The sequence below is a fragment of the Triticum urartu genome, chromosome 4 (genome assembly GCF_003073215.2).
Source record: "Triticum urartu cultivar G1812 chromosome 4, Tu2.1, whole genome shotgun sequence".
Classification (NCBI taxonomy): domain Eukaryota; kingdom Viridiplantae; phylum Streptophyta; class Magnoliopsida; order Poales; family Poaceae; genus Triticum; species Triticum urartu.
In genome coordinates this window covers 333,942,780-334,014,868 of record NC_053025.1, presented here as the reverse complement: position 1 = coordinate 334,014,868, position 72,089 = coordinate 333,942,780, and the positions used below count along the sequence as shown (strand labels likewise).

Here is a 72,089-nt window from a genome sequence, read left to right as displayed (position 1 = left end):
TTAACGGCGCCGGTCGAGGTGGGACTTGGCGTCGAGGCAAAGGAGGTCCGGCAGGGTGATGCTCCAGCGAAGGTTGCAGGAGGCGGCGGAGGCCGGCAACGGAGGAGCGGCATGCAGCGGGGAAGACAGGCGGCGCGGAAGCCGAGACGAAGTCCGGCGAGGCCATGGCGGCGTCCTGCGATGCGCCGGCGAGGTGGCGGGAAGATCCGGCGATGCTCCGGTGATGCTCCGGCACGGGCAGAACCGGCAGACGAGCGGCGCGGCGGCTCGGGCAGATCGGGCCCAATGCGGCCCGCGGCGGGCTCGCGATGGGCTCCGGCGGGCCCGTGCGCGGTGGACGGCGCGGGGAGGGCAGATGACGGCCCCTGATTGGACTAAAGCGGTGGCGACGGTGACATGGCGGCCTATGATTGGCCGAGCGACGTGGCGGCGGCGGTGGACGCGTCCGGTGACGGGCGGACATGTCCGGCGGCGTGGAGGGAGTTGGATCTAGGGTTTTGTCCGCGAAAATTTCGGGGGAGGCCACATATTTATAGGTAGAGAGAGCTAGGAGTGTCCAAATGAGGTGCACTTTTCGGCCACACGATCGTGATCGAACGGCCCAGTTGATGGAGAGGTCTTAGGTGGGTTTTGGGTCACTTTGGAGGGGTGTTGGGCTGCAACACACACGAGGCCTTTTCGGTCCCTCGGTTAACCGTTGGAGTATCAAACGAAGTCCAAATGGCACGAAACTTGACCGGCGGTCTACCGGTAGTAAACCAAGGCCGCATGACAAGTCTCGGTCCAATCCGAAAACGTTTAAGACCCGCACAAGAAAAGAGGTAGAAAGGGACACTGGAGGACATAGGAGCGCCGGATTGCAAAACGGACAACGGGGAAAATGCTCGGATGCATGAGACGAACATGTATGCACATGATGACATGATATGCAATGCATGACATGCAAGCAATGACAAGGCAACAACAGCGAATAACTGGAAGACACCTGGCACAACGGTCACAGGGCGTTACAACACTCCACCACTACGAGAGGATCTCGTCCCAAGATCTAGAATGGCACCGGAGGAAAAATGGAAGAGAAAGAGGAGAGGTAAAACTAACTTGCTTCTTTGACAAATGAGTGAAACCACGAACCTTGAGAGGTTGAACAACTTGAAAGGAAGGATACAACGGAGATGAACAAAGTTGAAAACACTCCGTTAGAAAAAGAGGAACAAGGAAGAACAACTTCGAGCAGCACTCCGATTGAAAAGAAAAGGAATTGAATAAGAACTTGGTAAGATGAGAAGATACTTGATGAAATCACAACATACTGCCTCTGGAACTATTGAATGAATGGAACAAGGGGTAAGAAAGATCTCAGACAGCACTCCGGTTGAAAAGAGATGCAAGGCTTGATAAGGCAAAAAGAACTTGAGCAAAAGGGCACAACACTCCGGATAAATGGATAGGCATGAAAAGAACATGATCTTTGACAAAACGAGATGATGGGTTGAAAAGAGCAACATCACAATACCTCCGGAACAAAAGAATATAAGATAGATAATTGAAATAGGAGAATGGAGAAGAAAATGCCAACTTCTGCCACAAAAGAGCTTGAAAAGGCATCTTTAGGAGAAGGGTCGAACGGAGTTGTTGGAAAACCAACAACGAAAAGAGTAAGCTTGTTGTGGGCTTATGAAAAACATCTCAAAACTGGGATGAAATTCTGCCACTGATGGAAATGATAGATTGGATTGATATCCACAAGGAGACGAGAAACTATTTCACTAGGAGGCTAAAAGAACTTGAGTCATTTATAAGCACCATAATAGCAACAATCCTTAGGGGAAGCTTTAGGTGAAAATATTACCCAAGATAACTCAAATGAAGAGATTGATGGATTTAAAATATCTCATTCTTGATAACTTGTGAATCACGGAGCACGACGGGAAATTATCACGAATGACATAACACCACCTCAAAGATAAGATAGGACGAATTGGACTTCGTTATGCAAGATGAAGAATGCTTGAGCTCCTTTGAAAAGAATCTTGATGAACGCTTCGAGAAGGAATTAAATCCTTGATGAACCATCATGTAGAACCTCCATGAAGAACTCCGGTAATGAAAGAATGACCAAACGAAAGGAAAGAGGAGGTTGAAAACACAAGGTGAAGCCTTGCAGTGATTGGATGAAGCTTTGCAACGAGATACAGTGGGAACTTGGAACACCGGAAAAGAAAGATGAACAAAAGAAATCAAGAATTTAGATGAACCTCCAGAATAAGGAATTAATCACTTGGATGAAACAAAAATAAGAATTACGTTATGCGTATCCTTCACCAATTAAATTGATGACCCACATTGGATTTGGCATACTACTTATTCTCGTAGAAAAGAATTACAGAGAGATATAGCGCGGACTTGAGAAGGTCTTCAATGAACCACCAGTAGAATTTGAAAGAACAAAAGAATTGATATGACAACCAAGGAAGAGAGATCTTGAACGAACCACCGTAAGAATTGAAAACGAACAAAGTAAAGGGGTGAATCACCGGTAAGAATTAGCAAATGGATGAAGATACAAGAGAGAGTTTAGATACAAGAGAACGAAGAGATCGTGAACTAATTAGAGAATATTTGAATGATGCACCGGTAAGATTTGGAGAAAGAGAGTTGAAAGCTGAAAATGAATAATATTTGAAAAGGTGGCCTTCGGAGGAAAGAAATGGAAAAAAACAACTCATGAAATGCTCTGGATGGTTGAAAAGAATTCTCACAATCGAAAAACAATTATGGGAGTATGGCATTTAAGCTAGAACCACGAATCTCTGAGAGAATGGATAAGATATGGAGGTAAAACTCTTCTTCGGTCTTCAAGTGTTGAGAATGACGACGAGAAACACCACCAAGAATTATTGACGCACTCCAGAATGAAGAATGGAAAGGTTGAGCCAACGATGAAAAGAATTTGAAAGATCTTGGAGAAATACATATGACTGATGATGAATCATTCTTACGTGAAACTTCGAAAAGAAATTTGAGGATAGCTCCGGGAAAATTAGAAGAGTCGGGTAAGATCCTAGAAAAAGACCTGTGGGTTAGGGCCCACTCAAAAGAAAGCATCGGTGAACGATTTAAAAGAGAGATAGCGCCGGCAGAATTAAAAGGCTTGAATGAGAGAACATCCTCGAAAGATCTTGAACGAATGCAGAGTGAAAACACGAATCTTCGAGATATCTTGAGCACTCCGAAACAATTGAATAGCAAGCGGGGAATGATTATGAGGTGCACCAGCATAAGAAAAGCATTGGCAAAAAGAAAAGACTATGCTCAATACCAAAGCTTGAATTGAATCCACCGGAGAAGGAAAGAGAACGAAGAATGATAAACTAGAAGCTCCGTTAGAATCTTCCTAAGAATCACCGGATAAGGACATTGACGAAAAGCATGAAGAAAACTTCACATCCATAAGATGGATACTCGAATAAGAAATCTGAGTCCTCGAAGAAAACAAGGGTGGGAGGGCGGGAAAACAAAGACAATTTGGGACAAATGAAACAAACACCGTTGGGAATACTTTGAGTTGATCTTGCGGATGTTGAAAAATGATCAGATCCACTTGAAGAGAAGCACAACGGTTGAAAAGGATTGACATGACAATCTCGATGATCATGAAGGATTGGTAATCACATAGGAGTATGAGAACACCGCTTAGGAAAGGTATGGAATCCACACTTGACTTCGAAGCAACTTGAATACCACAATTCAAAACAAAACAAAGGATTGGCTTGCAAAATAAGCCTGAACAAACATATGATAGAGATTTCGTCCGAAGTTTTCATGGTGGGGCCTACACGGGCTCGATCGTACAGCACCATCATGTACAAGGAAGTGCACATGATAGACGAAGCGTCCCTGAGTTAGCATAGCCAAGGACTCTTTAAGACACAACGAGATCACTGTAAAACCAACCGTGGATAGGCGGACCACTAGATGTTGAACCCCAATTTCATATCATACATTTGTCAGAAAGATATCCTAAGAGCTACTTGAATTCCCACTTACAAACTCCCGAAACTTTCATTATGCAATCAGGTGTTGGGGATACAGGGGAAGCATAATATCTCACCCAAAGCTAGCAAATCCTACATCCAGTTGTATCCATCCTTCAACACATAACCAAGAAACCTTCGGAAATCATTTACCTCAACCTTCAAAAAGCATCCGTTATATGAGTTATGGCAATACTCCCGAACTCCCGCCTCAGTACTGGGTGGCGTCGAGGTTAACTCACCAAAAACTGCATAAAAGAGATTTTCGATGTCGGCGAAACTCAGGTATTCCAGAACTGCAACGATAAAATTGTGACGACAACACCTCGGAGCTCAACTCCCCGGGACACTGCCACAACCCCTAAATGTCAGGAGGCACCAAGAACAATGTTCTCGTCACAAAACCATCGGAACGATTCCAAGATACCCGCGTGATCCTAAAAAATAGTGAAATTTGAGAAGAGAAGAGTCAAAACTCTACGTCAGGATGCCTCACCAGAGCGACGAAGGGACTGAGGAGTAAAAAGAATCCTACTCTCCGATATATATAATCCTAAATGACTCAAAACATTTTTCTAGACTCAACAACGCCAGCGATTCGATCAAGCAGGGGGCTCCTAAGGTCGGGGAAGGCTCTGATTACCAACTTGTAACGCCCTCGATGCGGCTATATCTCCCACGTGTCGAAGCACGACTTAGAGGCATAACCGCATTGAAAGCAATGTCGCAAGTGAGGTAATCTTCACACAACCCATGTAATACATAAGGGAAAGAGATACATAGTTGGCTTACAATCGCCACTTCACACAATACATGAATAAAGCATTACATCATCCAGATACACACAAGTCCGACTACGGAACCAAAATAAAAGAAGACTACCCCAAATGCTACACAGATCCCCGATCATCCCAACTGGGCTCCACTACTGATCATCAACTGGAAACGGAACAACGTGATGAACACGATCTTCAACGAGCTCCTCCTTGAGCTCGGTTGCGTCACCTGAACACTACCTACAAACACCAGAAACTATTTGCAACTCCTGGACAGAGATCAAGTTGGCTAATAAGTCGAGAGAGCTTGGAGCGCCCGGAGCCCAATGTGTGCTAGTAACTAGTCATTGGACAACTTACACAGAACTCAGTTCTTAAGGACGGTCCCAATGAGACAACCCACCATGTACTCCTACATGGCCTCTCACCGCTACCTTTACCAAATCGTGTTCACACGCTTAACTCTCAGCACCAGAACATATCGTACCACTCCAATTCATTCCCGATGAATTAGACCTGACACAACTCTAAGCAATAGCAAGCATGGCATGGTAGGAACACAACATGGCTCAATCAACTCCTACACATGCTAGTGGGTTTCAACTATTTACTGTGGCAACTACAGGTCATGCAGAGGACTGGGTTCAACTACCGCAGCATAAAGTAGCAGTTGAATCGTTGTTGTCCTAATGCAATAAAAGAGAGCAGGAGCGAGAGGGTAGGATTGTATCGGAATGAACAAGGGGGTTTGCTTGCCTGGTAGAGCAACAGGGGGCACTGCTCCTCAGACAGGTACTCTGGAGCACTCTCCGGAGCAGGACCTATCGAGAAGGAACGGTGTCGACAAATCAAAACACAATCATATGCAACAATATGATGCATGAAAATGGAATGTAGATGTGATGTTGTTTGAGCTAATGCAGCTATCATTCAGTTGGATGAAGTCCATTTGAACCAAGAATTCAAATGCAACTCCAAGTTGAGTCTTTATGAATGCCATTAATATGTTTTCACCTATACAGCAAGTATAAGTTGGTGTATCATGCATAAAAATGGTACAGATGGATAGATTGCATTTTTCTGATAATTTTTCATATATAAATTATTTCAATCTGAGTTACGGTTGAATTTCTATGAATTTTTGAAGTTTAGCTAATTTTCTGGATTTTCCTGATTTATTCTTAAACTAGAAAATGATACATTGCGTCAGCATGACAGAGGCATGACGTCAGCGAGTCAACCGTGGCTGACCAGGTCAAACCTGATGTGTGGGGTCCACACGTCAGCGACCTAGTTAGTTAACAAGGTTTAATTAGTTGTTAAACTAATCGTAAACTAAAATTAGCAGGGCTGAGCCCCACATGTCATTGACCCATACGGGTCAAATCTGGTCAACTGGGGGGTCAAACCTAATCAACCCGCCGGCGTTTAGCCACCGGCAACGTAGAACGCGGAGGAGGGGCTCGGGATCGTCATTCCGGCGACCATTTAGGCGGTGGAGACCACCTACGCGAAGCCCAGGCTCGCGCGCATCCAGTGGAGGCGACGGGAGGACGCGGGGTGGCCGAAGCTCGCCGGAGTGGAGCTCGGGGCGGCGGCCGAAGCACGGCTCCAGGCGGGATGTGGCTGCAGGGCACGGTAGGGGCTGCGGAGGGCGGTTTTGGTCTTCTAGGAGGCTCCTGAGCGCGATGGCATGCGCGGGCGCGAGCTGCGGTGGCTCTGGCCACGACGGTGAGGATCCACGGCGGCGCGACCACTCGGGTCCGATGGTTGGCACGGCTACGGCGCGCGAGTGACAAAATGGAGAGGGGGAAACGACGGCGGGGCTCACAGCGGATCCGGCAAAGGCTTCAGCGACCTCGGGGGAGGTCCAACGCGGGCGGTATGGCGACGGCGATCTCCGGCGGCCGGAAATGAAGATGACATCGATGGAGGCGCTCCAGGGCCTCCTGAGGCGCGTGGCTCGAAGAAGAGGTAGGAGGAGACGTGGCGGAGCTTGTGGATTCGACGGAGGGGCGAGGGTACGGCGGGGAGCGCGTCGCAGGTGAGCTGTGGCGACGGCAGCGCTTCGGCTGCCGCGGGAGAGAGCGAGAGAGAGGAGGGGAAGGAACGAGAGAGAGTGAGAGAGGTGCGGGGCGGCGCGTGGCGTCGCGCGGGGCATCCAGGCGATGAGGGGGAGGCCAGGCAGGCAGTTGGCGTGGCGGCACGGTGGTGCGCGCGCGTCGGCCACACGCCCGGCCGACTGGCGCGAGGACAAAGACCACTAGCACTGTGCCAGTGGGCCGGCTGGGCTGCACAGTGCCAGGCTGCAGGTAGGCACAGGTAAGTGTTTTTCCTTTTTTGTTTTCTTTTCTATTTTCTGACATTTGTTTTGACTTAGTAATAATACTAAATCATTTTATTTTCTTCTGGCAATTTTTGCAAGGACCTAAGGGGTTATTCCAAAGCCCCTCAGCAAAAATCAGAATTTTTGGACATATATAAAATATATAACATATATATATATATATCCAATGCAAATAAGTATTGCATTAATTCCAAAAGGCCAAAATAAATATCTATGAGCTCCTAATAATATTGGTTTGAATTTTACCTCTGACCAATATTTTCAAAGAGCAACGTGAACATTTTCTTGGACCTTTTTGGAGCAATTTTTATCTGGGTCATTTCCAGAAATGATTTCTGAGGCTTTCACAAATCCCCATTTCAAATTTAAATGAAATTTAAACATGATGCACACATGACTAATTAGTCTAGGTCATACCAGAACTAGGGATGTGACACAGGGGCGAAAGCACTCGCACAATATATCAATGCGGGATCAGGCAGCGTAGAGCGAGGCAGAGCCGCCCACGGCAGAACAGCAGCAGGCGGGTTACGGCAAAAGTGGCAACAAGCAATGCCGATTCATGGCGTCCTCGGTGACTCAAGGCCGCAATGGTATGGTGGCTCTCCTCCGGAGCGAGACGGCGACAGAGGCGTGAGGCACTGGACGGCTCCGGGCCAGCCACAGCAGACGGTGGCTCGGAGCTGTACAAAGGCGCGGCGGTTTATGGGCAATGCAGAGGTAGCTCGACGCCCGTCGGCAGAGCGACGCGCTAGTGGCCCGACGGCGGAGGCGAGCCGGCGACGGTGGCTCGGAGCGCTGTGGCGGCTTGCGAAGGCAGAGACCACCGGAGACAGCCAGGTAGTCGAGGCACAGTTGGCAAGGCTCCGGTTCATGCGAGGTAAATTTTCTGACCCTAGTATGTAGTCCTTGGTGATTCTGTTGATGAACAAGAGCATGAACTGGCTGGTGGTTGCATCCGAGGCCACTTGTGTTGACTGTTCCTGAGTTTAGCCGTGTCTGCATGCATCATGTGCGTCCTCTGACTCATGGGCTGTGATGAGTAGTTTCCTGACTTGTGGTTCGAGTCTTTGGCAGACGGGAAGGCGAGTCGAGTCCGTGACCTCATCCTCTTCCCATTGTTGACTGCTTTTGTGGCCCATATCTGGCGGCGTTTTATGGCGAGGACGGCAAATCCGGGTAGTGGCCATGGTTGCCTTTACCAATCGACACCCATGACTCCCTCCGGGTTGCTAACAGTGCACGATCACTAGGCCAGGGTCAAGCCATCGGTTCATTATACTTCAAATCGGTTTCACCGTAGATCGATCAAACCAACGACTTTTATTTTCCTTCCATAGATACACGCGGGTTGAATCCCTTGCGACTTAACAGCCAACACAGATTAGGTCAACAACTGTAGGGATCGTCCGTGGAGACCCAATAATATTTCCTTGATCTCAACCGATGAGATTAGAGTTGATGCAAATCCTTCTGTATGCTCATCCGGCAAATTGTAAGCTTCTCGATCCCTGGGAGAAATCCCTCCAAGAACTCAACACCACCGTGCGTTAGTGCCCCACGGTGGGCGCCAACTGCCGTGGAATTGTCACGGTAGATGTCCTAGTGTGAGGACTTAGTCGTGAGGCCAACGCATCTATGTGGTAGCTTGAGAGGGGTTGAGCGGAATCGAGAGACGCAACACGCAAGACAAAGATTTAGACAGCTTCGGGCCCCGAGAAACATCATCTGGTAACAACCATGCATGTTGTTTGTGGCTAGGTCTTATTATCATCACGCGGGAGTCACCGTAAACCGGCTCTCCCAGTTATTTCTAGCCCTAAGATTATTTTCTCCTCCCTCTTGGGGTGCCCTACCCCTCCTTATATATGTTGAAGGGGCGGGTTACATGTAGAGTTCAACTCGGATTAATACTTAAACTATTCTGACTTCTCTTCATGGGCTTCATAACGTCTCGGGCTTCATAACTCCAGGCGACTTTATCTGCCGAGTTATGACTGTCAACCAGTTATCACTGTCTGTCGAGTTATGACTGTCAACCAGTTATCACTGTCTGCCAGTTTATGATGGTCTGCCGGTTTATGATGGTCTGCCGGTTTATGATGGTCTGCCGGTTTATGATGGTCTGCCGGCTTATGATCTGAATTATCCCCTGTCGGGTTATCATGTGACTTAACTCCTGCCGGGTTATCATCTAACTTAACTCCTGCCGGGTTATCATCTGACTTAACTCCTGTCGGGTTATCATCTGACTTAACTCCTGCCGGGTTATCATCTGACTTAACTCCTGTCGGATTATCATCTGACTTAACTCATGCCGGTTTACCAAGTCTCAGTCAGGTTATAACTCCAGCCGGGTCATACCGTGGGGTATATCCCCGACATGAACTATACTGTAAAAGTGTTTGGACTTGTTGCCATAGTGTGGGGCGCAATAAAGCCCCTGGTTGATTACGGCATACCAAGGTGTACGGGTGCAAATTAAAATAGCGAAAAGAAAAAATAAAGAAGAAGCTAGTGCCACATATGTTGGGCCGCAAACTGTTTCCATTATAATTTTAATTAATATGTCAGAGCGTACTTGAACAAAAGGTTCGAGAAGCAACAGTGGCTATTTAACATGCCAAGACCAAGGGGGGTTGTGTATGGGTCCTGAAAACAGGTAGAGTGATCGCCAAGAAGGACATCTAGAGATTCACCTGCACGTCTGTGCTACTTGCCACCTTGGTGTGTCCGTCCTTCGAAAGGACCGATTATGAGGCCAGTGAGAGGGGCCTGCGGAAAGGAACCCTGAAGAGGAAAAAAGAAAAAGTGAAAGTATGTGTGTCCAGGGGAGGTCGAGCCTTATTATGGGTCACAAGATAGTTATGCCTCCGTCTATGCCCATGGTATTTTGAGTGCATAGTTATGTACGCGTGGTACGAATGCCACTTCTTGGTTGGGACTGGGACGGAGGCCGAATTGCTAGTTGAGCTCTTGACGAGCTGGGCTATCCTGCTCGTGAGTAGTCCAGACTCGTTTGACAGTGTCCGGCAGCTCGGCCGACGAATTAAGGTTCTGCTTAAGGAGGCCACTCTATACTTCTGCTGCTAATGCAGCGGTGTGCTCCTCGGTACGGAGGGGGTGTTCCGTGTTTCCATTGACTGTTATGACGCCGCGTGGACCGGGCACCTTGAGCTTAAGATAAGCATAGTGTGGCACCGCATTGAAGCGTGCAAATGCGGTTCGTCCGAGCAGTGCATGATAGCCGCTGTGAAAGGGGATGATATCGAAGATCAGCTCTTCGCTTTGGAAGTTGTCCGGAGATCCGAAGACAACCTCTAGTGTGATTGAGCCCGTACAACGGGCCTCTACACCTGGTATGACTCCTTTAAAGGTCGTCTTTGTGGGCTTAATTCTTGATGGATTAATGCCCATTTTGCGCGCCGTATCCTGATAGAGCAGGTTCAGGCTGCTACCACTGTCCGTGAGGACTCGCGTGAGGTGAAATCCATCAATGATTGGGTCGAGGACTAGTGCGGCTGAACCGCCATGATGGATACTGGTTGGATGGTCCCTGCGATCAAAAGTGATCGGGCAGGAAGACCATGGGTTGAACTTTGGGGCGATTGGCTCCATCGCGTAGACGTCCCTGAGCACGCGCTTGCATTCCCTCCTAGGGATGTGGGTAGCGTACATCATGTTTACCAATTTAATTTAGGGGGAAACTTCTTCTTTCCCCCTGTGTTCGATGGCTGGGGCTCCTTGTCATCGTCCTCGCTTTGCGACCCCTTCTCCTTGTTCTCGGCATTTAACTTGCCGGCCTATTTGAAAACCCAACAGTCTCTGTTGGTGTGATTGGCTGGTTTGTCAGGAGTGTCGTGTATCTGGCATGGGTGATCGAGTATGTGGTCCAAGCTGGATGGGCCCAAATTGTTCCTTTTGAATGGCTTCTTCCACTGGCTGGACTTGTAGCCGCTGAATCCGGTGTTGACCGCTGTATCGTCGGTATATTCACCATTGTTTCGACGCTTTTGTCTATTGCGTCGGGGCTTGCTGTTGCTATTTTTGGCTTCCGCAGTGCCAGGTTTGCTTGCACTGTTATTGCTACGGGCTAGCGAGCTATCTTCGCCCATGCAAAAGCGGGTCATAAGTGCTGTAAGGGCTGCCATGGACTTCGGCTTCTCTTGGCCGAGGTGTCGGGAGAGCCATTCGTCCCGGATGCTATGTTTAAAGGCCGCCAAGGCTTCGGCATCCGGATAGTCGACGATCTGGTTCTTTTTAGTTAAGAACCTAGTCCAGAGTTTCCTAGCTGACTCTCCGGGCTGTTGAATTATGTGACTTAAGTCATCAGCATCCAGAGGTCAAACATATGTACCTTGGAAGTTGTCAAGGAAGGCCTCTTCGAAGTCCTCCCAGCTGCCGATGGAGTTTCCAGGCAGACAGTTCAACCAGTGCCGGGCTGGTCCTTTGAGTTTTAGTGGGAAGTATTTGATAGCATGGAGATCATCACCGTGGGCCATATGAATGTGAAGAAGAAAGTCCTCGATCCATACCGCGGGGTCTGTTGTCCCATCGTATGATTCAATGTTTACGGGTTTAAACCCTTCTGGGAATTCATGCTCCATTACTTCATCAGTGAAGCAAAGTGGGTGAGCGGCGCCTCTATATCGGGCCATGTCGCGACGTAGCTCGGATGGAGTCCATATGTGGTTCTCGGCCTGGGCATGAGTATGACTATTGCATCCGGCTAGATAGCCGTTATCGCGTGTCGGGGCACGTCCCCGTGATCCATAGATCGATCTGTTCTGACCTGCTCTACTGTCCAAGTCCTGTAGTAGGTCATATGTGTGTCCCCGAGTTGTTTTATCTCTACCTTTACGGTGAGGCAGGGTAGGCTGGTGTTCGGCTTGAGTTGCCGCTTTATCCCGACCACGTGCTGGTCGGTCAGCCGCATTGCGCGATGATGGTACGGGCTCCAACGCCTCGTCAACGAACTGAGGTAGCAATTTTTGCTTCGGGTAACTTTTGGCTGGGCACTTGAGGTCGTATTCCTCGGCTGCCAGGACATCAGTCCATCTATCATTGAGCAGATCTTGATCAGCTTGAAGCTACTGATGTTTCTTTTCCAAGCTCCTTGCAGTGGCTATTAGCTGGCGCTTGAAGCGCTCCTACTCGAGAGGTTCCTCAGGCACGATAAAATCCTCGGTGCTGAGGCTCGCCTCATCCTTGGAGAGCGGAAGATAATTACTGTCCTCCGAGTCTTCGTGCATGGCCTGTTCATCAGGGCTAACTTGCCCGTCTTCCCGTTCATCTTGTTCGGAAGTTGCCTCAACGGGGTCTTCATTGTCTTCGGCACCATTCGGAGTGTTATCTTCTCCTGCACCGGTGTTGCTGTCTTTACTGCGGCGTGACTTAGAGCGGCGCCGCTGATGCTGGCACTTTGGTTGTATCTCGGGAGGTTTATCCTCAACTGGATCTTCCTTGTCATCGCCGCTATTCTCTTTTGGTGCATCCACCATGTATATGTCATACGAGGAAGTGGTCATCCAGCGTCCGGTAAATGGCGGGTTTTGGGACTCTTCTTCTCCGGCATCGTCGTCCATATCGTCGATGTCGTCGGAGCCGTAATCGAGCATGTCAGTTAAGTCTTCAACAGTGGCTATTAAGTGGGGGGGGGTGGGAAGTGAAATTCTCCGTCATCAGCATCTAGTTTGAACCGGATATAATTCGGTTGTGAGTCCCCCGCTAAGGAGAGTGTTTTTAATGAGTTTAGCACGCCGCCTAAAGGCGAGTGCCGGAAGATGTCCGCGGAGCTGAACTCAACAATCGATGTCCGATCAAGCTCATCGTGCGCAGACGCACATGCTTCGGAACCTGTAGCCAGAAATGTGCCCGAGGTTCTGGTAACACAGATCTCACTTGAGGTTGGGTCTATGTGCGGGTCCAACGCCGCTGAGTCTGCGGCCTCCATGGCATGGTTGAGCCTCCCGTCATCAGATGGCGTGATCTGCTCCAGATCTAGAGTCGGAGCAGTTGCAGGTCCTATCTCCAGGGTGTGGTTTGATGACAGATTTAAGTCATGTTCATCGTGGTGACAGGGAGCGGCTATCTCCATGGTCTCGAATCTGTCGAAGATCAAGTCTTCGCGGATGTCCGCGACATAGTTCAAGCTTCCAAATCTGACTTGATGGCCAGGGGCGTAGCTATCGATCTGCTCTAGATGGCCAAGCGAGTTGGCCCGCAGTATGAAGCCGCCGAACACGAATATCTATCCGGGGAGGAAGGTTTCTCCCTGGACAATGTTGTTGTGGATCATTTGACGGGGCCATCGAACTTCTTGACGACGACAAAGTGGAACTCTCAATGAAAGCACCTATGTCAGTGTCAAACCGACGGATCTCGGGTAGGGGATCCTGAACTGTGCGTCTGAGGTTGATGGTGACAAGAGACAGGGAACACAATGTTTACCCAAGTTCGGGCCCTCTAGATGGAGGTAAAACCCTACGTCCTGCTAGATTAATATTGATGAGTATGGGGGTTACAAGAGTTGATCTACCATGAGATCATAATTGAAGGAAATATGCCCTAGAGGCAATAATAAAGTTATTATTTATTTCCTTATTTCATGATAAATGTTTATTATTCATGCTAGAATTGTATTAACCGGAAACATGATACATGTGTGAATATATAGACAAACAGAGTGTCACTAGTATGCCTCTACTTGAGTAGCTTGTTGATCAAAGATGGTTATGTTTCCTAGCCATAGACATGTGTTGTCATTTGATTAATGGGATCACATCATTAGGAGAATGATGTGATTGACTTGACCCATTCCGTTAGCTTAGCACTTGATCATTTAGTATGTTGCTATTGCTTTCTTCATGACTTATACATGTTCCTATGACTATGAGATTATGCAACTCCAGTTTACCGGAGGAACACTTTGTGTGCTACCAAGCGTCACAAAGTAACTGGGTGATTATAAAGGTGCTCTACAGGTGTCTCTGAAGGTACATGTTGGGTTGGCGTATTTCGAGATTAGGATTTGTCACGCCGATCGTCGGAGAGTTATCTCTGGGCCCTCTCGGTAATGCACATCACTTAAACCTTGCAAGCATTGCAACTAATGAGTTAGTTGCGGGATGATGTTTTACGAAACGAGTAAAGAGACTTGCCGGTAACGAGATTAAACTAGGTATTGAGATACCGACGATCGAATCTCGGGCAAGTAACATACCGATGACAAAGGGAACAATGTATGTTGTTATGCGGTCTGACCGATAAAGATCTCCGTAGAATATGTGGGAGCCAATATGAGCATCCAGGTTCCGCTATTGGTTATTGACCGGAGACGTGTCTCGGTCATGTCTACATAGTTCTCGAACCCGTAGGGTCCGCACGCTTAAAGTTTCGATGACAGTTATATTATGAGTTTATGAGTTTTGATGTACCGGAGGAGTTCGGAGTCCTGTATGAGATCTGGTACATGATGAGGAGTCTCGAAATGCTCGAGACATAAAGATCGATATATTGGACGACTATATTCGGACATCGGAAAGGTTCCGAGTGATTCGGATATTTTTCGGAGTACCGGAGAGTTACGGGAATACGTATTGGGCCTTATTGGGCCATACGGGAAAGAAGGAAAAGGGCCTCAAGGGTGGCCGCACCCCTCCCCTTGGTCTGGTCCGAATTGGACTAGGGAAGGGGGGCGCCCCCTTCCTTCCTTCTCCTTTTCCCTTCCTCTTTTCCTATTTCCATATGGGAGGTGGAATCCTACTAGGACTAGGGAGTCCTAGTAGGACTCCACACTTGGCGCGCCCCCTCCTAGGGCCGGCCTCCTCCTCCCTTGCTCCTTTATATACGGGGGCAGGGGGCACCCTAAAGACACAACAATTGATCATTGATCTCTTAGCCGTGTGCGGTGCCCCCCTTCACCATAGTCCACCTCGATAATACTGTAGCGGTGCTTAGGCGAAGCCCTGCGTCGGTAGAACATCAACATCGTCACCACGCCGTCGTGCTGACGAAACTCTCCCTCAACACTCGGCTGGATCGGAGTTTGAGGGACGTCATCGGGCTGAATGTGTGCAAGAACTCGGAGGTGTCGTAGTTTCGGTGCTTGATCGGTCGGGCCGTGAAGACGTACGACTACATCAACCGCGTTGTCATAACGCTTCCGCTATCGGTCTACAAGGGTACGTGGACAACACTCTCCTTTCTCGTTGCTATGCATCACCATGATCTTGCGTGTACATAGGAATTTTTTTGAAATTACTACGTTCCCCAACAGTGGCATCCGAGCCAGGTTTTATGCGTTGATGTTATGTGCACGAGTAGAACACAAGTGAGTTGTGGGTGATATAAGTCATACTCCTTACCAGCATGTCATACTTTGGTTCGGCGGTATTGTTGGATGAAGCGGCCCGGACCGACATTACGCGTACGCTTACGCGAGACTGGTTCTACCGACGTGCTTTGCACACAGGTGGCTGGCGGGTGTCAGTTTCTCCAACTTTAGTTGAACCAAGTGTGGCTATGCCCGGTCCTTGCAAAGGTTAAAACAGCACCAACTTGACAAACTATCGTTGTGGTTTTTGATGCGTAGGTAAGAACGGTTCTTGCTAAGCCCGTAGCAGCCATGTAAAACTTGCAACAACAAAGTAGAGGACGTCTAACTTGTTTTTGCAGGGCATGTTGTGATGTGATATGGTCAAGACATGATGCTATATTTTATTGTATGAGATGATCATGTTTTGTAACCGAGTTATCGGCAACTGGCAGGAGCCATATGGTTGTCGCTTTATTGTATGCAATGCAATCGCCCTGTAATGCTTCACTTTATCACTAAGCGGTAGCGATGGTCATAGAAGCATAAGATTGGCGAGACGACAACGATGCTATGATGGAGATCAAGGTGTCGCACCGGTGACGATGGTGATCATGACGGTGCTTCGAAGATGGAGATCACAAGCACAAGATGATGATGGCCATATCATATCACTTATATTGATTGCATGTGATGTTTATCTTTTATGCATCTTATCTTGCTTTGATTGACGGTAGCATTATAAGATGATCCCTCACTAAATTATCAAAGTATAAGTGTTCTCCCTGAGTATGCACCGTTGCGAAAGTTCTTCGTGCTGAGACGCCACGTGATGATCGGGTGTGATAGGCTCTACGTTCAAATACAACGGGTGCAAAACAGTTGCACACGTGGAATACTCAGGTTAAACTTGACGAGCCTAGCATATAACAGATATGGCCTCGGAACACTGAGACCGAAAGGTCGAGCGTGAATCATATAGTAGATATGATCAACATAGTGATGTTCACCATTGAAACTACTCCATCTCACGTGATGATCGGACATGGTTTAGTTGATATGGATCATGTGATCACTTAGAGGATTAGAGGGATGTCTATCTAAGTGGGAGTTCTTAAGTAATATGATTAAATTGAACTTAAATTTAACATGAACTTAGTCCTGATAGTATTTTGCAAATTATGTTGTAGATCAATAGCTCGCGTTGTTGCTTCCCTGTGTTTATTTTGATATGTTCCTAGAGAAAACTAAGTTGAAAGATGTTAGTAGCAATGATGCAGATTGGATCCGTGATATGAGGTTTATCCTCATTGCTGCACAGAAGAATTATGTCCTTGATGCACCGCTAGGTGACTGACCTATTGCAGGAGCAGATGCACACGTTATGAACGTTTGGCTAGCTCAATATGATGACTACTTGATAGTTTAGTGCACCATGCTTAACGGCTTAGAATCGGGATTTCAAAGACGTTTTGAACGTCATGGAGCATATGAGATGTTCCAGGAGTTGAAGTTAATATTTCAAGAAAATACCCGAGCTGAGAGATATGAAATCTTCAACAAGTTCTGTAGCTAAAAGATGGAGGAGAATAGCTCAAGCAATGAGCATGTGCTCAGACTGTCTGGGTACTACAATCACTTGAATCAAGTGGGAGTTAATCTTCCAGATAAGATAGTGATTGATAGAATTCTCTAGTCACCATCACCAAGTTAGTAGAACTTCGTGATGAACTATAATATGCAAGGGATAACAGAAACAATTCCCAAGCTCTTCGTGATGCTGAAATCGACGAAGGTAGAAATCAAGAAAAACATAAAATGTTGATGGTTGACAAAACCACTAGTTTCAAGAAAAGGGCAAAGGGAAGAAGGGGAACTTCAAGAAGAACGGCAAGCAAGTTGTTGCTCAAGTGAACAAGCCCAAGTCTGGTCCTAAGCCTGAGACTAGGTGCTTCTACTGCAAAGGGACTGGTAACTGGAAGCAGAACTGCCCCAAGTATTTGGCGGATAAGAAGGATGGCAAAGTGAACAAAGGTATATTGGATATACATGTTATTGATGTGTACTTTACTAGTGTTTATAACAACCCCTCAGTATTTGACACTGGTTTAGTTGCTAAGAGTAGTAACTTAAAACAGGAGTTGCAGAATAAACAGAGACTAGTTAAGGGTGAAGTGACGATGTGTGTTGGAAGTAGTTCCAAAATTGATATGATCATCATTGCACACTCCCTATACTTTCGAGATTAGTGTTGAACCTAAATAAGTGTTATTTGGTGTTTGCGCTGAGCATGAATATGATTTGATCATGTTTATTGCAATACGGTTATTCATTTAAATTAGAGAATAATTGTTGTTTTGTTTACAAAAACCTTCTATGGTCATACACACCAATGAAAATGGTTTGTTGGATCTCGATTTTAGTGATACACATATTCATAATATTGAAGCCAAAAGATGTAAAAGTTAATAATGATAGTGCAACTTATTTGTGGCACTGCCGTTTAAGTCATATTGGTGTAAAGCGCATGAAGAAACTCCATGCTGATGGGATTTTGGAATCACTTGATGCTTGTGAACCATGCCTCTTGGGCAAGATGACTAAGACTCTGTTCTCCAGAACAATGGAGCGAGCAATTGACTTATTGGAAATAATACATACTGATGTATGCGATCCGATGAGTGTTGAGGCTCGTGGCGGGTATCATTATTTTCTGACCTTCACAGATGATTTGAGCAGATATGGGTATATCTTCTTGATGAAACATAAGTCTGAAACATTTGAAAAGTTCAAAGAATTTCAGAGTGAAGTGGAAAATCATCGTGACAAGAAAATAAGGTTTCTACGATATGATTGTAGAAGTAAAATATTTGAGTTACGAGTTTGGTCTTCAATTAAAACAATGTGGAATAGTTTCACAAACTCATGCCACCTGGAACACCACAGCATAATGGTGTGTCCGAACGTCATAACCGTACTTTATTGGATATAGTGCAATATATGATGTTTCTTACCGATTTACCACTATCGTTTTGGGGTTATACATTAGAGACAGCTGCATTCACGTTAAATAGGGCACCATTTAAATCCGTTGAGACGACACCGTATGAACTATGGTTTGGCAAGAAACCTAAGCTGTCGTTTCTTAAAATTTGGGGCTGCGATGCTTATGTGAAAAAGTTTCATCCTGATAAGCTCAAACCAAAATCGGAGAAATGTGTCTTCATAGGATACCCAAAAGTTATTGTTGGGTACACCTTCTATCACAAATCCAAAGGCAAGATTTTCGTTGCTAAGAGTGGATCCTTTCTAGAGAAGGAGTTTCTCTCGAAAGAAGTGAGTGGGAGGAAAGTAGAACTTGATGAGGTAACTGTACCTACTCCCTTATTGGAAAGTAGTTCATCACAGAAATCTATTTTTGTGACTCCTACACCAATTAGTGAGGAAGCTAATGATGATGATCATGTAACTTCGGATCAAGTTACTACCGAACCTCGTAGGTCAACCAGAATGAAATCCGCACCAGAGTGGTACGGTAATCCTATTCTGGAGGTCATGTTACTTGACCATGACGAACCTACGAACTATGAGGAAGCGATGATGAGCCCGGATTCCGCAAAATGGCTTGAGGCCATGAAATCTTAGATGAGATCCATGTATGAGAACAAAGTATGGACTTTGATTGACTTTCCCATTGATCAGCGAGCCATTGAGATTAAATGGATCTTCAAGAGGAAGACGGACGCTGATAGTAGTATTACTATCTACAAAGCTAGAATTGTCGCAAAAAGGTTTTCGACAAGTTCAAGGTGTTGACTACGATGAGAGTTTCTCACTCGTATCTATGCTTAAGTCTGTCTGAATCATGTTAGCAATTGCCGCATTTTATGAAATCTGGCAAATGGATAAACAAAACTGCATTCCTTAATGGATTTATTAAAGAAGAGTTGTATATGATGCAACCAGGAGGTTTTGTCAATCCTAAAGGTACTAACAAAATATGCAAGCTCCAGCGATCCATCTATGGACTGGTCCAAGCATCTCGGAGTTGGAATATACGCTTTGATAAGTTGATCAAAGCATATAGTTTTATACAGACTTGCGGTGAAGCCTGTATTTACAACAAAGTGAGTGGGAGCACTACAGCATTTCTGATAAGTATATATGAATGACATATTGTTCATCAGAGATAATGTAGAATTATTCTGCAAAGCATAAAGGAATGTTTGAAAGGAGTTTTTCAAAGAAAGACCTCAGTGAAGCTGCTTACATATTGAGCATCAAGATCTATAGAGATAGATCAAGACGCTTGATAAGTTTTTCAATGAATACATACCTTGACAAGATTTTGAAGTAGTTCAAAATGGAACAGTCAAAGAAGGAGTTCTTGCCTTTGTTACAAGGTGTGAAGTTGAGTAAGACTCAAAACTCGACCACGGCAGAAGATAGAGAGAGAATGAAAGTCATTCCCTATGCCTCAGCCATAGGTTCTATAAAGTATGCCATGCTGTGTACCAGACCTATTGTATACCCTGCCCTGTGTTTGGCAAGGGAGTACAATAGTGATCTAGGAGTAGATCACTGGACATTGGTCAAAATTATCCTTAGTGGAATAAGGATATGTTTCTCGATTATGGAGGTGACAAAAGGTTTGTCGTAAAGGGTTACGTCGATGCAAGTTTTGACACTGACCCAGATGGCTCAAAGTCTCAATCTGGATACATATTGAAAGTGGGAGCAATTAGCTAGAGTAGCTCCATGCAGAGCATTGTTGACATAGAAATTTGCAAAATACGTACGGATCTGAATGTGGCAGACCCGTTGACTAAGCTTCCCTCACAAGCAAAACATGATCACACCTTAGTACTCTTTGGGTATTAGTCACATAGCGATGTGAACTAGATTATTGACTCTAGTAAACCCTTTGGGTGTTGGTCACATGACGATGTGAACTATGGGTGTTAATCACATGGTAATGTGAACTATTGATGTTAAATCACATGGCGATGTGAACTAGATTATTGACTCTAGTGCAAGTGGGAATTGAAGGAAATATGCCCTAGAGGCAATAATAAAGTTATTATTTATTTCCCTATTTCATGATAAATGTTTATTATTCATGCTAGAATTGTATTAACCAAAAATATGATACATGTGTGAATATATAGACAAACAGAGTGTCACTAGTATGCCTCTACTTGAGTAGCTCGTTGATCAAAGATGGTTATGTTTCCTAGCCATAGACATGTGTTGTCATTTGATTAACGGGATCACATCATTAGGAGAATGATGTGATTGACTTGACCCATTCCGTTAGCTTAGCACTTGATCATTTAGTATGTTGCTATTGCTTTCTTCATGACTTATACATGTTCCTATGACTATGAGATTATGCAACTCCAGTTTACCGGAGGAACAGTTTGTGTGCTACCAAACGTCACAACGTAACTGGGTGATTATAAAGGTGCTCTACAGGTGTCTCCGAAGGTACATGTTGGGTTGGCGTATTTCGAGATTAGGATTTGTCACGCCGATTGTCGGAGAGGTATCTCTGGGCCCTCTCGGTAATGCACATCACTTAAGCCTTGCAAGCATTGTAACTAATGAGTTAGTTGCGGGATGATGTATTACGGAACGAGTAAAGAGACTTGCCGGTAATGAGATTGAACTAGGTATTGATATACCGACGATCGAATCTCGGGCAAGTAACATATCGATGACAAAGGGAACGACGTATGTTGTTATGCGGTCTCACCGATAAAGATCTCCGTAGAATATGTGGGAGCCAATATGAGCATCCAGGTTCCGCTATTGGTTATTGATCGGAGACGTGTCTCGGTCATGTCTACATAGTTCTCGAACCCGTAGGGTCCGCACGCTTAAAGTTTCGATGACAGTTATATTATGAGTTTATGAGTTTTGATGTACCGAAGGAGTTCGGAGTCCCGTATGAGATCGGGGACATGACCAGGAGTCTTGAAATGGTCAAGACGTAAAGATCGATATATTGGACGACTATATTCGGACATCGGAAAGGTTCCGAGTGATTCGGATATTTTTCGGAGTACCGGAGAGTTACGGGAATACGTATTGGGCCTTATTGGGCCATACGGGAAAGAAGGAAAAGGGCCTCAAGGGTGGCCGCACCCCTCCCCTTGGTCTGGTCCGAATTGGACTAGGGAAGGGGGGCGCCCCCTTCCTTCCTTCTCCTTTTCCCTTCCTCTTTTCCTATTTCCATATGGGAGGTGGAATCCTACTAGGACTAGGGAGTCCTAGTAGGACTCCACACTTGGCGCGCCCCCTCCTAGGGCCGGCCTCCTCCTCCATTGATCCTTTATATACGGGGGCAGGGGGCACCCCAAAGACACAACAATTTATCATTGATCTCTTAGCCGTGTGCGGTGCCCCCCTCCACCATAGTCCACCTCGATAATACTGTAGCGGTGCTTAGGCGAAGCCCTGCGTCGGTAGAACATCAACATCGTCACCACGCCGTCGTGCGAGCGGAATCGAGAGACGCAACACGCAAGACAAAGATTTAGACAGCTTCGGGCCCCGAGAAACATCATCTGGTAACAACCATGCATGTTGTTTGTGGCTAGGTCTTATTATCATCACGCGGGAGTCACCGTAAACCGGCTCTCCCAGTTATTTCTAGCCCTAAGATTATTTTCTCCTCCCTCTTGGGGTGCCCTACCCCTCCTTATATATGTTGAAGGGGCGGGTTACATGTAGAGTTCAACTCGGATTAATACTTAAACTATTCTGACTTCTCTTCATGGGCTTCATAACGTCTCGGGCTTCATAACTCCAGGCGACTTTATCTGCCGAGTTATGACTGTCAACCAGTTATCACTGTCTGTCGAGTTATGACTGTCAACCAGTTATCACTGTCTGCCAGTTTATGATGGTCTGCCGGTTTATGATGGTCTGCCGGTTTATGATGGTCTGCCGGTTTATGATGGTCTGCCGGCTTATGATCTGAATTATCCCCTGTCGGGTTATCATGTGACTTAACTCCTGCCGGGTTATCATCTAACTTAACTCCTGCCGGGTTATCATCTGACTTAACTCCTGTCGGGTTATCATCTGACTTAACTCCTGCCGGGTTATCATCTGACTTAACTCCTGTCGGATTATCATCTGACTTAACTCATGCCGGTTTACCAAGTCTCAGTCAGGTTATAACTCCAGCCGGGTCATACCGTGGGGTATATCCCCGACATGAACTATACTGTAAAAGTGTTTGGACTTGTTGCCATAGTGTGGGGCGCAATAAAGCCCCTGGTTGATTACGGCATACCAAGGTGTACGGGTGCAAATTAAAATAGCGAAAAGAAAAAATAAAGAAGAAGCTAGTGCCACATATGTTGGGCCGCAAACTGTTTCCATTATAATTTTAATTAATATGTCAGAGCGTACTTGAACAAAAGGTTCGAGAAGCAACAGTGGCTATTTAACATGCCAAGACCAAGGGGGGTTGTGTATGGGTCCTGAAAACAGGTAGAGTGATCGCCAAGAAGGACATCTAGAGATTCACCTGCACGTCTGTGCTACTTGCCACCTTGGTGTGTCCGTCCTTCGAAAGGACCGATTATGAGGCCAGTGAGAGGGGCCTGCGGAAAGGAACCCTGAAGAGGAAAAAAGAAAAAGTGAAAGTATGTGTGTCCAGGGGAGGTCGAGCCTTATTATGGGTCACAAGATAGTTATGCCTCCGTCTATGCCCATGGTATTTTGAGTGCATAGTTATGTACGCGTGGTACGAATGCCACTTCTTGGTTGGGACTGGGACGGAGGCCGAATTGCTAGTTGAGCTCTTGACGAGCTGGGCTATCCTGCTCGTGAGTAGTCCAGACTCGTTTGACAGTGTCCGGCAGCTCGGCCGACGAATTAAGGTTCTGCTTAAGGAGGCCACTCTATACTTCTGCTGCTAATGCAGCGGTGTGCTCCTCGGTACGGAGGGGGTGTTCCGTGTTTCCATTGACTGTTATGACGCCGCGTGGACCGGGCACCTTGAGCTTAAGATAAGCATAGTGTGGCACCGCATTGAAGCGTGCAAATGCGGTTCGTCCGAGCAGTGCATGATAGCCGCTGTGAAAGGGGATGATATCGAAGATCAGCTCTTCGCTTTGGAAGTTGTCCGGAGATCCGAAGACAACCTCTAGTGTGATTGAGCCCGTACAACGGGCCTCTACACCTGGTATGACTCCTTTAAAGGTCGTCTTTGTGGGCTTAATTCTTGATGGATTAATGCCCATTTTGCGCGCCGTATCCTGATAGAGCAGGTTCAGGCTGCTACCACTGTCCGTGAGGACTCGCGTGAGGTGAAATCCATCAATGATTGGGTCGAGGACTAGTGCGGCTGAACCGCCATGATGGATACTGGTTGGATGGTCCCTGCGATCAAAAGTGATCGGGCAGGAAGACCATGGGTTGAACTTTGGGGCGATTGGCTCCATCGCGTAGACGTCCCTGAGCACGCGCTTGCATTCCCTCCTAGGGATGTGGGTAGCGTACATCATGTTTACCAATTTAATTTAGGGGGAAACTTCTTCTTTCCCCCTGTGTTCGATGGCTGGGGCTCCTTGTCATCGTCCTCGCTTTGCGACCCCTTCTCCTTGTTCTCGGCATTTAACTTGCCGGCCTATTTGAAAACCCAACAGTCTCTGTTGGTGTGATTGGCTGGTTTGTCAGGAGTGTCGTGTATCTGGCATGGGTGATCGAGTATGTGGTCCAAGCTGGATGGGCCCAAATTGTTCCTTTTGAATGGCTTCTTCCACTGGCTGGACTTGTAGCCGCTGAATCCGGTGTTGACCGCTGTATCGTCGGTATATTCACCATTGTTTCGACGCTTTTGTCTATTGCGTCGGGGCTTGCTGTTGCTATTTTTGGCTTCCGCAGTGCCAGGTTTGCTTGCACTGTTATTGCTACGGGCTAGCGAGCTATCTTCGCCCATGCAAAAGCGGGTCATAAGTGCTGTAAGGGCTGCCATGGACTTCGGCTTCTCTTGGCCGAGGTGTCGGGAGAGCCATTCGTCCCGGATGCTATGTTTAAAGGCCGCCAAGGCTTCGGCATCCGGATAGTCGACGATCTGGTTCTTTTTAGTTAAGAACCTAGTCCAGAGTTTCCTAGCTGACTCTCCGGGCTGTTGAATTATGTGACTTAAGTCATCAGCATCCAGAGGTCAAACATATGTACCTTGGAAGTTGTCAAGGAAGGCCTCTTCGAAGTCCTCCCAGCTGCCGATGGAGTTTCCAGGCAGACAGTTCAACCAGTGCCGGGCTGGTCCTTTGAGTTTTAGTGGGAAGTATTTGATAGCATGGAGATCATCACCGTGGGCCATATGAATGTGAAGAAGAAAGTCCTCGATCCATACCGCGGGGTCTGTTGTCCCATCGTATGATTCAATGTTTACGGGTTTAAACCCTTCTGGGAATTCATGCTCCATTACTTCATCAGTGAAGCAAAGTGGGTGAGCGGCGCCTCTATATCGGGCCATGTCGCGACGTAGCTCGGATGGAGTCCATATGTGGTTCTCGGCCTGGGCATGAGTATGACTATTGCATCCGGCTAGATAGCCGTTATCGCGTGTCGGGGCACGTCCCCGTGATCCATAGATCGATCTGTTCTGACCTGCTCTACTGTCCAAGTCCTGTAGTAGGTCATATGTGTGTCCCCGAGTTGTTTTATCTCTACCTTTACGGTGAGGCAGGGTAGGCTGGTGTTCGGCTTGAGTTGCCGCTTTATCCCGACCACGTGCTGGTCGGTCAGCCGCATTGCGCGATGATGGTACGGGCTCCAACGCCTCGTCAACGAACTGAGGTAGCAATTTTTGCTTCGGGTAACTTTTGGCTGGGCACTTGAGGTCGTATTCCTCGGCTGCCAGGACATCAGTCCATCTATCATTGAGCAGATCTTGATCAGCTTGAAGCTACTGATGTTTCTTTTCCAAGCTCCTTGCAGTGGCTATTAGCTGGCGCTTGAAGCGCTCCTACTCGAGAGGTTCCTCAGGCACGATAAAATCCTCGGTGCTGAGGCTCGCCTCATCCTTGGAGAGCGGAAGATAATTACTGTCCTCCGAGTCTTCGTGCATGGCCTGTTCATCAGGGCTAACTTGCCCGTCTTCCCGTTCATCTTGTTCGGAAGTTGCCTCAACGGGGTCTTCATTGTCTTCGGCACCATTCGGAGTGTTATCTTCTCCTGCACCGGTGTTGCTGTCTTTACTGCGGCGTGACTTAGAGCGGCGCCGCTGATGCTGGCACTTTGGTTGTATCTCGGGAGGTTTATCCTCAACTGGATCTTCCTTGTCATCGCCGCTATTCTCTTTTGGTGCATCCACCATGTATATGTCATACGAGGAAGTGGTCATCCAGCGTCCGGTAAATGGCGGGTTTTGGGACTCTTCTTCTCCGGCATCGTCGTCCATATCGTCGATGTCGTCGGAGCCGTAATCGAGCATGTCAGTTAAGTCTTCAACAGTGGCTATTAAGTGGGCGGGGGTGGGAAGTGAAATTCTCCGTCATCAGCATCTAGTTTGAACCGGATATAATTCGGTTGTGAGTCCCCCGCTAAGGAGAGTGTTTTTAATGAGTTTAGCACGCCGCCTAAAGGCGAGTGCCGGAAGATGTCCGCGGAGCTGAACTCAACAATCGATGTCCGATCAAGCTCATCGTGCGCAGACGCACATGCTTCGGAACCTGTAGCCAGAAATGTGCCCGAGGTTCTGGTAACACAGATCTCACTTGAGGTTGGGTCTATGTGCGGGTCCAACGCCGCTGAGTCTGCGGCCTCCATGGCATGGTTGAGCCTCCCGTCATCAGATGGCGTGATCTGCTCCAGATCTAGAGTCGGAGCAGTTGCAGGTCCTATCTCCAGGGTGTGGTTTGATGACAGATTTAAGTCATGTTCATCGTGGTGACAGGGAGCGGCTATCTCCATGGTCTCGAATCTGTCGAAGATCAAGTCTTCGCGGATGTCCGCGACATAGTTCAAGCTTCCAAATCTGACTTGATGGCCAGGGGCGTAGCTATCGATCTGCTCTAGATGGCCAAGCGAGTTGGCCCGCAGTATGAAGCCGCCGAACACGAATATCTATCCGGGGAGGAAGGTTTCTCCCTGGACAATGTTGTTGTGGATCATTTGACGGGGCCATCGAACTTCTTGACGACGACAAAGTGGAACTCTCAATGAAAGCACCTATGTCAGTGTCAAACCGACGGATCTCGGGTAGGGGATCCTGAACTGTGCGTCTGAGGTTGATGGTGACAAGAGACAGGGAACACAATGTTTACCCAAGTTCGGGCCCTCTAGATGGAGGTAAAACCCTACGTCCTGCTAGATTAATATTGATGAGTATGGGGGTTACAAGAGTTGATCTACCATGAGATCATAATTGAAGGAAATATGCCCTAGAGGCAATAATAAAGTTATTATTTATTTCCTTATTTCATGATAAATGTTTATTATTCATGCTAGAATTGTATTAACCGGAAACATGATACATGTGTGAATATATAGACAAACAGAGTGTCACTAGTATGCCTCTACTTGAGTAGCTTGTTGATCAAAGATGGTTATGTTTCCTAGCCATAGACATGTGTTGTCATTTGATTAATGGGATCACATCATTAGGAGAATGATGTGATTGACTTGACCCATTCCGTTAGCTTAGCACTTGATCATTTAGTATGTTGCTATTGCTTTCTTCATGACTTATACATGTTCCTATGACTATGAGATTATGCAACTCCAGTTTACCGGAGGAACACTTTGTGTGCTACCAAGCGTCACAAAGTAACTGGGTGATTATAAAGGTGCTCTACAGGTGTCTCTGAAGGTACATGTTGGGTTGGCGTATTTCGAGATTAGGATTTGTCACTCCGATTGTCGGAGAGGTATCTCTGGGCCCTCTCGGTAATGCACATCACATAAGCCTTGCAAGCATTGCAACTAATGAGTTAGTTGCGGGATGATGTTTTACGAAACGAGTAAAGAGACTTGCCGGTAACGAGATTAAACTAGGTATTGAGATACCGACGATCGAATCTCGGGCAAGTAACATACCGATGACAAAGGGAACAATGTATGTTGTTATGCGGTCTGACCGATAAAGATCTCCGTAGAATATGTGGGAGCCAATATGAGCATCCAGGTTCCGCTATTGGTTATTGACCGGAGACGTGTCTCGGTCATGTCTACATAGTTCTCGAACCCGTAGGGTCCGCACGCTTAAAGTTTCGATGACAGTTATATTATGAGTTTATGAGTTTTGATGTACCGGAGGAGTTCGGAGTCCTGTATGAGATCTGGTACATGATGAGGAGTCTCGAAATGCTCGAGACATAAAGATCGATATATTGGACGACTATATTCGGACATCGGAAAGGTTCCGAGTGATTCGGATATTTTTCGGAGTACCGGAGAGTTACGGGAATACGTATTGGGCCTTATTGGGCCATACGGGAAAGAAGGAAAAGGGCCTCAAGGGTGGCCGCACCCCTCCCCTTGGTCTGGTCCGAATTGGACTAGGGAAGGGGGGCGCCCCCTTCCTTCCTTCTCCTTTTCCCTTCCTCTTTTCCTATTTCCATATGGGAGGTGGAATCCTACTAGGACTAGGGAGTCCTAGTAGGACTCCACACTTGGCGCGCCCCCTCCTAGGGCCGGCCTCCTCCTCCATTGATCCTTTATATACGGGGGCAGGGGGCACCCCAAAGACACAACAATTTATCATTGATCTCTTAGCCGTGTGCGGTGCCCCCCTCCACCATAGTCCACCTCGATAATACTGTAGCGGTGCTTAGGCGAAGCCCTGCGTCGGTAGAACATCAACATCGTCACCACGCCGTCGTGCTGATGAAACTCTCGCTCAACACTCGGCTGGATCAGGGTTCGAGGGACGTCATCGGGATGAACGTGTGCAAGAACTCAGAGGTGTCGTAGTTTCGGTGCTTGATCGGTCGGGCCGTGAAGACATACGACTACATCAACCGCGTTGTCATAACGCTTCCGCTATCGGTCTATGAGGGTACATGGAAAACACTCTCCTCTCTCGTTGCTATGCATCACCATGATCCTGCGTGTGCGTAGGAAATTTTTTGAAATTACTACGTTCCCCAACAATAATGGCTAAAACCCTAGAAGTCTAGCCTATCTGATTCTGATTATCCTTCTCCCTATGAACTGAACCCTCCAGTTTTTATAGACACTGGAGGTAACTAGGGTTGTACAAAGTCGGTTACATAGAAAGGAAATAGTACATCCGGCCGCCTAGCTTGCCATCCACGCCAAGGAGAGTCCCTTCCGGACACGGGTGAAAGTCTTCGGTCTTGTATCTTTGTTGCCCATCAGTGCGGCCCATGTCCAACAGGCCGGATGCCCGAGGACCCCTTTGTACAGGACTCCCTCAGCCACCTCTACCAAATCTTGTAGATGATAATGAACTCCATGGAACAGAGCTAGAAACTGTCGTGTGTTTGTGGAGCCTCCATCAACCAAATAGTACTTGCCAGAGGTACATGGAAGTCCGATTGAATAGCAGATTTCAATACTCCAACATCTGAGGCAAGACCCCTCCCAACCAGCTGACACATAAACAAAGTTGAGATCGAAGTCATAGGCGACCATTACATTTTGGGAGAGGCCCCCCTTTCCATTCCTGTATGGAGCAGCCTCATCGGATGTTATGGTCATGGGAACATGAGTCCCATCTATTGCCCCTAGGTAGTTCTACATTGAACAAGCTATGGATACTATATGTGTTATACTAGGGAGGAGATAAATTCCTAAAGTACATAGCAAGGGATGGCGTGTACCTCAAAGAAAGGCCAAAACTGGGGATTTGTTGATATTTTCCAATGAGTGTCTTGTTGGGGAACGTATTAATTTCAAAAATTCTCCTACACACACGCAAGATCATGGTGATGCATAGCAACGAGAGAGGAGAGTATCGTCCATGTACCCTCATAGACCGTAAGCGGAAGCATTATGAGAACGCGGATGATGTAGTCGTATGTCTTCATGATCCGACCGATCCAAGTACCGAACATACGGCACCTCCGAGTTCAGCACACGTTCAGCTCGATGACGTCCCACGAACTCCGATCCAGCAGAGCTTCACAGGTGAGTTCCGTCAGCATGACGATGTGGTGACGGTGATGATGTTGCTACCGACGCAGGGCTTCGCCTAAGCATCGCTATGATATGATCGAGGTGGATTATGGTGGAGGGGGGCACCGCACACGGCTTGGAACAATCAACTTGTGTGTCCTAGGGTGCCCCCTGCCCCCGTATATAAAGGAGTAAGGGGGGAGGCCGGTGCTACCTCTTGAGCACTTGTGTTGGTTTTCCCTTGAAGAGGAAAGGGTGGTGCACCAAAGTAGCGTAAGTATTTCTCTCAGTTTTGAGAACCAAGGTATCAATCCAGTAGGAGGCTATGCGCGAGTCCCTCGTACCTGCACAAAACAAATAACACCTCGCAACCAACGCGATAAGGGGTTGTCAATCCCTTCACAGTCACTTACGAGAGTGAGATCTGATAGATATGATAAAATAATATTTTTGGTATTTTTGTGATAAATATGCAAAGTAAAATAAAAGCAAAGGAAATAACTAAGTATTGGAAGATTAATATGATGAAGATAGACCCGGGGGCCATAGGTTTCACTAGTAGCTTCTCTTAAGAGCATAAGTATTTTACGGTGGGTGAACGAATTACTGTTGAGCAATTGACAGAATTGAGCATAGTTATGAGAATATCTAGGTATGATCATGTATATAGGCATCACGTCTGAGACAAGTAGACCGACTCCTGCCTGCATCTACTACTATTACTCCACTCATCGACCGCTATCCAGCATGCATCTAGAGTATTAAGTTCATGAAAACAGAGTAACGCCTTAACCAAGATGACATGATGTAGAGGGATAAATTCATGTAATATGATAAAAACCCCATCTTGTTATCCTCGATGGCAACAATACAATACGTGCCTTGCAGCCCCTACTGTCATTGGGAAAGGACACCGCAAGATTGAACCCAAAGCTAAGCACTTCTCCCATTGCAAGAAAGATCAATCTAGTAGGCCAAACCAAACTGATAATTCGAAGAGACTTGCAAAGATAACCAATCATACATAAAAGAATTAAGAGAAGATTCAAATATTGTTCATAGATAATCTTGATCATAAACCCACAATTCATCGTTCTCAACAAACACATCGCAAAAAGAAGATTACATCCAATAGATCTCCACAAGAGAGGGGGAGAACATTGTATTGAGATCCAAAAAGAGAGAAGAAGCCATCTAGCTAATAACTATGGACCCGAAGGTCTGAGGTAAACTACTCACACTTCATCGGAGAGGCTATGGTGTTGATGTAGAAGCCCTCTGTGATGGATGCCCCCTCCGGCGGAGATCCGGAACAGGCCCCAAGATGGGATCTCGTGGATATAGAAAGTTACGGCGGTGGAATTAGGGTTTTGGCTCCGTATCTGATTGTTTGGGGGTATGTAGGTATATATAGGAGGAAGGAGTATGTCGGTGGAGCAACAGGGGGCCCACGAGGGTGGAGGGCGCGCCTGGGGGGGTAGGCGTGCCCCCCTACCTCGTGGCCTCCTCCTTTATTTCTTGACGTAGGGTCCAAGTCTCCTGGATCATGTTCGGTGAGAAAATCACGTTCCCAAAGGTTTCATTCCGTTTGGACTCCGTTTGATATTCCTTTTCTTCGAAACCCTAAAATAGGCAAAAAAACAGCAATTCTGGGTTGGGCCTCCGGTTAATAGGTTAGTCCCAAAAAAATATAAAAGTGGATAATAAAGCCCAACAATGTCCAAAACAGTAGATAATATAGCATGGAGCAATCAAAAATTATAGATACGTTGGAGACGTATCAAGCATCCCCAAGCTTAATTCCTGCTCGTCCTCGAGTAGGTAAATGATAAAAACAGAATTTTTGATGTGGAATGCTACTTGGCATAATTTTAATGTAATTCTTCTTAATTGTGGTATGAATATTCAGATCCAAAAGATTCAAGATAAAAATTCATATTGACATAAAAATAGTAATACTTCAAGCATACTAACTAAGCAATTATGTCTTCTCAAAATAACATGGCCAAAGAAACTTCATCCCTACAAAATCATATAGTTTAGTCATGCTCCATTTTCGTCACACAAGAATGCTCTCATCATGCACAACCCCGATGACAAGCCAAGCAATTGTTTCATACTTTAGTAATCTCAAACCTATAAACTTTCACGCAATATATGAGCGCGAGCCATGGACATAGCACTATGGATGGAATAGAATATGATGATGGGGGTTATGTGGAGAAGACAAAAAAGGAGAAAGTCTCACATCAACGAGGATAATCAATGGGCTATGGAGATGCCCATCGATTGATGTTAATGCAAGTAGTAGGGATTGCCATGCAACGGATGCACTAGAGCTATAAATGTATGAAAGCTCAACAAAAGAAACTAAGTGGGTGTGCATCCAACTTGCTTACTCACGAAGACCTAGGGCACTTGAGGAGGCCCATTGTTGGAATATACAAGCCAAGTTCTATAATGAAAAATTCCCACTACTATATGGAAGTGACAAAACAAAAGACTCTCTATCATGAAGATTATGGTGCTACTCTGAAGCACAAGTGTGGCAAAGGATAGTAGCATTGTCCCTTCTCTCTTTCTCTCTCTTTTTTTGGCCTTCTCTTCTTTTTTATGGAATTTCTCTTTTTTTAATTCCTCACTTGGGACAATGCTCTAGAAAATGATGATCATCACACTTCTATTTATTTACAACTCAATGATTACAACTCGATGCTAGAACAAAAGATGACTCTATATGAATGCCTCCGGCGGTGTACCGGGATATGCAATGAACCAAGAGTGACATGTATGAAAGAATTATGAATGGTGGCTTTGCCACAAATACTATGTCAACTACATGATCATGCTAAGCAATATGACAATGATGAATGTGTCATGATAAACGGAATGGTGGAAAGTTGCATGGCAATATATCTCAGAATGGCTATGGAAATGCCATAATAGGTAGGTATGGTGGCTGTTTTGAGGAAGATATAAGGAGGTTTATGTGTGAAAGAGCGTATCATATCACGGGGTTTGGATGCACCGGCGAAGTTTGCACCAACTCTCAATGTGAGAAAGGGCAATGCACGGTACCGAAGAGGCTGGCAATGATGGAAGGGTGAGAGTGCGTATAATCCATGGACTCAACATTAGTCATAAAGAACTCACATACTTATTGCAAAAATCTACAAGTCATCAAAAACCAAGCACTACGCGCATGCTCCTAGGGGGATAGATTGGTAGGAAAAGACCATCGCTCGTCTCCGACCGCCACTCATAAGGAGGACAATCAAAGAACACCTCATGTTTCAAATTTGTTACATAACGTTTACCATACGTGCATGCTACGGGACTTGCAAACTTCAACACAAGCATTTCTCAAATTCACAACTACTCAACTAGCACGACTTTGATATTATTACCTCCATATCTCAAAACAATCATCAAGCATCAAACTTCTCTTAGTATTCAAAACACTCATAAGAAAAAATTTACTAATCTTGAATACCTAGCATATTAGGATTATTTAAGCAAATTACAATGCTATTTAAGACACTCAAAATAATCTAAGTGAATCATGAGAGATCAATAGTTTCTATAAAACAAATCCACCACCGTGCTCTAAAAGATATAAGTGAAGTACTAGAGCAAAACTATATAACTCAAAAGATATAAGTGAAGCACATAGAGTATTCTAACAAATTCCAAATCATGTATGGCTCTCTCAAAAGGTGTGTACAGCAAGGATGATTGTGGTAAACTAAAAAGCAAAGACTCAAATCATACAAGACGCTCCAAGCAAAACACATATCATGTGGTGAATAAAAATATAGCTCCAAGTAAAGTTACCGATGGAAGCAGACGAAAGAGGGGATGCCTTCCGGGGCATCCCCAAGCTTTGGCTTTTAGGTGTCCTTAGATTATCTTGGGGGTGCCATGGGAATCCCCAAGCTTAGGCTCTTGCCACTCTTTGTTCCATAATCCATCAAATCTTTACCCAAAACTTGAAAACTTCACAACACAAAACTTAAAGTAGAAAATCTCGTGAGCTCCGTTAGCGAAAGAAAACAAAAGACCACTTCAAGGTACTGTAATGAACTCATTCTCTATTTATATTGGTGTTAAAAATACTGTATTCCAACTTCTCTATGGTTTATAAACTATTTTACTAGCCATAGATTCATCAAAATAAGCAAACAACACACGAAAAACAGAATCTGTCAAAAACAGAACAGTCTATAGTAATCTGTAGCTAGCGCAAGATCTGGAACCCCAAAAATTCTAAAATAAATTTATGGACGTGAGTAATTTATATATTAATAATCTGAAAAATGAATTAACTAAATAGCACTTTCCAAATAAAAATGGCAGCAGTTCTCGTGAGCGCTAAAGTTTCTGTTTTTTACAGCAAGATATCAAGACTTTCCCCAAGTCTTCCGAACGGTTCTACTTGGCACAAACACTAATTAAACACAAACAACACAACCAAAACAGAGGCTAGGTAAATTATTTATTACTAAACAGGATCAAAAAATCAAGGAATAAAAATAAAATTGGGTTGCCTCCCAACAAGCGCTATCGTTTAACGCCCCTAGCTAGGCATAAAAAGCAAGGATAGATCTAGGTATTGCCATCTTTGGTAGGCAATCCATAAGTGGCTCTCATAATATATTCATAAGGTAATTTAATTTTCTTTCTAGGAAAGTGTTCCATGCCTTTCCTTAATGGAAATTGGAATCTAATATTTCCTTCCTTCATATCAATAATTGCATCAATCGTTCTTAGGAAAGGTCTATCAAGGATAATAGGACATGAAGGATTGCAATCTATGTCAAGAACAATAAAATCTATGGGCAAATAATTCCTATTTGCGACAATAAGAACATCATTGATTCTTCCCATTGTTTTCTTAATAGTGGAACCCACAAGGTGCAAGTTTAGAGAGCAATCATCAAAATCACGGAAACCTAACAAATCACACAAAGTCTTTGGAATCATGGAAACACTAGCACCCAATCACATAAAGCATAGAACTCATGATCTTTAATCTTAATTTTAATAGTTGGTTCCCAATAATCATAAAGTTTTCTAGGGATAGAAACTTCCAACTCAAGTTTTTCTTCATAACATTGCATCAAGGCATCAACGATATGTTTAGTAAACGCTTTATTTTGACTATAAGCATGAGGAGAATTTAGCACGGATTGAAACAAGGAAATACAATCAATCAAAGAGCAATTTTCATAATTAAATTCCTTGAAATCTAAAATAGTGGGTTTAGCAACATCTAGGGTTTTAATTTCTTTAGTCCCACTTTCATCAAATTTAGCATCAAGATCTAAAAACTCCGAATTTTTGGAACGCCTTCTAGGTAAAGGTGGATCGTATTCAGTCCCATCATTATCAAGATTCATATTGCAAAACAAAGATTTAATAGGGGACACATCTATAACTTTTAGATCTTCATCTTTATTTTCATAGGAACTAGAAGAACACGCTCTTATAAAGGCATCTTTCTTAGCACGCATCCTAGCGGTTCTTTCTTTGCACTCATCAATGGAAATTCTCATGGATTTGAGAGACTCATTGATATCATGCTTAGGAGGAATAGATATAAGCTTTAAAGAATCAACATCAAGAGAAATTTTATCAACGTTCCTAGCCAAATCATCAACTTTAAGCAATTTCTCTTCAATCAAAGCATTGAAATTCTTTTGCGAAGTAATAAATTCTTTAATATTAGATTCAAAATCAGAGGGCATCTTATTATAATTTCCATAAGAATTGTTGTAGGAATTACCATAATTATTAGAGGGATTACTAGGATAAGGCCTAGGATTAAAATTTCCTCTATACGCGTTGTTACCAAAATTGTTCATACCAACAAAATTCACATCCATAGATTCATTATTATTCTCAATCAAAGTAGACAAGGGCATATCATTAGGATCAGAAGAAACACTCTTAGTAGCAAATAATTTCATAAGTTCATCCATCTTTCCACTCAAGACATTAATTTCTTCTATCGCATGCACCTTTTTATTAGTAGATCTTTCAATATGCCATTGAGAATAATTAACCATAATATTATCTAGGAGTTTAGTAGCTTCTCCTAAAGTGATTTCCATAAAAGTGCCTCCCGTGGCTGAATCTAAAATATTTCTAGAAGCAAAATTCAATCCGGCATAAAAAAATTGTATAATCATCCACAAATTCAAACCATGAGTAAGGCAATTGCGTATCATTAATTTCATCCTCTCCCAAGCTTGTGCAACATGTTCATGATCAAGTTGCTTAAAATTCATAATATCGTTTCTAAGGGAGATGATCTTAGCAGGAGGAAAATACTTAGAGATAAAAGCATCTTTGCACTTGTTCCAAGAATCAATACTATTTTTAGGCAAAGACGAAAACCAAGCTTTAGCACGATCTCTAAGCGAAAAAGGAAATAGCTTCAACTTAACAATATCGTTGTCCACATCTTTCTTCTTTTGCATATCACACAAATCAACGAAGCTATTTAGATGGGTAGCGGCATCTTCACTAGGAAGGCCGGAAAACGGATCTTTCATGACAAGATTCAGCAAAGCGACATTAATTTCACAAGATTCAGCATCGGTAAGAGGAGCAATCGGAGTGCTAATAAAATCATTGTTGTTGGTATTGGTAAAGTCACACAATTTAGTGTTATCTTGAGCCATCGTGACAAGCAAGCAATCCAACACACAAGCAAACAAAAAGCAAGCGGGCAAAAAGAGGCAAATAGAGAAAGAGAGGGAAGATAGAGAGAGAGAACGAATAAAACGGCAAGGGTGAAGTGGGGGGGAGAAAAATGAGAGGCAAATGGCAAATAATGTAATGCGGGAGATAAGGGTTGTGATGGGTACTTGGTATGTTGACTTTTGCGTAGACTCCCCGGCAACGGCGCCAGAAATCCTTCTTGCTACCTCTTGAGCACTTGCGTTGGTTTTCCCTTGAATTGGAAAGGGTGGTGAAGCAAAGTAGTGTAAGTATTTCCCTCAGTTTTGAGAACCAAGGTATCAATCTAGTAGGAGGCTACGCGCGAGTCCCTCGTACCTGCACAAAACAAATAACTCCTCGCAACCAACGCGATAAGGGGTTGCCAATCCCTTCACGGTCACTTACGAGAGTGAGATCTGATAGATATGATAAAATAATTTTTTTGGTATTTTTGTGATAAAGATGCAAAGTAAAATAAAATCAAAGGAAATAACTAAGTATTGGAAGATTAATATGATGAAGATAGACCCGGGGGCCATAGGTTTCACTAGTGGCTTCTCTCAAGAGCATAAGTATTTTACGGTGGGTGAACGAATTATTGTTGAGCAATTGACAGAATTGAGCATAGTTATGAGAATATCTAGGTATGATCATGTATATAGGCATCACGTCTGAGACAAGTAGACCGACTCCTTCCTGCATCTACTACTATTACTCCACTGATCGACCGCTATCCAGCATGCATCTAGAGTATTGAGTTCATGAAAACAGAGTAACGCCTTAACCAAGATGACATGATGTAGAGGGATAAATTCATGCAATATGATAAAAAAATCATCTTGTTATCCTCGATGGAAACAATACAATACGTGCCTTGCAGCCCCTACTGTCACTGGGAAAGGACGCCGCAAGATTGAACCCAAAGCTAAGCACTTCTCCCATTGCAAGAAAGATCAATCTAGTAGGCCAAACCAAACTGATAATTCGAAGAGACTTGCAAAGATAACCAATCATACATAAAAGAATTCAGAGAAGATTCAAATATTGTTCATAGATAATCTTGATCATAAACCCACAATTCATCGGTCTCAACAAACACACCGCAAAAAGAAGATTACATCAAATAGATCTCCACTAGAGAGGGGGAGAACATTGTATTGAGATCCAAAAAGAGAGAAGAAGCCATCTAGCTAATAACTATGGACCCGAAGGTCTGAGGTAAACTACTCACACTTCATCGGAGAGGCTATGGTGTTGATGTAGAAACCCTCCGTGGTGGATGCCCTCTCCGGCGGAGCTCCGGAACAGGCCCCAAGATGGGATCTCGTGGATACAGAAAGTTACGGCGGTGGAATTAGGGTTTTGGATCTGTATCTGATCGTTTGGGGGTACGTAGGTATATATAGGAGGAAGGAGTACGTCGGTGGAGCAACAGGGGGCCCACGAGGGGGGAGGGCGCGCCTCCTACCTCGTGGCCTCCTCCTTTATTTCTTGACGTAGGGTCCAAGTCTCCTGGATCATGTTCAGTGAGAAAATCACGTTCCCGAAGGTTTCATTCCGTTTGGACTCCGTTTGATATTCCTTTCTTCAAAACCCTAAAATAGGCAAAAAAACAACAATTCTGGGCTGGGCCTCCGGTTAATAGGTTAGTCCCAAAAATAATATAAAAGTGGATAATAAAGCCTAATAATGTCCAAAACAGTAGATAATATAGCATGGAGCAATCAAAAATTATAGATACGTTGGAGACGTATCAGCCGTCCGGCCCTTGCAGGGCGCGCCAGGAGGAGTCCTCCTCCTAGTAGGAGTAGGACTCCCCTTTCCTACTCCTACTAGGAGGGGGAAAGGAAGGAGGAGAGGGAGAAGGAAAGGGGGCGCCGCCCCCCTTCCGTAGTCCAATTCGGACCAGAGGGGGAGGGGGCGTGTGGCCTGCCCTAGCCGGACCTCTCTCTCTCTCTCCACTAAGGCCCATGTGGCCCATTACTTCTCCGGGGGGGTCCGATAACCCTCCGGCACTCCGGTTTTCTCCAAAATCACCCGGAACACTTTCGGTATCCGAATACAGTCGTCCAATATATCAATCTTTATGTCTCGACCATTTCAAGACTCCTCGTCATGTCTGTGATCACATCCGGGACTCCGAACTACCTTCGGTACATCAAATCACATAAACTCATAATATCGATCGTCACCGAACATTAAGCGTATGGACCCTACGGGTTCGAGAACTATGTAGACATGACCGAGACACTTCTCCGGTCAATAACCAATAGCAGAACCTGGATGCTCATATTGGATCCTACATATTCTACGAAGATCTTTATCGGTCAAACCGCATAACAACATACGTTGTTCCCTTTGTCATTGGTATGTTACTTGCCCGAGATTCGATCGTCGGTATCTCAATACCTAGCTCAATCTCATTACCGGAAAGTCTCTTTACTCGTTCCGTAATGCATTATCTCGCAACTAACTCTTTAGTTGTATTGCTTGCAAGGCTTATAGTGATGTGCATTGCCGAGAGGGCCCAGAGATACCTCTCTGGCAATCGGAGTGACAAATCCTAATCTCGATCTATGCCAACTCAACAAGTACCATCGGAGACACCTGTAGAGCACCTTTATAATCACCCAGTTACGTTGTGACGTTTGGTAGCACACAAAGTGTTCCTCCAGTAATCAGGACTTGCATAATCTCATAATCATAGGAACATGTATAATTCATGAAGAAAGTAATAGAAGTAAACTAAAATGATCTAGTGCTAAGCTAACGGAATGGGTCAAGTCAATCACATCATTCTCCTAATGATGTGATCCCGTTTATCAAATGACAACTCATGTCTATGGTTAGGAAACATAACCATCTTTGACCAATGAGCTAGTCAAGTAGAGGCATACTAGTGACACTCTGTTTGTCTATGTATTCACACATGTATTATGTTTCCGGTTAATACAATTCTAGCATGAATAATAAACATTTATCATGCAATAAGGAAATAAATAATAACTTTATTATTGCCTCTAGGGCATATTTCTTTCAGTCTCCCACTTGCACTAGAGTCAATAATCTAGATTACACAGTAATGATTCTAACACCCATGGAGCCTTGGTGTTGATCATGTTTTGCTCGTGAGAGAGGCTTAGTCAACGGGTCTGCAACATTCAGATCTGTATGTATCTTGCAAATCTCTATGTCTCCCACCCGGACTTGATCGCGGATGGAATTGAAGCGTCTCTTGATGTGTTTGGTTCTCTTGTGAAATTTGGATTCCTTTGCTATGGCAATTGCACCAGTATTGTCACAAAAGATTTTCATTGGACCCAATGCACTAGGTATGACACCTAGATCAGATATGAACTCCTTCATCTAGACTCCTTCATTTTCTGCTTCCGAAGCAGCTATGTACTCCGCTTCACACATAGATCCTGCCACGAAGCTTTGTTTAGAACTGCTCCAACTGACAGCTCCACCGTTCAATATAGACACGTATCCGGGTTTCAATTTAGAGTCGTCCGGATCAGTGTCAAAGCTTGCATCGACATAACCATTTACGATGAGCTCTTTGTAACCTCCATAAACGAGAAACATATCCTTAGTCCTTTTCGGGTATTTCAGGATGTTCCTGACTGCTGTCCAGTGATCCACTCCTGGATTACTTTGGTACCTCCCTGCTATACTAATAGCAAGGCACACATCAGGTCTGGTACACAGCATTGCATACATGATAGAGCCTATGGATGAATCATAGGGAACACTTTTCATTTTCTCTCTATCTTCTGCAGTGGTCGGGCATTAGGTCTTACTCAACTTCACACCTTGTAACACAGGCAAGAACCCTTTCTTAGCTTGATCCATTTTGAACTTCTTCAAAGCTTTATCAAGGTATGTGCTTTGTGAAAGTCCAATTAAGCGTCTTGATCTATCTCTATAGATCTTGATGCCCAATATATAAGAAGCTTCACCGAGGTCTTTCATTGAAAAACTCTTATTCAATTATCCTTTTATGCTATCCAGAATTCTATATCATTTCCAATCAACAATATGTCATCCACATATAACATTAGAAATGCTACAGAGCTCCCACTCACTTTCTTGTAAATACATGCTTCTCCAAAAGTCTGCATAAAACCATATGCTTTGATCACACTATCAAAATGTTTATTCCAACTCTGAGAGGTTTGCACCAGTCCATAAATGGATCGCTGGTGCTTGTACACTTTGTTAGCACCCTTTGGATTGATAAAACCTTCAGGTTGCATCATATACAACTCTTCTTCCAGAAATCCATTCAGGAATGCAGTCTTCACATCCATTTGCCAAATTTCATAATCATAAAATGCGGCAATTGCTAACATGATTCGGACGGACTTAACATCGCTACGGGTGAGAAGGTCTCACCGTAGTCAACTCCTTGAACTTGTCAAAAACCTTTCGCAACAAGTCGAGCTTTGTAGACAGTAACGTTACCATCAGCATCAGTCTTCTTCTTGAAGATCCATTTATTCTCGATGGCTTGCCGATCATCGGCAAGTCAACCAAAGTCCACACTTTTTTCTCATACATGGATCCCATCTCAGATTTCATGGCCTCAAGCCATTTTTCGGAATCTGGGCTCATTATCTCTCCCTCATAGTTCGTAGGTTCGTCATGGTCAAGTAACATGACCTCCAGAACGGGATTACCATACCACTCTGGTGCGGATCTTACTCTGGTTGACCTACGAGGTTCGGTAGTAACTTGATCAGAAGTTTCATGATCATCATCATTGGCTTCCTCACTAATTGGTGTGGGTGCCACAGGAACCGGTTTTTGTGATGGACTACTTTCCAATAAGGGAGCAGGTATAGTTACCTCATCAAGTTCTACTTTCCTCCCACTCACTTCTTTCGAGAGAAACTCCCTCTATAGAAAGGATCCATTCTTAGCAACAAATGCCTTGCCTTCGGATCTGTGATAGAAGGTGTACCCAACAGTCTCCTTTGGGTATCTTGTGAAGACACATTTCTCCAATTTAGGTTCGAGCTTATCAGGTTGAAGCTTTTTCACATAAGCATCGTAGCCCCAAACTTTAAGAAACGACAACTTTGGTTTCTTGCCAAACCATAATTCATAAGGCGTCGTCTCAACGGATTTAGATGGTGCCCTATTTAACGTGAATGCAGCTGTCTCTAAAGCATAACCCCAAAATGATAGTGGTAAATCAGTAAGAGACGTCATAGATCACACCATATCTAGTAAAGTACGATTACGATGTTCGGACACACCATTACGTTGTGGTGTTCCGGGTGGCGTGAGTTGCGGAACTATTCTGCATTGTTTCAAATGAAGACCAAACTCGTAACTCAAATATTCTCCTCCACGATCAGACCGTAGAAACTTTATTTTCTTGTTACGATGATTTTCCACTTCACTCCTAAATTCTTTGAACTTTTCAAATGTTTCAGACTTATGTTTCATCAAGTAGATATACCCATATCTGCTCAAATCATCTGTGAAGGTGAGAAAATAACGATACCCGCCGCGAGCCTCAACATTCATCGGACCACATACATCAGTATGTATGATTTCCAACAAATCTGTTGCTCGCTCCATAGTTCCGAAGAATGGCGTTTTAGTCATCTTGCCCATGAGGCATGGTTCGCAAGTACCAAGTGATTCATAATCAAGTGATTCCAAAAGTCCATCAAAATGGAGTTTCTTCATGCGCTTTACACCAATATGCCCTAAATGGCAGTGCCACAAATAAGTTGTACTATCATTATCAAGTCTGCATCTTTTGGCTTCAACATTATGAATATGTGTATCACTACCATTGAGATTCATTAAAAATAGGCCACTCTTCAAGGGTGCATGACCATAAAAGATATTACTCATATAAATAGAACCACCATTATTCTTTGATTTAAATGAATAGCCGCCTCGCATCAAACAAGATCTAGATATAATGTTCATGCTCAATGCTGGCACCAAATAACAATTACTCAGGTCTAAAACTAATCCCGAAGGTAGATGTAGAGGTAGCGTGCCGACGGCGATCACAATGACTTTGGAACCATTTCCCATGCGCATCGTCACCTCATCCTTAGCCAATCTTCGCTTAATCCGTAGTCCCTGTTTCGAGTTGAAAATATTAGCAATAGAACCAGTATCAAATACCCAGGTGCTACTGCGAGCTTTAGTAAGGTACACATCAATAACATGTATATCACATATACCTTTGTTCACCTTGCCATCTTTCTTATCCGCCAAATACTTGGGGCAGTTCCGCTTCTAGTGACCAATCCTTTGCAGTAGAAGCACTCAGTCTCAGGCTTAGCTCCAGACTGGGTTTCTTCTCTTGAGCAGCAACTTGTTTGCCGTTCTTCTTGAAGTTCCATTTCTTCTTCTGAAAGCACAAGTGCTCCCTAGGTGGTTTTGATAATTGATGACAACATATATCTTGTTGGACTAACATTTCTATCTAGCATGTTTCAGATAAGTTCAACAATGTAGTGGCATGGACTAAAGGTTGTGGGAACTCCTTCAAGATGCTAAGGACAAAGGATTGGCCAAAGCTTCAAGCTCAAGACTCTTCATTTTATATTTTAGTGATACAAGATCACATTGAGTCTTTAGGAAAAGCCAATACTATCAAGGAGGGATGAGGTGTTGCTTAATGAGCCTCTTGCTTCATGTGCTTAGTGATATGCTCCAAAACCCTCAACTACTTTCTCACTTTCACATAACCCTAAGCCAAACTCGGTCCTACCGATTCTTCATATCCGGCGCCACCGAGTTTCACTTGTCATAAGCCACTGCCAAACCCTAATCAGTTCGGTCTCACCGATGGGATCTCGGTCTCACCGAGATGGGCTTGCAAACTCTCTGTTACCCATTGCAATATTCTCGGTTCCACCGAGATATGCAATCGGTCCCACCGAGTTTGCTTGACCAAATCTCAGTTTCACTTATTACCCAAATCGGTCCCACCGAGTTTGAGTAATCGGTCAAAACGAGTTTTGGATTTACCCTAACCCTAGCACATCGGTCTCACCGAGTTGATCCAGTCGGTCCCACCGAAATCTGAAATCCCTAACGGTCACTAGGTTTACATTTTTGGTCCGACCGAGTTTATTTTCCCACCGAGATTGGAAAACTGTGTGTAACGGTTGGATTTTGTGTGGAGGCTATATATACCCCTCCACCTCCTTCTCATTCAGCGAGAGAGCCATCAGAACACACACACCATTCCAACTCATATGTTCTGAGAAGAACCACCTACTCATGTGTTGAGACCAAGACATTCCATTCCTACATATGAATCTTGATCTCTAGCCTTCCCAAGTTGCTTTCCACTCAAACCCTTCTTTCAACCAAATCCAAATCCTATGAGAGAGAGTTGAGTGTTGGGGAGACTATCATTTGAAGCACAAGACAAGGAGTTCATTACCTACACACCATTTGTTACTTCTTGGAGAGTGGTGTCTCCTAGATTGGCTGATTGGCTAGGTGTCACTTGGGAGCCTCCGACAAGATTGTGGAGTTGAACCAAGGAGTTTGTAAGGGCAAGGAGATCGCCTACTTCGTGAAGATCTACCGCTAGTGAGGCAAGTCCTGTGTGGGCGATGGCCATGGTGGGATAGACAAGGTTGCTTCTTCGTGGACCCTTTGTGGGTGGTTGCTTCTTCGTGGACCCTTCGTGGGTGGAGCCCTATGTGGACTCGCGCAACCATTACCCTTGGGTGGAGCCCTGTGTGGACTCACGCAACCGTTACCCTTCGTGGGTTGAAGTCTCCATCAACGTGGATGTAGGATAGCACCACCTATCCGAACCACGGGAAAAACATCCGTGTCTCCAATTGCGTTTGAATTCTCCAAACCCTTCCCTTTACATTCTTGCAAGTTGCATGCTTTACTTTCCGCTGCCTATATACTCTTTGCATGCTTGCTTGATATGTATTGTGTGTGTTGAAATTGTGCCTAAACTCCACTTAAACCTAAAAAGCTTAAAAATTGCAACTTTAGGATGAAGTGTCTAATCACGCCCCTCTAGACACATCTACTTCTTGATCCTACATCTTCCCTTTACCCTTTTTCTTGAAACTGGTGGTCTTGTTGACCATCAACACTTGATGCTCCTTCTTGATTTCTACCTCCGCAGCCTTTAGCATTGCGAAGAGCTCGGGAATTGCCTTATCCATCCCTTGCATGTTATAGTTCATCACGAAGCTCTTGTAGCTTGGTGGTAGTGATTGAAGAATTTTGTCAATGACACTATCATCCGGAAGATTAACTCCCAGTTGAATCAAGTGATTGTTATACCCAGACATTTTGAGTATATGTTCACCGACAGAACTATTCTCCTCCATCTTGCAGTTGTAGAACTTATTGGAGACCTCATATCTCTCAATCCGGGCATTTGCTTGAAATATTAACTTCAACTCCTGGAACATCTCATATGCTCCATGACGTTCAAAACGTTGTTGAAGCCCCGGTTCTAAGCCGTAAAGCATGGCACACTGAACTATCAAGTAGTCATCAGCTTTGCTTTGCCAGACGTTCATAACATCTGGTTCAGCTCCTGCAGCAGGTTTGGCACCTAGCGGTGCTTCCAGGATGTAATTCTTCTATGCAGCAATGAGGATAATCCTAAAGTTACGGACCCAGTCCGTGTAATTGCTACCATCATCTTTCAACTTTGCTTTCTCAAGGAACGCATTAAAATTCAATGGAACAACAGCACGAGCCATCTATCTACAACAACATAGACAAGCAAAATACTATCAGGTACTAAGTTCATGATAAATTAAAGTTCAATTAATCATATTTAAGATCCCACTTAGATAGACATCCCTCTAATCATCTAAGTGATCACGTGATCCAAATCAACTAAACCATGACCGATCATCACGTGAAATGGAGTAGTTTTCAATGGTGAACATCACTATGTTGATCATATCTACTATATGATTCACGCTCGACCTTTCGGTCTCAGTGTTTCGAGGCCATATCTGCATATGCTAGGCTCGTCAAGTTTAACCCGAGTATTTCTGCGTGTGCAAAACTAGCTTGCACCCGTTGCATGTGAATGTAGAGCTTATCACACCCGATCATCACGTGGTGTCTCGGCGCGACGAACTTTGGCAATGGTGCATACTCAGGGAGAACACTTGTACCTTGAAATTTAGTGAGAGATCATCTTATAATGCTACCGTCAATCAAGCAGAATAAGATGCATAAAGGATAAACATCACATGCAATCAATATAAGTGATATGGTATGGCCATCATCATCTTGTGCCTTTGATCTCCATCTCCAAAGCACCGTCATGATCACCATCGTCACCGGCGCGACACCTTGATCTCCATCGTAGCATTGTTGTCGTCTCGCCAAATATTGCTTCTACGACTATTGCTACTGTTTAGTGATAAAGTAAAGCAATTACAGGGCGATTGCATTGCATACAATAAAGCGACAACCATATGGCTCCTGCCAGTTGCTGATAACTCTGTTGCAAAACATGATCATCTCATACAATAAAATATAGCATCATGCCTTGACCATATCACATCACAACATGCCCTGCAAAAACAAGTTAGACGTCCTCTACTTTGTTGTTGCAAGTTTTACGTGGCTGCTACGGGCTGAGCAAGAACCGTTCTTACCTACGCATCAAAACCACAACGATATTTCATCAAGTTAGTGTTGTTTTAACCTTCAACAAGGACCGGGTGTAGTCACACTCGGTTCAACTAAAGTTGGAGAAACTGACACCCGCGAGCCACCTGTGTGCAAAGCACGTCGGTAGAACCAGTCTCGCGTAAGCGTACGCGTAATGTCGGTCCAGGCCGCTTCATCCAACAATACCGCCGAACCAAAGTATGACATGTTGGTAAGCAGTATGACTTGTATCGCCGACAACTCACTTGTGTTCTACTCGTGCATATAACATCAACGCATAAACCTAGCTCGGATGCCACTGTTGGGGAACGTAGTAATTTCAAAAATTCTCCTACGCACACGCAAGATCATGGTGATGCATAGCAACGAGAGAGGAGAGTATCGTCCACGTACCCTCGTAGACCGTAAGCGGAAGCGTTATGAGAACGTGGTTGATGTAGTCGTACGTCTTCACGATCCGACTGATCCAAGTACCGAACGTACGGCACCTCCGAGTTCAGCACACATTTAGCTCGATGACATCCCACGAACTCCGATCCAATAGAGCTTCACATGAGAGTTCCGTCAGCACGACGGCATGATGATGGTGATGATGTTGCTATCGACGCAGGGCTTCGCCTAAGCACCGCTACAATATGATCGAGGTGGATTATGGTGGAGGGGGCACCGCACACAGCTTGGAACAATCCACTTGTGTGTCCTAGGGTGCCCCCTGCCCCCGTATATAAAGGAGTAAGGGGGAAGGCCGGCCGGCCCTTGCAGGGCGCGCCAGGAGGAGGAGTCCTCCTCCTAGTAGGAGTAGGACTCCCCTTTCCTACTCCTACTAGGAGGGGGAAAGGAAGGAAGAGAGGGAGAAGGAAAGGGGGGGCGCCGCCCCCCCTTCCCTAGTCCAATTCGAACCAGAGGGGGAGGGGGCGTGCCACCTGCCCTGCCGGCCCTCTCTCTCTCCACTAAGGCCCATGTGGCCCATTACTTCTCCCGGGGGGTTCCGATAACCCTCCCGCACTCTGGTTTTCTCCGAAATCACCCGGAACACTTTCGGTATCCGAATATAGTCGTCCAATATATCAATCTTTATGTCTCGACCATTTCGAGACTCCTCGTCATGTCCGTGATCACATCCGGGACTCCAAACTACCTTTGGTACATCAAATCACATAAACTCATAATACCGATTGTCACCGAACATTAAGCGTGTGGACCCTATGGGTTTGAGAACTATGTAGACATGACCGAGACACTTCTCCGGTCAATAACCAATAGCAGAACCTGGATGCTCATATTGGCTCCTACATATTCTACGAAGATCTTTATCGGTCAAACCGCATAACAACATACGTTGTTCCCTTTGTCATTGGTATGTTACTTGCTCGAGATTCGATCGTCGGTATCTCAATACCTAGCTCAATCTTGTTACCGCAAGTCTCTTTACTCGTTCCGTAATGCATCATCCCGCAACTAACTCATTAGTTGTATTTCTTGCAAGGCTTATAGTGATGTGCATTACCGAGAGGGCCCAGAGATACCTCTCCGACAATCGGAGTGACAAATCATAATCTCTATCTATGCCAACTCAACAAGTACCATCGGAGACACCTGTAGAGCACCTTTATAATCACCCAGTTACGTTGTGACGTTTGGTAGCACACAAAGTGTTTGTCCGGTAATCGGGAGTTGCATAATCTCATAGTCATAGGAACATGTATAAGTCATGAAGAAAGCCATAGCAGTAAACAAAAACGATCAAGTGCTAAGCTAACGGAATGGGTCAAGTAAATCACATCATTGTCCTAATGATGTGATCCCATTTATCAAATGACAACTCATGTATATGGTTAGGAAACATAACCACTTTGACCAACGAGCTAGTCAAGTAGAGGCATACTAGTGATACTCTGTTTCTCTATGTATTCACACGTGTATTATGTTTCTGGTTAATACAATTCTAGCATGAATAATAAACATTTATCATGAAATAAGGAAATAAATAATAACTTTATTATTGCCTCTAGGGCATATTTCCTTCATATCTAGTGAACTATGCTTGATAAGGTCAAATGCCAATGATGTCATAGCCTTGAAGCATCCATTGATATGTCTATGCACCGTTTCCGGACTATGCTGAAACCTATCAGTCAATGTACGATAACTCGCATTCCTGGAAAGCATGTACATAAACATCCCTGGTTGCTCTTCAACGCCGACTCCTTTTGAATTTCGTAAAAGATTTTTGGATCTAAGATGGCCGCATAGAAGTTGGAAGATGTGGGATTCCATCCTAAGAATATCATGGCACCATTGAGGGTGGCCATCCAATATTTCTCGGATATACTTAGCTCCGTTAAGAATGGATGTGTTCATTGGATTCTTTTCTCTCCTATAAGATATACAATATAATGTCGAGAAGACAAGAAACATCATCTCCTCCTCCTCCGAATCAGTACATGACTCATATCCATCATCATGGTTACTCGTATCCATTATCTAGCGAGAAGAGATTACAAAATAAATACCGCAACTCTCCTTCGAAGTAAACACAGTAGTATATGTAATCTATGTTATGACAGTGGAAATAAAAGGAGCACTAGCACATCAAGATAACGAGATTAGTGTAACATGAAAAGGTACTACCATACTTTTATTGGTTGATGTAACATTTGAGTATAGATGCATATAGACAAGCCACAAGCCCATATGCAAAACAATGAATAAGAAATCAGTGACACACACACAAGCTGGACTGAATGCTTTTGAGTTAATTAAGTACCTTCAGTTCTGAGCTTTAAATGTCAAAAGAGCTTCACAGAATCTTGAATCCTCCAAATCACTCTAATAGTTCTGCATTGCACAAAGGCAGCAATGAGCCAATGACATCAGTAGCATATGAACAGAAGTTGAACATCTTATGTCTACACTAACAAACTAGAAACAGTAGTACCAAGTGCCTCCAATAAGCATTTCAAATGTATTGGATAGGCACACTTGTCAGCCTTTGGAACTTTTGAAGATCAAACTCTCCCAAATAATAGGGGGATATGCCAGTCGTCCTGATTCCACTTAATGCAAATGACCGAAGATCTAACGAATGAGCTGTAGTCTACAGATGTGAAACTCAAAGACTTGAAACTATATAGCGTCGAAGGGGTGGAGGGACATAGGAGCTTTTGCATGGCATGGATGACCAGGAAAGGACGGGCAGAGGAGGGGCAGAAGAGGAGGAGGGAAGATACCTTGACGGAGCAGAGGAGGCCGCTGGAGGAGTAGCGAGTGGCTGTCGTGGTTAGGTAACAACTGTTGGTAAATAACGTCGTCACCGTCACCGTCGCAGTCAGGAACGACTTGTAGTTACCGTCACGCCTAACCCCCGACATGGTCAATGTGGTCGGCACCTCACCACATCGCCGTCGCGAACGTCGACGCTTCACGCCCTCGAGGACACCAGCATCGGTGCCTCTTGGCTGCGTAGCCTCGATCTAGGTCTAGAGCGAGAGGAGAGGTGGGGAAAAACGACGAGCAGTGGTCTGTATCAGAAACCGGTCTATTACGGGTGTAAACCAGAAAACTAGTGTAAATTGCACAGCCCAAAAACGACATGCCAAGCACCTGTTCGAGGCCCGTCCGCATTTTTCTCACAGGGGTACATTTTACAAGTGTTTTGGGCCCAAAAGCGAGGAACCAAGCGGGGCCTAATAGACATTGCCTATTTAGTCTGTAAAACAATGCAGCAAACAAACTTGTTGTGTAAGCAGAATTCAATAAATAGCAGGTGCCACAAGGGGATGTCCCATGGTGTATGCTCTTTTCGGATGATGTGGTGCTAGTCTACGATAGTCGGACGAGGGTTAATAAAAAGTTAGAGATGTGGAGTCAGACTTTGGAATTAAAAGGTTTTAGGCTTAGTAGAACTAAAATCGAGTGCATGAGGTGTTGTTCCAGTTCTACTAGGCACGAGGAAGAAGTTAGCCTTGATAGGCAGGTCAGGTGTCACCTCAGAAGGACACCTTTTGATATTTGGGATCAATGCTGAAGAAGGATGGCGATATGGATTAAGATGTGAGCCATCGAATTAAAGCTGGATGAATGAAGTGACGCAAAGCTTCTGGCATCTCAGTGACAAGAGAGTGCCACAAAACCTAAGAGGCAGGTTCTGTAGGACAACTATTCGACCTATGATGTTGTATGAGTTGAATTTTTGCCAACTAAAAGCCAACATGTCCAATAGCAAAGATGCTCATGTAAAGATGGATATGTGGCCATGCAAAAAAGGATCGGGACAGAAATGATGATATACATGATAGAGTTGGGGTAGCACTGGTTGAAGAGAAGCTTGCCCAACATTGTCTAAAAGATGGTTTGGGCATATGCAACGAAGGCCTCCAAAAGTGCCAGCGCATATTGGATAGTTAAAGCATGCTAATAAACGTCAAGAGAGGTTGGCGAAGACCAAACTTGACATGGGAGGAGCATGTAAAGAGAGATCTGAAGGGTTGGAATATCACCAAAGAACTAGCCGTGGACAAGGGTGTGTGGAAGTTGGCTATCCACATGCCAGACCATGACTTGGTTGAGATATAATAGGTTTCAATTCTAGCCTACCACAGCTTGTTGTAGGACTTTTTAAGCAATGCATATGAGAAAAGTCACAATGGTCTGATGTTAACATTACATCTACATACATTCTTTAATCACATATGACACTTCTATATAGTGAAAACTCACAATAGTACAACGAAAAGGTTACACACACATTAACTTGATAAAAGTAACAACAGATGGGCTAGTTATGTTGGCAACATACAGTCCCTTATACACAGAGAAATGGAAATAATGATCAATAAGTTACTGCTGGTCACCTGTCTAGTTCAAGAAAATCATACTGAAGTTCAGAGATACACTCAAACTGAAAGAATGAACTTGCCTCGTCTTTATCATCATGGAAGCTACCTCCAGCAGAAGCCTGGATTGATGATCGATATTGTAAGCTCTAGCATAAGCCATATTCTCTAATACATCAGCACTGTCCAATCCAAACCTAGAATCCAGTAGTCACTTGTTTAATAACCAAATTCATGTTAAAACCAACCTAAAATCCAGTATTCACTTGCTTAGTAATCAAATTCATGTTAAAACCAACCTAGAATCTAGTATTCACTTGCTTATTAATAAAATTCAAGCTAAGAGCCAAAGTAACTAGTGTAACCAAAGGTGTCACCTGTCTGCTATCTGGAGGAGCCTCTGAGGTCTGAATGTCCCCTCTGCGTCAATGTAGAGAGCCTTTCGTTCACCACCACCTTGGTCCAATAGAAGCTGAAATATATCATGTTTAACATATGCGAGATTAACAACAAGATTCGGGTGTCAATGCAAAAAAAACACACCAATAAATGAAGTCTCACCTGACATGTAACACACAGAGTGTGACACAACTAACTCTTTCCTGAGCGGAACTCACCATATAACTCTGTGATAGATCATGTTTCTATCCCCCTGTTGAAGGTAGGTTAGATCCGATACTCAATGGATCACAAGTCATTTATTAAATTATGCAGAGAGGGAAAATCATAAAGCTGATAGCACATTACCATCCAAGATCTTATCAAGCTCCCTTGATCCAGTTGTAACTTGAATGATCTCTAGCCTCTGTGCATGTAGTTGGCTCGCACTTGTAAATCCCAGCGGAACAAGCTTGGATGCTGCAAACATTTGTAGATAGTAAATATTTTACAGTGTGCTATAAAATTTCCATGCAAAAGACAATTCTGGTCTCATGATTACTTGCCTGCCTCAATTATCTTGTCAACTTTGGCCTCACCGATTCCTTTGATTTGCAAAAGATCTCTCCTTGGAGTGTAAGCCACATATTCTACTATGTAAAGACCGACATCTTTGAGCCTTTTCACATCTAATGTAGCTATTCCAGATGCCTTGGCAAGAAAATATCAGAGTTAATGAAAACATTTGTTGACAAGAAATGGGCACTACTTAACCATTAATTACAGCTTGTCACATGGCAATAAAGATATGAGGATCAAAAGCACCTAAACCACTAAACCAGCTCACAACAGCCTTGACATACGCCACTTTGACAAACACATGATAAAAAACTATTTCTACTACTAGAGTTTTCTGAAGAAATTATAGAATTAAGCCATGCATTCAATTTGGTGGCTGGTTGCTAAAATTTCCAGTTAGCAAGATATGGCATGCATGCAGATAACAAGTTGCTCATTTCTTCACATTGTTCATGTTGAAATATAACAATCCAGGCGCATATGAAATATTGTAGTCTTTGGTACATTCACGTATGCAACAAGACAATAATAATAATAATTCATAAAAGCAATTTAGCAAAGAAGACAGTGGATGCTGACATGTCGCTACATTTTCCAAGCGATTTTAGAAGCAAGAACCCTTAAATTAGAGCTTAACGCGTAGAAGTAGTATTGTATTAAATATTGAATCCGCCACCTCAACTTTTGATGAATAAATAAGTTTAACCAAGAATACGCAAGTCATCTTAATTGCAAGTTGAGCGGATATCCCCTTCAAAAAATGAACGCCATTAAGGGGCGAATCCGTAGGAAGAAGTCAAGAAGGTGGGCTTTTGTGATCAAGAACCTGCAGAAACACCCTCAAATCCAAGTGGCAACACCAATTTTGAATATCAATTCGCCTGCAAGGGGAACGGAAACTCCAAGAAATGCGCGCCATTTGGGGTGGGGGACGGGGGAGAATCGAATCAAGAACTTCCAGCAAGAATCTAAATCCACACCGCAAGAAGCCAACAGCGACCCCAAATCGAGACATACTCGCAGCAATCGTCCTATACGCGGAGCGGAAACCCTGAGAAAGCCTCGAGTTTGAGGAAAACATTTGGGGACCAAGATTGGGACAAAGTTTTGATAGAGCACCTGGAGCTGCTCGATGGTGAAGGGACCGTGCTCCCCCTCCTCCTGCTCCACCGTTGCCGTCTTCTGCTGCGCCGTCGTTGCCGCCATGGGCAACACACTAGTAGAGGAGAGAGACGGTCGGTTGGGAGGGAAATGTGAAGGGCGCCAAGGCGGAGAGGAAGAGGCTTTCGTTTATTGGATCTTCTTCAGGCCTGTGAACGGGCCACTACTTACTCTTTTCTTTTTTGAGCAACAGGCCACTACTTACTTGCTGAGGCCTAGTGGACCAGAACTAGCTTGGGCCTGGCTAGGCTAAAGTGTTGGAGGCCCGGAAAAGCCACTACAGTCCGTCCTCCCCAAGAAAAGAAAACTCCGTCCCAAGAAGAAACTCGCCGCCGTCTCCTCTCCTCTCTACTAGTACTTGGTTCCCAAGAAGAAACACCACCAAGCACCCACCCCGTGTAGTAGAAATAGAATCAAGTGCTTCGAATTCCGATCCGCATCCGCCGACGCGATGTTTCTCACGAGGTAATCGATTTCTTCCTCTCCAAGCTCAGCTCAGGATTTTGTTATCGATTCCTTGGATCTGTCGCCGACGGCGGGATTGCTGATTCTCATGGGGTTTCTCGGCGTGTGTGTGTGCAGGACGGAGTACGACCGTGGGGTCAACACCTTCTCCCCGGAGGGGCGGCTGTTCCAGGTCGAGTACGCCATTGAGGCCATCAAGGTGAGATTCATTGTGGGGGTGGGGGAGGCCAGATTCGTGGGGTTTTGGGCCTGAGGTTGGGCATTTAGGATGAGACTGCGGATCTCCGGATTACGTGCTGAGATTGATGTGCCCCTCGCTACATTCTTATGATGCTGATCCTTCTGTTATGGATTGCAGTTGGGCTCCACTGCAATCGGCTTGATGACTAAGGATGGTGTTGTACTGGCTGTTGAGAAACGTGTCACCTCACCGCTGCTGGTAATTTTGCATATCCACTTATTAATTTATATTATTGTTCCTGTGAAATACTACCATATCCTTCAGCTGTATGCTTGATGACTGTTGATGATCTCTTAATGGGCAAAATGTCCACATTCTTAGATAGGTCCATTAGGGTTTTCACTATTATCTTTTTTGTTCTATGTTTCAACTGTCAAGATGTTGATATTGTTCTTCAGGGTATATCCAATTTCTTAGTGCTTTAACAGGGTAGGTTCTGTTGTTGTTTAACCTAATTTATGCATTCTGCCAAATATTGACAAATTGATTCATGTCTACTTACCAGACTGGAAAAATAATGTACTACTGGACAACTTAGAAATATGTCGGTTTGTTTTCTCAACACATAACTATCACTTCTTTTATCTTCATAACTCATCGTCAAGGATCACTGGACATGTGATGATTGGTTGAATCTTGTGCACATGTTTTGTCCCCATTTGTCAGACAAGTATTTTTCTGTTTCTTGTTTGGATGATATGCACAAGTACTTGACGCCCATTTTTTTTACCCATAGCTTGTTTGTGTTAATTAATAAGGATCTACATGAAACTTATATGTAGCGGTAAAAGATAACTGCCTGATGCTGACTGTGTTTGATGTTACTTAGTTGTCTTTTATTCCTTGAGGTTCCATCATCCTTCAACTTTTAGTTCCTATGTTAGGTTGTACCATGCCCAAACTGTTGAACACTTCAAGTTTTCTTTGCTATGATTATACAGGAACCAAGCAGTGTGGAGAAAATCATGGAAATTGATGAGCATGTCGGCTGTGCCATGAGTGGCCTTATTGCTGACGCCAGAACACTGGTTGAGCATGCTCGTGTTGAGACTCAGGCAAGCTATTTGGTTATTATTACATACATGCAAGTTCTGCCCTCTATTGGTTAACTTCACTTCATATGGTCTCAAACAGAATCATAGGTTCTCATATGGGGAGCCAATGACAGTAGAATCTACCACACAAGCTATCTGTGACTTGGCTTTGCGCTTTGGTGAAGGTGATGAAGAATCAATGGTGAGTCTCATTCTCTTTTTTCTACTAATGCAATGACAAAAGGTCTTGCACACGTGCAGAAGATGGGAAACAGGATCATTTTTCTGTTGTTGCATCTTCTTTTTCTAAAGGAAACAATGCTGTATATCACACTTTGATGGCTGCATACTTCCTATGGTAACAAAGTATAACTACGGAGGAAACTGAACATCTTTGTTGGAAATTTTTGTAGTGTAGTTAACATAATAGACATTTTTTAGATGACTGCCAAAATTTATGAAAAGTTTGTGGATCTAGACCAAACCAGCATGTGTTTAGTTTGGCTTTTGCTGATTATTATCTTCTAGACTTGAGTTACTTTGTTAACCTGTACTTGCAAAGACTCATGAACTAGTCAAAGCAATTTTGTTAATCTTGACTAATTACTTTGCTGTATTTACCCGCTCACATTTTTCTGTATTTTACACACGTACCAATATCATAGAGTAAGGTTCTGATGTACTTGTTTATTTATGCAGTCACGGCCGTTTGGAGTCTCTCTCCTTATTGCTGGTCATGATGAACATGGACCCAGCTTGTAAGTATCGATCCCTTTAACTCAGATCATTGGGTTGTCAGTAACTCTTATTGATAATAAACTTTTAGAACCACTTTGTAAGTATCGATCCCTTTAACTCAGTTCATTGGGTTGTCAGTAACTCTTATTGAATAATAAACTTTTAGAACCAGTTTGTAAGTATCGATCCCTTTAACTCAGTTTATTGGGTTGTCAGTAACTCTTATTGAATAATAAACTTTTAGAACCAGCTTGTAAGTATCAATCTCTCTACCTTTTATACAAATTGAAAAACAGGTGTGGTAGCATGCCGCGTGGTTGTCAATAACTCTTATTAAATATAAATTTGATTATCTTTATCATAGCAGCTAGAAGTTCGGAAAGCAGAGCAACTAGCTATAACAGAAACGATGCTTTTCTTTGTTTAATATATATTGCCTTTTTCTAGATTGTCACGTCAATTGCCATCCCTGACCCCTCACCCTCAGTGCTGCCAAAATGATACCTTTTGTTTCCAGTTACATGAATTATAACCGGCATTAGTTCCTGTACACCTACATTTTATGGAGACTATCTGAGAAAAGGAATTCACCAATAGTTGTTCTAGTGGCCGTTTCCATCATCCCCTGTTCGCTCAATCTTAGTTGATATGATGAGGATAATCAAATTTTACTGCCAAGGTTTCTAGTTTAGTTGCTTTACTTTCAAAATTCCAACTGCTGTGTAAGTTGACATGATATTCAATTATAATCAAGGAGAGTTGATATTTGAAAACTGGCATATCAAAGAGTGTTATCCAATGCTTCGGGGTTTTATATGTTATATTTTCTATCCTTATACATTCATGTATTATTTCTCCCCAGATGAGCAACTATATCCCTGCTTGATGATAAGTCATAAGAATCATGTCTTCCATCTTAACTGAGGTTGTTACCACTTGATTAGATGATGCACTTGAAACAGCTCTTTCCTTTGTGTGGTATTTCTATCTGTCTATGTTGTGAAGCGAGCATCATGTAATTACTTGTGTGATGATCAGTTTACAAAGCCAAGTGAACTTTACTAGTATCTCATCGATCAATTATTGTCTTACAGGTATTACACAGACCCATCGGGGACCTTTTGGCAGTGCAAGGCCAAGGCCATTGGGTCGGGCTCTGAAGGAGCTGATAGCTCATTACAAGAGCAGTACAACAAGGTATCATAACTATCTAAACAGGGGATAGACCATAAGTTAGGTGCAAGCATGCAGACAACTTTAGTTCCAGCACTAACAACATGAAAAATTCCCATATCGTTTGGAGAAAAATCTGCTGCATGGGTCATAGACATAAATTGCATAGCAAGTCTGGATCAAAAATCTGAGCTAACAGTCTTAGCTATGACATCAAAGCCATCAAAGCCATTTATGTGGTGTTTACGGACATGCACCAGTTGAACTGCTACAGCTTAGAAGTCTTGAATTTTGCTGTCTACACAGTACGCAGACCTACATATAAAATTTGGTGCCGTGTTGTAGCCATGCTTTCAGTAGTTGCCGGAATTCATGCATGCAGAATTGTGCTTGAAAAGAATTGACATGTTGATGCAGGAACTGACCATCGCTGAGGCAGAGACCATAGCCCTTTCTATCCTGAAGCAGGTTATGGAAGAAAAGGTAGGGCATCTCGACCCTTTCCATATTCGTCACTCGTAGGTTCAATAAATACCGTGTCACAGATGCCTAATAATATGTAATCTCTTTTGAAACAGGTGACCCCGAACAATGTTGACATTGCGAAGGTCTCCCCTAGCTACCACCTCTACACCCCTTCTGAGGTTGAAGCGGTCATCTCGAGGTTGTGAAGGATTGCCACTTTGTGAGACAGCTCTTGTATTCCCATGAACCCTAAGGCACAATGAACTATGAACTCTGTTGTGGGTTTGGGTTGTCTGCCTACTGTTGAAGGGATATTAGTGCCTGCTTGGGCGTTGCATCTGATTCTCATCTCCCAGTCCAGTCATTTGTTTGTAGCACTAAGACGTTGTGTCACCAAAAAGAATTAGTACACATAATTTTCAGCATCTAGCAAGTGCGTAGGTATCACTGGCTGCATTTGTGTGCATTTGGTTTGTAAACATCTCTACTGTTAAGGGGAGTTGGTGTTTGTACTAGTGGCGTGTTTGGTTGCTTGCATTAAGCTCTGCCAGGCCTGTGCGGGAAGAAATTGGCCTGTTTGGTTGGTTGGGTCGGATCCAAAAGCTGGTTGCTCGCATTAGCTAGGCACGCGTGGGAAGAAATTGACCCGTTTGGTTGGTTGGGTCGGATCCAAAAGCTGGCCCACACAAAGCTTAAAGCACCTCTTGCTTGGCTTTGAGGTAACGGCTGAATTGGCCTTTTATGCAACCTGAATGCACACATGATTGCAAGTACAGAGCTCACGCATGGAGAGAAAGAAGGAAAGAGGTCTGGTTTGGAAAACTGAAGATTGAAAAGATTTTGCGTAATCAACTATTCTGCCAAAACAGAGCTAATATGAAAAGTCTACTAGTATTGGGCCTAGGCTAATGCTTTTACAAAAAAAATAAAAAAAGCCGCTTATGTGCCAAGGAAACAGCACGTCAGGAGTCCTACTTCAATTTGCCAAAGACCAGGCATACCCTTATATATGTGGGTATATGGCCGATTGAAAAACCCAATCGATTCTTTCACAACCTTACGTTACTTTTTCTCCTACGCTCTTTTCTTTTCAGCACCTAACTCGTAGCTTCTGCCTAGCCCTAGCAAACCTAAAGTTTGGCTCATCTTTGCCGTTTTGCATTGAAAAACGGTCGGTTTACCTCCACGAAAGCGAGGAATCAGATCTCAACCCCAACAACATCATCGCCATCACACTTGAGGATCTGCTTGTGGATGAACAGTAGAAACTTGAATAGGAGCTTGAGGAAGAGAGGGGGAAAAGCTGAAGCAGAAGTTGGCGGGCTTCCAAAGGACAAGAAACAACGTCATCCAGAAGGTAGCTACACCAAGTCATCCTGCTGGGGTAAGTAAAACTGCTTGTACAGAAGAGATTGCACATCTAATTGATGCGTCTGTAGCTAGTAAATACGACAAACAAATGACAGACATGGCACGCACGATTACTGAATCTGTAGCTAGCAAATTTGATGAGTTCAGAGAGCAAGAACGTTATGAGAAACAGCCGGTGCGTCCAAAAAATAGTAGGTTCACTAATGTACCTAACCCTATGCACACACCCGTTGCAGTACCCAATGTTGTGCAGCCCCACATCCCGTTAAGCAATGACCAAAGTGGCCAAAATTACATTGGCAATTCGGCCAATAATTTTGTACCTACTGCTGCTACTCCTGCTTTGACTTCGGTTCCACAAAATTTCAGCAGCAATAACCGAAGTGTTGGCTTTAATTCCAATCTGCAGCAACTCTACTATCAAACAATAGCATATAGCACACCACCCTTGCCACCTATTGGTACCGGGGTTCCTTACGGGCTGGTGCCAGATGCGTGTTTTAATGGTTCTTCGCAGCAAATGTATCATGCTCAAACTTCTTTGTCAGAGTTACCGCTACGTACTTATCGTGCATCTATGCTACAAGCTAGTTCTCCGCAACCTACTGAAAATTTTAAGGATCAACTTGCTAATATACTTAGAGAATTTGGCTTGGAACCTAAGGGTAGAGCACATGCATATCAAAAACCCTACCATGAATATTCCGACACAACACCTTATCCTCGTGGGTTTAGAATTCCAGATTTTGTTAAGTTCACATGAGAAGATGGTAGATCAACCTTTGAGCATTTAGGACAATTTTTAGCACAATGCAGTGAAGTTGGTACATCAGATATTTTCAGAGTGAAATTATTTCCTTTGTCTTTATCTGGTACTACATTTACTTGGTTTACACCGCTTGCTCCTAACTCTATTGCAACATGGGCTCAATTGGAGCAGAAATTTCATGAGTACTTTTATGGTGGTGAAACTGAACTTAGACTTTCAGATTTGACAGTGGTTAAGAAAAAACACGATGAATCCGTTTATGATTATATTAAAAGATTTAGAGATGTCAAAAACCGATGCTTCAGTTTGACCATAGCCGAAAAAGATTTAGCTGATCTTGCCTTTTCGGGTTTGCTTGCTCATATTAGAGATAAATTGGAAGGGCAAGAATTTTCAGATGTTAACCAAGTTTTGCAAAAGGCTTGGCCCCAGGAAAACCGTGCTAAAGAAGTTAAACCATACAACTAGTCTAGAGATAATAAGAATAAAGACAAGGAAAAACCTACAGTTAATGTTGTAGAGCATGATAGTGATTCGGCTAGTGAAGATGATGATATATGTATGGCCGAATGGGTTCGAGCACCTAAGTCAAAACCTTTTGCATGTGCCCTGAAACCCACACCAGCTAAAAGAGAGGAAATCAAATATACTTTTGATGTTAGTAAGTGTGACAAGATTTTTGGCATGTTGTTGCAAGGGAAGTTAATTAGAATAAAAGAAGGGCATGTGATTCCATCTCAAGAAGAACTGGGTAGAAGAGCTTATTGTAAATAGCATAACTCTTTTTCTCATGCTACTAACGATTGTAATGTGTTTCGTCAACAGGTGCAATCGGCCATTAATGACGGACGATTGGTATTTACAGAAGGTACTAAGATGAAGCTCGATAGTGATCCTTTTCCTATCAATGTGGTTGAGTTTGAGAATAAGAAAATGCTTATTCAGTCGGATCAAACCGAATCCGCAAGAGAAAAAATGTTGGTGATGATAGTGCTCCTCCAAGGATGATCAAACCAAAGAAACCAGAAGTAGGAGTGTGGAAAGTGGAAGAAGGAGACAAGCTCCAAGGCCAAAGCCGACAGTTAACATGTTGTTGGAGAAATACACCTCATGCAAGGCCACCAATGTATTTAACCGGCTTGGAGGTAATAAACGTCCTAGATCTCCTTCTGGACCTGCCAGTCATGAGCAATGGCAAAGAAATTCATATGACCATCAGCCTTATTTCGCAATGGAGCCAACATATTGGGGCTGTGCACCTCCTATGTATCTACAAATTCCTCCATGGGGTTTTAATCCTTGGGCGCCATATCCTATAGGGCTAGCATGTTATTTTCAACCAGGATGGATCCCGCCTAGGCCTATGTTCAGACCAAACATGCATGAGAAAAGGGCTCGATTTAATCATGAAGCAAGATCACGTGATGCTATTATGGTTCGAGGTAAAGATGGTTCATGCAAAGGGGCTGAAGATAGCTCATCCAGCAAAAGATTAGCGCATAGCAGATTGCCTAGACACAATGCGGATGGCAAGGTTCACATAGGTGGCAAGAAATTTGCATGGGTACTGGTCAGATCTAAGGGTGACGTAAAAAATCCAGTTGAACATGATGAATGTAGGTCTGGTTGTGCTATTACGAACCAACCTGGGTTGGGTGTTGCTCATAATGTTGATAATGGTAAGCTCAAATCAGCTGCAGGTGTTGCCCCTGATCCAGAAAGAATCATGATTGGAGGTTTCAGATTTGGTTCAGTTCAAAAAAAGAGTTGCAGGTTCAGAAAAGATTAGTAATGATGCATTGCAGCAACAGGGGCCTGATACATCGCAGCAAGAGGAAATTCCAGTAGAAGGAAGCAACTCACATGCTGATTTGGGGCCCAATATGCAGAAAGATGGGACCGCTAGCACAACTGATCAATACAAAATTCTTTCGGCCAAAGACAGAATGTTTGCTCCCCAAGCAGCAGCACATCAGTACAGACCGATGAACTCGGGGGGCAGCAGAATTAGGTCAGTGGCACCAGGAACTAAACCGAAGCTTCGATGGTGCCCAACGGGGCTCACACATACTCAGAAAAGAAGGGTGCAGCGGCTGCGGGCATTGGAAATTAGAGAGGAGTTAGCTAAAAAGAAGCGCGGCAAGTGGTTCAATCAAGATAAACCAATGGTGCCTTCGAATATGACTTGGAAAGAGAAGCGCATCGCAAGGGAGGAAGGCAACACTGCTGATAACATGGTCATGGATGGAAACTCTGGGGATAAAGAGGATATGCCTGCAGATATGGACATTAATATGGTATTTGAGCTGCCCGCAGAATTTCGTGCGCCTAAGGTTGAAGAGGCTGAAGTTGCAGAGCTTGTTCTTGGCCCAAAAAGTGTTACATTTGAGAAACCAGAGAAGCATGGACAACACCTAAAGCCTTTGTTTATCAAGGGTCACATTGATGGTAAGCCTATTGGTCGCATGCTTGTTGATGGCGGTGCCGGTGTTAATATCATGCCTTTTTCGGTTTTTTCTAAATTGGGCCGAAAAGAGGAAGAACTAATGAAAACCAATATGGGACTTAGTGGGTTCTCAGGAGACTTGTCTGAAGCTAAGGGTGTTATTTCTATGGAGCTCACGATTGGGAGAAAAACATTGCCTACTGCTTTCTTCATTGTTGATGTCAAAGGCCGATATAATATTCTTTTGGGGCGCGATTGGATTCATGCGAATTGTTGCATCCCTTCTACTCTACATCAATGTTTGATTCAGTGGGTTGATGATGATGTTGAAGTGGTTGATGTGGATAATTCTACCTGCATTTCTTTGGCTGAGGCTCTGGTTGATTGGCAACATGGTGAGATGCGATGCTTGACGGGTAGAGATTTATCAGATTATGATTATATTAGTATTGGCAGAGATGGTTTTGTTCATGTACATGCACAGCCGGCTAGTGTAGCTCGGCTTAATGACTTATCCTTTTGAACAATTAATAAGGAAGATAGTGTTAAATGGATGCAAAGGCGTGTTGAGGAGTACCGTTCAAGAAAGAATGATATGCATGAATCTATTGAGGATTTCGATGACACGGAAAGCTTGGACAAGGATTCTCATGGGCGGACCCACTTGAGGAAGTTGATATTGGTGATGGAAGTGTCCCTAGACCTACATTTATTAATGCTAATATGGGGGCCGATCATAGAGGAAAGGTATGTGCATTACTTAGGGAATTTGTTGATTGCTTTGCTTGGAATTATACTGAGATGCGCGGTTTGAGTAGGGACTTAGTTGAACACAGGTTGCCTATTAAATCTGGTTTTAGGCCACATAAACAACCCCTTAGGCGATTCAATCCTAGGATATATGACCACATCAAAGATGAAATTGATCGGTTGTTAAAAGCTCGGTTTATTTGGCCGTGTAGATATGCGGAATGGATTTCTAATATTGTTCCTATTGAAAAGAAAAATACTGATAAGATTAGAGTATGTATTGATTTTAGGTATTTGAATAAGGCTACCCCTAAAGATGAATATCCTATGCCTATAGCCGACATGTTGATTAACGATGCTTCTGGACATAAAGTAATCAGTTTTTTTATATGGTAATGCTAGTTATAATCAGATATTTATGGCCGAAGAAGATATGCTTACGACTGCTTTTCGATGCCCTAGTTTTGTTGGTTTATTTGAGTGGACTATTATGACTTTTGGATTGAAGAATGCTGGAGCTACATACCAGCGTGCTATGAATCTGTTTTTTCATGATCTTCTAGCCATCGTATTAGAAATATATATTGATGATGTAGTTGTTAAATTGGATGGGTTTGATCATCATTTAGCCGATTTGCGATTAGCTTTTGAAACAATGCGTCGGTATGGGCTGAAAATGAATCCACTCAAATGTGCTTTCGGTGTATCGGCTGGTAAGTTCTTAGGTTTATAATTCATGAGCATGGCATAGAGATTGATCCTAAGAAGGTAGAGGAAATCAGAAAATTGGAGGAGCCCACATGTAAAAGGGATGTGCATAAATTGTTAGGAAAAATTAATTACTTGAGACGATTCATATCTAACCTTGCGGTAAAAATTGAATCGTTTGTTCCTTTACTTTGGTTAAAACATGAAGCCGAATTCACTTGGGGGGGGCAGAATAGCAAGAGGCTTTTAATAATATAAAACGATATTTGTCAAGTCCTCCGGTGCTTCGAGCACCCAAGTCTGGTGTGCCGTTCAGGTTATACATTGCCGCACAAGACAAGGTGATCGGCGTAGTTTTAGCACAAGAGAATGGCGGGAAGGAGTACATCATTGCATACTTGAGCCGCCGCTTGCTTGACGCTGAGAGTCGGTACATGTTTATTGATAAAGTATGTTTATCTTTATATTATGCATGTACAAAATTTCGGCTTACTTTATAGTACTTGTGTAGTAGCTTGCCAAGCCGACGTGATTAAATGTATGATGCAACAGCCGATTCTTAGTGGTAGGATTGGAAAATGGGCTTATGCACTAATAGAATATGACTTGGCATATGAATCGTTGCATGCTATGAAAGGTCAAGTCATCGCTGATTTTATTGTTGATCATAGGATTAAGGATGGAGAAGATATTAATTATGTTAGTGTGTGCCCGTGGAAGTTTTATTTTGATGGATCGGTTTGTAGGGAGGGACAAGGCATCAGTAATGTTTTAATGTCACCAAAAAATGTCGTTTATGAAACATCAGTCTGTTTGGAATATCCTTGTACAAATAACCGAGCTGAATATGAAGCTTTGTTGTTTGGTTTACAAAATTTAGTAGTTATGGGTGTAAATGATATAGAGGCTTTTGGAGATCCACTTCTGGTAGTCCGGCAAATTGGTGGTGAATTTAAATGTTTTGATGGATTATTAAACAACTATTTGGACCGATGTTTAGATATAATTAAGTCTCTGAATACTTTCACTATCAGTCATATACCCAGGGAAGAGAATTCTAGAGCTAATTACTTAGCGCAGCAAGCACCCGGATACCAAATCAGTAGGGGAAAGTTTTTCATATTAGAGAAACTGATGCTACATGCTGTTAATAGTAATGCTGATCTGTTGGCTATTAATTTGTTAAAGGATGCAGCAAGTCCTTGTTCAATCCAGAAGCAAATAGTACATGGCAAAGAAGATTCGGTGCAGTTGTCACAAATAACCAAATCAACAGCTAATTTAGAACCAGGCAATTGAAGAACTCCTCTGATTAATCATCTAAAGGATCCTGGGAGACAAGAGATAGAAAAATTCGGTGACAAGCTTTAAAATATACTTTGCTAGATAGTGAGTTGTACCGCCGAACAATAGGTGGATTACTTTTAAAGTGCTTAGGTCCTGATCACTCTAGAGTAACTATGGATGAAGTACATGAAGGGCTATGCGGAACACATCAGTCAGCTCATAAGATGCAATGGTTATTGAAAAGAGCAGGTTTTTATTGGCCGACGATGTTAGCGGACTGCTTTCGCTATTATAAAGGGTGTGAAGAATGCCAGAAATTTGGAAATGCTCAATTGGCACCTGCAGCTATGATGCATCCCATTATTAAGCCATGGTCATTTAGAGGACGGGGTTTAGATTTTATTGGTCAAATACATCCTGCTTCAACTAAAGGTCATCGCTTCGTCCTAGTAGCTACAAATTATTTTACCAAATGGACTAAAGCGATTCCTTTAAGAAGTATGACCCATAAAGAAGTGATTAATTTTGTTTTGGAGCATATTATTCGCAGATTCGGTATTCCTCAAACTTTGACTACAGATCAAGGTTCTTCTTTTATGTCTCATCAATTTCGTGAGTTTGCCGAATCTTTTAGAATTAAATTGTTAAGTTCGTTGCCTTATTATGCTCAAGCTAACGGACCTGTCGAATCTAGCAATAAAACTTTAATAAGCTTATAAAGAAGAAAATTAAGGAGCATCCAAGAAAGTGGCATGAAGTGCTTTCAGAGGCTTTATGGGCTCATCGGATATCTAATCATGGAGTAACTCAAGTGACACCGTATGAGTTAGTGGATGGACAGGAAGCAATGTACCTGTAGAGGTTAATTTGCAAGCTCTTAGAGTAGCCAGACAAAATGATTTGTCGGCTGTAGACTATAATAATTTGATGATGGATAGAATTGATGATGTTCCAGAAGAAAGATTAGGAGCCTTACGAGAAACTGAAAAAGAAAAATTAAGAGTAGCTAAAGCTTATAACAAAAGAGAGAGAGGGAAAAACCGTTCCAAATAGGAGACTTAGTGTGGAAAACGATTTTGCCTATTGGAACTAGAAATAATAAATTCGGCAAGTGGTTGCCGAGTTGGGAAGGTCCGTATAAGGTTGTAGAGATTGTTCCTAGAAATTCATATTTTGTACAATCTTTGCAAGGGGAAAAGTTGCCCAAAGCTCTCAATGGCAAATATTTGAAGAAGTACTATCCTAGCATGTGGCAAGAATCTTGATGGCACTATATGGCCGATATGATTTCAGATATCGCCCTAAGAAAAATTTGGCCGATGTGTTATTTAGACATCGCCCTAAGCAGTTGATATGGCCGGTGAAGCGGCTGACATCGTCCTAAGATATTGCCATGGTGTTTTTGGTAAATAAAATTACACCAAAAATAGGGGGCATGTGTTGATAGTCTACTTTGGATCTGGCTTGAGGGGTTGCCCAGATTATAGTTTTGGTAGTCAAGCTAATGGTTTGAGAATGCACACATGATTGCAAGTACAGAGGCTAGGTGCAGCAGGATGGATGGAACAGAATTGTGCGTTAGAGCTCACACATGGAGGGAAAGAAGGAAAGAGGTCTGGTTTGGAAAACTGAAGATGGAAAAGATTATCCATAATCAGCTATGCTGCCAAAACAGAGCTAATATGGAAAGTCTACTAGTATTGGGCCCAGGCTGATGCTTTTATAGAAAGATTAGAAAAATCCTTTTGGCTTATGTGCCAAGGAAACAACACGTCAGGAGTCCTACTCCAATTTTCCAAAGACCATGCATACCCTTATATATGTGGGTATATGGCCGATTGAAAAACCCAATCGATCCTTTCACAACCTTACGTTACTTTTTCTCCTACGCTCTTTTCTTTCCAGCACCTAGCTCGTAGCTTCTGCCCAGCCCTAGCAAACCAATGGTTTGGCTCATCTTTGCCATTTTGCATGAAAAACGGTCGGTTTACCTCCACGAAAGCGAGGAATCAGTGCTGCTGCGCGGATCAATTTCTCGCAGCAACATCATGGGCGGTTGCACACGTGGAGGTGGTCTTGAGGAGTTGTGTTGTTTCCTGAAGCCGCGACATAAATTACGCTCACCTTCCCTGGCTGCTCTATCTCCCCTATTTCCACTCACATCGGAAGCGGCGAGCAGTGGAGCGACGGACTGCAGGGCAATCCTATGTGTTGAGCACGTGATTCACCAGCGCACTAGGACATTGGCAATGGCGATGAGCCCTTACCCTATCTCGTCCTCGATTTATTGCATTCGATTCACGGTTTATATTGGATCTCCCGTCATGATTCTAAGTGTTAGGGAGAGGATTGAATACAAAGGGGGTTGGGGGATTGAATTTGGGCACTTGATTCGTCGTAGAACCAATGGATTCTAGGATTAATAGAGTCATTTTTCTAGCATACAAGAGGGTTGGGGAATGGGGGTAAATCTACCTTACAAGCACGTATCCTAGTCGCCGCGACCTTGGAGGCGCTTCGAGCGGCGGGGGGCCTGTAGGCTTCTTCTTGTCTTCCACCACCGCACCATCCACATGTCTTCGTCCAGAATGATGGGTCTTACAGGGTCGCCTGCTGCCAGCGGCCTCTACACCGCATTGTGGTTGTCCTCCAGTGCCACCAATGTTTTAATCCAGAACGTTATGGCACGCTGGTCTTGAGGAGCCACGTACCCCCTGTACTTGGCCCATCTTACTCCCTGGTCAGCATCGCCGGACTCGGCTTGCTCCATGGCCCAACGCAGTATGTCCACTAACATAGCACCTTTCACTGGGCCAAGAATCAACGTCTTCAACTCCTATGTCGCCGCCTTCTTTACCACAACGTCTGCCTTCTTGTGCATGTCCTCTGTGCTAGTGAAGTTCGAGCACACTAGCATGGTGTTCTTAAACTTGGTGCGGTCATCGAGCGAGCACTCAAGGAAGAAATCCCTCCATCCAATCCCCATGGAAAGGGGTTGGGGACAAGGTTCGTAGCGCTGGAGAGGTGGAAGAGGAGTGACAGTGATAGACAGAGAGGTTTTGCATGTGATGGTGGGTAAGTAGGTGGCCTTTTGGTGGGTAAATATAGGAGCTTTCTTGTAACACCCCGGATGTAACTTACCCAATTTGTACTCCAACTCTTGTCGTTTCCGGCTTTAAGTTATTTTATTTTCTCGGGTTCGGGTCTGTGTCTCCGTGTGTTGTTGTCGTTGTCATGCATCTCATATCATGTCATCATGTGCATTGCATTTGCATACGTGTTCGTCTCATGCATTCGAGCATTTTCCCCGTTGTCCGTTTTGCATTCCGGCGCTTCGTTCTCCTCCGGTGGTCATTTCTACCTTTCTTTCGTGTGTGGGGATTAAACATTTCCGGATTGGACCAAGACTTGCCAAGCGGCCTTGGTTTACTACCGGTAGACCGCCTGTCAAGTTTCGTACCATTTGGACTTCGTTTGATGCTCCAACGGTTAACCGAGGGACCGAAAAGGCCTCGTGTGTGTTGCAGCCCAACACCCCTCCATTTTGGCCCAAAACCCACCTAAACCTTCTCCATCATCTAGATCGTTCGATCATGATCGCGTGGCCGAAAACCGCACCTCATTTGGACTCTCCTAGCTCCCTCTACGCCTATATATATCCTCCCCATTCGAAATCTCGGGAGAAACCCTAACCCTCCTCCTCCTCCAGCCGTCGGACAAAATCCGGACGGCCGGACATTGTCCGCTCCTCCCCGCCAGCCACTCCGGGCACGCCACGTGGCGCGGCGCCCCACATCGCCGTCCGCACCCGCCGCGGCCCGCGGGGCCCGTCTCCGCCCCCCCGGCCCATCGACCACCGCCGCCCCGCGCCCGCCTTCCGCCGCCGCCTTGCTCAGCTCCTGCGAGCGCGAGCCGCTGCACCACCACTCCGGTAGCCGAGCCCCTCGTCGCTGGGCCAGCTCACCGCCCTGCCTCACCTCGCCGGCGCGGCTCCGCGCGCCGCCCGCGCCATCGTCTCCTGCGTCGTCCGCACTCACCGGCGCCGCCCTCCGCCGCCTCGCCGTCCGCTCCAGCCAACTTCATCTCCGGCGAGCGTCAAGTTCCCGGCGAACCTCGTACACCGTGCAGATCTCAGATCCGGATTCAAAACTCTAGGGGTTGACCTTTTTCTCTAAGTCCCAGAATTATTTGCTCATGTTCATAGCATCGTAACTTTGCATCCGTAACTCCGTTTTGGGCATATAGCATATCAAAATGTTCGTCTCAGAGAGTACATCATTTCATCTCATTGCATCATTTTCATTTGAGTTCAGCTTGATGCCCGAAATACTGTTAGAAGAGGGCTACTTGAGATAATTGTCAGATCTGCTGCTCCATTTAGAGATTTGTCATTTTTGCCATGATTAATATGTGCATGATATGCGCTGGTACTCTACATATGTTTTGTTAAGGGTTTTACCATCTTTCCAGAGGTGCAACCCATGTATTTTTGTGATGTGTGTGGTGACTAGTACAAGCTTGCAAAGTGAGGCACTTGGTATTTCTGTTTTCAGGGACTTAGCATTTCCACCAAGTCCTTGACCTGTTTATCTCATATGGCCATATGTTCATGTTGTTTCCTAGTGATCCGTGCCTCTTTTGAGGATGATGAGTAAGGATATTTTGTTAATCTTGTAGTGCTCTATCCATCCATGCCTTTGTTTGCAATTATGGAGCATCCTAGCTTGAGTCAATCAAGCTCTACTTTTGCTACTTCGTGATTCCAGGCAGATTGTCTACTTGTTAGCAATTTTGCCGATGATGTTGTAGTTGATCCATGCATGCTATGCTATTGTTCTTGCCATGTCTAGCTTGCATTTTGTGTATTATTGATGGATGTATGCTTAGTTTTTCATGACTTGCTCCGTAGTGAGTGCATCGAGCTCGTAAACATGCCTACTTGAGATATGTTTCAGCATGTGTCAGTTTTCACTAAGTCTGAAAACTGATTATGTTTTTGCCATGTTCACATGCTTGCAATTGTATTTTCTGATCCCTTTTGGCTCAAGGTAACTAAGGGACTTTTGTTAAGATTTTTGAGTAGCTCCATTACATGCTTTACTTTGCCATGTTCAGGTCCTGTAGCATATAGTTTTGTTGCTCCGAAGAGTGCTACCTGATCTGAAATTCCAGACAAGTGTTAATTTCACTAAGTCTGAAATCTGTTTACCATATGCATTTTTGCCATGCTTGTTTGAACCTGTTAATGGATGAATTGGCCGTAGCTCAGTGCTAGACTTTTTTCAAGCATCATGAATGAATCCCTGCCATGTATTTTGTTGTCATGTTTGAGTGCTGTAGCATGTTCATCTCATTGCATTTAGATGGCTACTTGCTGAAAATCGCAGACCGGTGTCATATTTGAATCGCTTGCCATTTCCAAACCGTAACTCCGATTCCGGCGTTCTTTATATCGTTTTCAAGCGATTTCATCTCATCTTTCCAGTGGAACACTTGGTTTTCCATGTTGAGGCCAGTTTCATGCATCCCTTGTCAAATCTTGCATATGCATCCCGCATCGCATCCCGTATAGCATACCGTCCTTGCATCATATTGTTTGATCCTTGCACGTGGTTGATTGTGTCCTTGTTGCTTGTTTGTCTTGTTTGGGTAGAGCCGGGAGACGAGTTCGCTAACGAGGAGCCCGTTGAGTTTGCTTTCGAGGATCCAGGCAACTCTGACAACTTTGCAGGCAAGATGATCATACCCTCGAAATCACTACTATCTTTGCTTTGCTAGATGCTCGCTATTTTGCTATGCCAATGCTACGATGCCTACCACTTGCTTTCAAGCCTCCCAAATTGCCATGTCAAACCTCTAGCCCACCATGTCCTAGCAAACCATTGATTGGCTATGTTACCGCTTTGCTCAGCCCCTCGTATAGCGTTGCTAGTTGCAGGTGAAGATTGGAGAGCGTTCCTTGTTGGAACATTATTTACTTGTTGGGATATCATTATATTGCCATGTTATCTTAATGCATCTATATACCTGGTAAAGGGTGGAAGGCTCGGCCTCTCGCCTAGTGTTTTGTTCCACTCTTGCTGCCCTAGTTTCCGTCATATCGGTGTTATGTTCCCAGATTTTGCGTTCCTTACGCGGTTGGGTTATAATGAGAACCCCTTGATAGTTCGCCTTGATTAAAGCTTTTCCAGCAATGCCCAACCTTGGTTTTACCATTTTCCACCTAGCCTCTTTTTCCCTTGGGTTTCCGGAGCCCGAGGGTCATCTTATTTTAGCCCCCCCGGGCCAGTGCTCCTCTGAGTGTTGGTTCGACTGAGTAGACCGCGGGGCCACCTCGGGGCAACTTGAGGGTTGGTTTTACTCGTAGGATGTCTCATCTGAGTGTGCCCTGAGAACGAGATATGTGCAGCTTCTATCGGGATTTGTCAGCACATTCAGGCGGTGTTGCTGGACTTGTTTTAACCTGTCGAAGTGTCTTGAAGAACCGAGGTACCGAGTCTGATCGGAACATCTCGGGAGGAGGTCTATTCCTTCGTTGACCGTGAGAGCTTGTCATGGGCTAAGTTGGGACTCCCCTGCAGGGATTTGAACTTTCGAAAGCTGTGCCCGCGGTTATGGGCAGATGGGAATTTGTTAATGTCCGGTTGTAGATGACTTGAGCCTTAATTTAATTAAAATGAATCAACTGAGTGTGTTACCGTGATGGCCTCTTCTCAGCGGAGTCCGGAAAGTGGACACGGTGTTGGAGTAATGTTTGCGCAGGTTGTCCTATAGTTTCTCGCTCGCGCTTTGCCTTCTCTTATCGCTCTCTTTTGCGAACAGGATAGCCACCATATATGCTAGTCGCTTGCTGCAGCTCCACATATTTACCTTGCCATACCTATTAAGCTTAAATAGTCTTGATCGCGAGGGTGCGAGATTGCTGAGTCCCTGTGGCTCACAGATTACTATTACACCAGATGCAGGGCCTGATGATTCCGCTCCAGGTGACGCGCTTGAGCTCAAGTGGGAGTTCAACGAGGACTCTCAACGATACTATGTTTCCTTTCCTGATGATCAGTAGTGGTGCCCAGTTGGGGGTGATCGGGACCATGTCGCATATTGGGTTATCTTTTATTTTGGCGCCGTAGTCGGGCCATGAGTGTTTGAATGATGTAATGTTATTTATGTACTTGATTGACGTGGCGAGTGTAAGCCAACTATGTTATCTCCCCTTTATTATTTATATTACTTGGGATGTTGTGAAGATTGCCTAAGTTGCGACATATGCCTTCAATGCGATTATGTCTCTAAGTCGTGCCTCGACACGTGGGAGCTATAGTCGCATCGAGGGTGTTACATTTCTACAATAGGAATAAATGTTGATCTTTGAACTTCGTGTTGTTCATAATGTAGATTGACACGGAGGGCAAGGAAGTGGTGGCACTCGGAGAGAAGGGGAAGGAGGTGGTGTCGCCCTTGGACAAGGGCAAGGAGATTGTGCTACCACTAGAGAAGGACGAGGAGGTGGTGCCACCCTTTGATACGCCTGATATGTCTCCAACGTATCTATAATTTTTGATTGTTCCATGCTGTTATATTATCAATCTTGGATGTTTTATAATCATGTTATAGTCATTTTATATCATTTTTGGTACTAACCTATTGACACAGTGCCAAGTGCCAGTTGCTGTTTTTTGCATGTCTTTTACATCGCAGATAATCAATACCAAACGGAGTCCAA

The 72,089-nt window shown here is 44.2% G+C and overlaps 1 protein-coding gene and 1 pseudogene across 1 annotated transcript; one reads left to right on the top strand and one right to left on the bottom strand.

Annotated features, from left to right (window-relative positions):
• Window positions 1-50,823: 50,823 nt before the first annotated feature.
• LOC125554745 lies at window positions 50,824-52,964 on the bottom strand (annotated as a pseudogene).
• A 233-nt stretch (window positions 52,965-53,197) lies between these two features.
• LOC125551607 (proteasome subunit alpha type-5-like) lies at window positions 53,198-57,550 on the top strand. The gene is made up of 9 exons (XM_048714873.1): window positions 53,198-53,384; window positions 53,502-53,583; window positions 53,743-53,823; window positions 54,567-54,680; window positions 54,760-54,861; window positions 55,359-55,417; window positions 56,492-56,594; window positions 56,988-57,053; window positions 57,149-57,550. Exons 1-9 carry the CDS (start codon window positions 53,371-53,373, stop codon window positions 57,239-57,241), a joined length of 714 nt encoding a protein of 237 aa, XP_048570830.1. The 5' UTR covers window positions 53,198-53,370; the 3' UTR covers window positions 57,242-57,550.
• Window positions 57,551-72,089: the final 14,539 nt, after the last annotated feature.

What these genes read in the sequence shown, in the direction of transcription:
- LOC125551607 (XM_048714873.1), top strand. An exon ending in GTGTCACCTCACCGCTGCTG is followed by an intron (nt 53,824 to 54,566) that starts GTAATTTTGCAT and finishes ATGATTATACAG; the next exon opens with GAACCAAGCAGTGTGGAGAA. An exon ending in ATGCTCGTGTTGAGACTCAG is followed by an intron (nt 54,681 to 54,759) that starts GCAAGCTATTTG and finishes GGTCTCAAACAG; the next exon opens with AATCATAGGTTCTCATATGG.